The 72,089-nt window shown below is 44.7% G+C and overlaps 1 protein-coding gene across 1 annotated transcript; it reads left to right on the plus strand.

Moving 5' to 3' along the window:
* The first annotated feature begins 3,724 nt into the window (after positions 1–3,724).
* Positions 3,725–41,243, plus strand: KLF15 (KLF transcription factor 15). The gene is made up of 3 exons (XM_078661721.1): positions 3,725–3,881; positions 18,014–19,121; positions 39,462–41,243. The coding sequence occupies exons 2-3, from the start codon at positions 18,085–18,087 to the stop codon at positions 39,628–39,630; spliced, it is 1,206 nt and encodes a 401-aa protein (XP_078517847.1). The 5' UTR covers positions 3,725–3,881; positions 18,014–18,084; the 3' UTR covers positions 39,631–41,243.
* Positions 41,244–72,089: the final 30,846 nt, after the last annotated feature.

Consider the following 72,089-nt stretch of genomic DNA (forward strand, 5'->3'; position numbering starts at 1 on the left):
CAGTTTCGGAGGATGCCCTTTGGCCTGGCATCAGCAGCGGCTGTATTCCAGAAGCTGATGCATCGGCTGTTCAAGGACATTTCGGGGGTACAGTACTTTCAGGATGACATCCTGGTGATGGGCTCTTCCAAAGGAGATCACGACAGCAAACTGCATAGAGTTTTGGGAGTACTGCAAAACAGGGGGCTAACAGCGGAATGGAGCAAATGCAAGATAGGGACCCACACGGTGACGTACTTGGGTCATGAGATTGGCACGCTTGGAATCTCACCCAAGGAACAAAATGTGAAGGCCATAAAGGACGCCAAGGCTCCCAGCACCAAGGAGGAAGTGCGGTCATTCCTTGGAATGGCCGAGTATTATAGCAAGTTTGTGAGGCACTTCGCCACCAGGACATACAGAATGAGGCAACTCATCAGAGACAAGACTAAGTTTGAGTGGGACTCAGAAGCGCAATTGGAATTCGACACGATAAAAGAATGCATCAGCCATGCTGTTCCACTGCAAGGGTACGTCCCCACGGGCAAGACTGTGGTGACTACAGATGCCAGTGATAAGGGTTTAGGGGCGGTTTTGGCACAAGTGAGGGATGATGGAGCTACTGAAACGATCAGCTTTGCTTCACGTGCGTTGTCCCCGACGGAGCAAAGGTACAGCGTCATTGAAAAAGAGATGCTGGCAGTCACCTGGGCCTTGGGCAAGTTCCGGCAGTTCGTTTGGGGCACGAGATTCAAGCTTCAAACCGATCATAAACCCTTGATCAAAGTCTTGACGTCCTCGGGTCACGAGACAGCGACCCCGAGAATAGCTAAAATGACTCGGAAGCTGCTCGATTACACCTATGATGTGGAGTACCTACCAGGAACGCAGAACAGGGTCGCGGATTATCTCAGCAGAGCTGCGGCGATGGAAATGGCGCCGGCGGATGCCCTGGATAAGGAAGAGATGGTGGCCAGCATGGAGGACCATGAAAAGTCCATAAGTATCCAAGAATGGGCGGAAGCCTATGATCAGGACGTGGAAAAGGTAGAGATTAAGAGACATCTAACATCGGGCTGGCCTGACAAACGGAGGCTCGCCGATGGAGTACGGAGGTTCTATGAAATGAGAGAGGAGCTGTCCCTGAGTGACTCGGGAGTGTTCATTTACAGAGGTGAGAGGGTCGTGCCACCAGATTCACTAATACCCCGATTATTAACTCTACTTCACGAGGGACACCTGGGTATTGTGAAGACCAAGGCACGTGTCAAGCAAATGTATTGGTGGCCAGGCATGGATGTCCACATAGAAAGGCAAGTAAGGGAGTGCGGCCAGTGCCAAGGAGCGGACAAAGTGCTGAGACCACTCCGACCAGCCTTAGGGAAGTTTGACACGCCACAAGGCCCCTGGGAGAACGTGGCCATCGACATACTAGGGCCTGTCCTGGACAGCAGAGGTGTGAACAAGTATTTATGTGTGGTAATAGACAAGTATTCCAAATGGCCTGAAGTGGACATTCAAGAATCCATGGATACGGACACGATTCTGAAATTCCTGACGGCGGTGTTCTTAAGAGAAGGTATTCCCAAAAATATCCTCAGTGACAATGGCCCGCAGTTTGTCTCGGTCAAATGGATTAGGTTTATGAGGAGGAATGGGATTGAGTCTAAACACACAGCAGTATATCATCCAGCATGCAATGGTCAAGTGGAGCGGTTCAACCGCGTGCTAATGGGCTCCATACAGGCGGCCATCACGCAGGGAAAGGACTGGGAGACCGAAGTGATGAGTATGCTGTGGGCCTACAGGATCACCCCCACGGCTGTGGGGTACAGTCCATTCCAAGTGCTGAGAGGACGGCATCCGTTCACCTGGGACAATGTAGTGTGGAGGGAGAAGACCATCACTAGCAAGTGGTCCCCCGCGGTGGTTCAGCACAACTTGGAAAAGGCCCAGAAGATATATGCCGCAAACTATGACAAACGTCGCAATGTGAAAGGGACAGAGCTGGAAGAAGGAGAGTGGGTCAGGGTCAAACTCCCTACCCTACAAAAGAAAGGTGAAAGCAAGTATAGCCAGCCTTTACAAGTCAAGGAGGTGCGAGGCAGGGCAGCCCTCCTCAGCGACGGCAGGGTGTGGTCCCAAGACCGCATGGCCAGAGTAAACAAGATAATTGTGTGGCCCAAGCTGGAGGAGATAGAGACACAAGTGGACTCCCGTGAAACCAGGCTTCGACCAGAGGAAAGCGATGAAGTCCGGCCCGGGGGAACAGGAGAGGACAGTGAGACGGAAAACCCCAGCACAGGGTTTGCAGCCAGAGATGGTGCACCGGCCGGTGTAACACAGAGTGGAGATCAGAGAGACGGAGCGAGATCAGGAGGAGAAAGAGAAGTGGAAGAGAACATGCCGGTAAGACACACCCGCAGTGGCAGGGCAGTCACTGTGCCCTCTCGATATAGAGACTTTGAAATGAGTGGACACTAGCCATGGGCATGCCAGGCATGAGCACCCTCCAGAGACTATTGGGGGCAATGGACTCACAGTGAGAGTTGGAAAAAGGTTATTTTGTTTATTGTTGAAAAGGGGAGATATGTAGTGTGCGCTCTAGTCTATGAGCGTGAACGCGATGACGCGTCACGCTATAGACGAGAGCGCGAGGCTTGCGCATGCGCAGGCGAGGAGTTGGTGGAAGGCGCGAAGAGCGAGAACGGCAGTTGGCGACCGGAGCGATTGTGTGCAGACGCTCGGCGCCCTAATGCTCAGATTTCTTGGTGACTGATGCAAATAAAGAAGTCACACATCTACAGAGTCTCAGTGCATGTTGTGGGGGCAAAGGAGCAACATTACAGTGCCTTTCCTGTGGGGCAGGAGGGGCGCCGTGGCACCGTCTGGGCCTGCCAGCAGCTTACTACAACCTCTGCTACTCCTCCGTCGAAGACACGCCCTGGATTATCTCACGCGAGACTGACTCCGTCCCAGCCCTGCCATACACTCACCACAGTTCCACTTTTTTCCAGTATAGCCTGTATATGATCGTGTGTATAGCCCTAAAGCCCCAGCTAGCCTGCAGTATGACTGATCATTCACAGTCTCTAACTAGTAGTAGCGTGCTACTAACCAAAAAGTGCTTCAGAGGCATTAAGTGATGTATGTATACATGCAATTGCCATGATCAGCTTTTTTGGGGTGTTTCTCGGTTTTCGTATGCCCCCACTAAAGGCAGTGAATAACCAGCATAGATATATATTCATCCATACGCCTAATGTGTGACTTACTCCGTCCCAGCTCTATCGGCCTTCCAAAAACATCAGCTTGTCAAACGCCCCCCTGTGCCCGTGCAAGGTAGTGCAGCCTGCACCCCATCCTGTTGTTTTAGGAATGCAAATTAATTAAAGTAACTCTCTCGGACCCATCCCTACCAGCCTTATCAAATCTCCGACCTGCTTGGATACCTCTAGTTTTCCCCGCATGCGCCACGAGGCCATAACAACAATGGCGGCCCGCGCTATACATCGCATATTGCATGCATGCCACGGAGCCAGGAATTCCTGCCGCTTGTTTTGCTCCCACATCAGGAGAAAGGAGGGGCCGGAGGAGGGAGGCCTGGCAGCTCCTTCCATTGACGACAAAGTAGCAAGCCAGGCCCCCCTTGAAGGCCTGTCCAATCAGGAGGCGCGGCTTGGTCGAGCCCTCCTCGAGCCCCCGCCTGCTTTTACTTTTATAACCCACGGGTGGGTCATGTGACGGGCACATAGTAGCAGTGGCAGCCGCAGGACGCGCAGCGCCGTCAAGTTCAAGGGCACCTGGTGCAGCGCAGACGCGCTGCGGGGACACCGCCAACTGGGATTGCTTTTTATTTTTTAAATAACATTTTTGGAATCTTTTTGTTGCTGAGAAATCAGGTAGGAAGTGAAACCGGACCTGCTTTTGATGTTTTCCTGCAAAAGGAAACATGTTTTGCAGGCGCAGCCTGTGGGCATATGGCAGCGTGCTGTTTACAAGATCCTGGTGGGCTGGCGGGGGGGTGCTTGAGGCGGGGGGAGGAGGTTGGTAAAATGGCAGCAGTGGGATTGGGCTGCTGGCCTCTCGTCGATTAATATACATAATTATTCTAATTGCATATTTTGTGTTTACTCGCCAGCATGTCATGTTGGGCAGAGCTCTGTCTATGAGTATGGGGCTCTTTTGCAATTACTGATGGAATTTTAAGATGCATTTCATGTATTTCTGGATGATTTCGCTGCCTGCCTGATGGTACTTCGGAAGTTTACGCTCCTTATTTTGCAGTGAGTGGAAGTTGTAGCCACGGTCCCCATGCATGCCAGCGTGGGGGTGATTACGCATGTTTACGAACGCAGGTGGCCATATGTTACAGAGCTGATCCATGGCGGGGCGGGTAAGGGGGGGGGGAGGTGTGGACGTTAGGCGCAGCTCGGAGCTGCGATGGAGCCTTTTAGAACATGTGCTGTCCGTCATGTACCTGGTGACATGTTTCTGTGCTGCTGCGCGGTGCGTGCGTTCTGCCCCCGGGGCGGTTTGATGCCCGCTGCCTTCGATGCATTGAAGCCACACCGCTGCTGGGACAGCAGGGAGGACCCCGGTCGGTGCGTGCCCAGCCTCCTGACAGTGCTCTGTCGGGTATTTTCTGGTGCAGGGGCTGTGTGCGCAGTGTGCGTGTTGTGGTCGTTCCAGGCCTGGCTGCCAGAGGCGCACGGCGGTGGCTGGGACGCAGTGTCCCCTCTCCCGGGCCACACAGACCTGAGCAGTCCCTGCTTCAGGGTGAATGAATGTGTGTCTTACTGTGATTGTGATTGGTCGCTTTACTTCGACAAGGCAAGAACTTTGTAGAGGATATATATGTATATATATATATATATATATATATATATATATATATATATATATATATATATATATATATATATATATATATATATATATATATATATATATATATACATATATATATAATATATATATATCACTGTAAAGCTGACCGCACCAAACCCATTTCAAAGTAAGGTATATATACATACCCACACACACACACATATATATGTACACATATGTATGTATGCATGTTACTCTGAAATGTGTGCGTATATACACATATATAGCTATACACACATATATATTATATTGTAAAGAGGGTGCTGGACTGAGGTCCCGCGGTGGGTGTGCTGGATACCCTGCCCCCCCCCCCCCACCCTGCCAGAAGGGCTACTTTCCTATCGTGAACCTTCTCCAGGGAGCCTGTGACGTCAGAAACTCCTTCTGGCATCCCTCACCTGTTCGCTGGCAGCTGTTGGACGCTATCATGACTGAAAGACAGATTTTACCTAAAACGGAAATACACGTTTTGCAACAAAAAAACGTTTGGGAATACGTACTTTTCCTACACATGTGGGGTTGGGTTGGAGCGTCTATTGCCGTTTGCTCACTTTACTTTCTCTCGCTCTCTTCTCTACACTCTTGTGGTTGTCTTCCCTCCCTTACCCCTCCTCTTTCATTCCTTCTCTTTCACCCTTATCTTCCTCTCACACCCTCTCTCTTCCCTTCTCCCACCTTTAAAATCCCCCCTCAGACTGTGGGGCTATGTGTCTTTTCGCTGGGGACTTCTCAGCGCTTTCTTTCTCCCTTTTCCACCCCCCTTTCCCTTTCAGCCTTTTCCAACCTCTCTCTTTTTATTTCCCTCTGGTGTTTCTTTCTCCCCTCTTCCTCTAACCCTCTCCTACCTCCTTCGAATTTCCTTCAGTCTAGTTTTTCTCCCGCTCTCTCTCTCTCAGATACCCCAACCTCTCCATTCATTTCTCCCTCGCTCTCTCTTTATTTACCTCTCACTCTCTCTTCCCCTCTCTCTCCTCCCTTTCTCTCCCACCCATCCGCTCTCCATAATCCCTCTCTGCTGTCACTCCCATGTATATCTCTGTATATGTTTCCCCTGATGCTCTAGCTCTCTCTGTTCACTTGCACCCCCTGTTCTCTCCGCTCGAGCCCTCTCTCGACTCCCCTTTTCCTCCCCCTTTCACTCTCCCGCTCTGTTATGATCACAACGCTGGGAGCTCTGCAGCCGGGGTTACTGTCGGCCATCCCGCCCATTCCGCCTCTGGGGCCGAGGAGAGGGAAGCTCCTGCACCGGAGCACTCAACAACATGCAGTACCCTCGGCCGGCCACTAGGGGCAGAGTCCCGCTTCTCCCTGCCTGCTGGCACTGACCTTCACCCCTGGATGGGCAGGCTGGGCTTTCAGGGGCAGTGAGAGGGCAGGAAGGTCCTGCTCTCGCTTCCTGCCCTGTCTTTCGACGAAGTGGAAACACGCACATGTGTCAGGTTCGGGAGAGAGAGGGACGGACAGTGCTCTCGTAGTTTAGTTATTGACGCTGAAGTCACGAGTTCTAATCTCCGCTTGATCAAATAGTGTGATCCTGGGCATATCACGCGCCACTGTTCTTTTAGTTACACAACAGCTTTCTCTTAAACTAACTGTTGACATGAAATCAGCTCGGGACATTTGACTCAACCAACAGAACAGGCTTGCAGTAGTCCTGACTTACACAGTAAAGTAGTTTGCTGCTATAAACAGCAATACAAAGCCGGTTACTTACTGCATAGACTGCAGCTATTACATGCATAAGGCAATGTGCCATTATTCAGAGTTCTTTGAAGATATAAAATAGTTCCCTTGCGATTGCATTGCAATAGCTCCACTGGACACGTAATGGTACCTAAACAAATACAATGAGATGGGAGAAAAATGCTCCACTGGTGCAGCTGTAGCTCACTCTATGGATATTTTAAGGAATTTATAAAAATAGGGAAAAACAGGAATGGATGTGTGCTTAATATCTGGCGCAGGACAATTTAACCCAGCACATTGCCTAAAGGCACTCTTGCTGTTTGGACTAGAAAGATATTGCATAATGTTTGCTTCTGTGTCTTTATTACAGCTATAATTAGAGGGAAGTAGCTGAGGAGAATTAGCACTATTAAAAAGAATACAAGCGTCTGCCCAAAGCCAGAATGAGCACGTCCTGCTGGCTTTTGATGTCTGTGATTCACTGCAGTGGCCAGAAACAAAAGAAAAATATACAAAGTACTATGATCATTTGATCTGGGAACAGGTTCAAATGGTTGTGTGTGAGTCCTGCAACATTGCGGTCTAAAGTGTGATTTGTTCCACATCCTGAACAGTAGTTTCCTCTTCTTGTCCTGAAGAAGACCCAATAGCAAATAATTTTATGGGTCGAAACATCAATGTACTACCCTGTTGGCTGGAAATTCTAGTTGTATTCAACCTGTAGTTAAAAATAATTGAGTCATTGGTTTTGAGTGTCATACTACTTGGGGGCATATGTAGGTAGGCGTTTGCGAATCGCAAACGGCCTTTTGGTATGTAGGTGCCACTTAGCAAAATAAGGAATTGCAAAAATTGATTCAGTTACTACAAAATAAAAGTGCACTGGCCGGTCCGTAGATAAACAGCCCATGACCTCAATGAAAACAAGGACCACAATGAAAACAAGGACCTCAATGAGAGCAAGGTATACTCATTCAGAACACCTACTTTTTCACAAAACAAAACACAAAGATCTTCTGAATCAAACACATTTTACTTTGCCATTAGCCAACATGACCTGATGGTAACTTAGACATTTAACAAATCTCTACTAACCAAAGACAACCAAATAACTGCAGAGCTATTTAATGTACACCACAGCCTCATATGAAAAAGGTGGCCAAACCAGGAAAGAATTACAGTGACATAACAAGCATTGGCAAAGCCAGTATGTCCCACCTGTGAGAGCAATTGGCTTTCCCAATGTTTTGTAGCCATGCTGTACAGCACAGATGCTTTGCACTGTGGCTAAAAACGAATTCAATAAAGCACTTTAAGGCAGCCAGGCCTAATGCACTTTTTAAGAAAAGTGCATTAGCACATTGGATACATCAAAGTCTTTTTTTAGATTTCTGTTTTTAGCAATGCTACACAGCAGACAGATTGTTTTATAGCATGGCTACACATCATTGCCAGCATCTGAAATGCCTATGATGTATTGAATGAAAAAAGTAAATGGCTGAGCCAATAGTCTCAAAGGCAAGATCTATCGATGTTGCCAGTGCTTGATAGGCCTCGGCAGAACACCACTGTGACTCTGAGAAAATCAAATAATCTCTGCATGTGTGAAAAAACAATATGACATTTAGCAAAGTTTTCTATCACACCAGGAAAGCAATTGTGCCCATGTTTCATTTGGAAGGAGATTACATCTGTTGTCACAATAAAAGCTGATAACATCTGTTGTCACAATAAACACCCATTTGAATGGAGAAAAGAGCTTCTTTGAAGTTTGCATGGCATAGAAAAACATAGCTCCAGCTGTCAAGAGGTCAATAAGACGACAGGGAGGAAGAACAAATAAAAGTAGTACCTCAAACACTGCACTATCTGTGGAAAGACAGTAATCAACCTGAAGCAATCAGGGCTTGGTCCATGCTCCAGCTTAAAGAAGAGGAAGTGAAGCAAACATGCACTGGCCAATTGGAGGGCAGCAAATAAGAGTGACAGTGGCGCTAACAAATGTAAACCAATGAGCGGGCTGCAAGCCCAAAGTATACACTATCTCCTGCAAGTTAGAGCGCATGTAGCACATGCGCGGTTGCAGACAACAACAGATGGCTATGTGCAAATGCTTTTCACTTGAGATGAGGTAAGATGACATTACAAAGTGTTCCCTAGGACTTCTAAAGCAAGGGCTTGATTGCAGCCATTTACAGAAGTTTTCCACAACACTGGGTAAAGTTAGTGCAGGGGCATCTGACTGTATTAAGTCTTCTGGAATGTACTGTCAGAGATACCAAGTTGCTCTTCCTCATGTTTAACACCCTCAGTCAGACTTGGCACTTTGTGTACCAGGAACTAAGAGAGAAAGTACAAGTGCCAACATGCAAAGTGCTGCAGGCTAAAACACCAGGACTGGCCGAAGATGTTTCAGATGATGAGGCAAAGTGCCCAGCTGTCAGCAGGCCCATCTCATGGAGGAGTCCATCAGCAAGAGATGCTTGTTTGATGTGGCTTGTGGGCTCATGCTTATAAGGAAGGAAGGAAACTCCAGGGTCCATGCTAAGTGCTGTAGGTGGAATCAACACAACTGGTTGGATGGCCAGTCCATAGCCATGGACTGGCCTGGACTTTATCATTGTGACCTGACGCATTGATTTCACAAAGTCAGCATCAGGCATCGACTGTGCAAAAACTTTGGCTAAATGTCAAAGACTCATCTGCACATCAGCACACACTTGGCTAACTCGTCCTGGCTTGTTTAACGGAGAGCTTAGGCACTGGGCAATCTCCAGAGAATCATTTATAGAACGTCCCACTCTATCAACCTGAGCCAAGTGGGTACACCCCTTGGCGCCCTGAAAAGCTTGCACAAGTGCAAGCAAGCTTTCTGGCTGGTGCTGGCAGATAGACGCTGGCGCACTGATGTACACCGTTAGTGTACATGGCAAAGGCATGCACATCAACCCAAGCATGTGCACACAGTTAACCAAGCTGCTGAGGTGTTTTTAGGTTTCACCTAGGCAGCGCTTGTGCTGTCTCTTCGAGACATGCTATATCTAGGATACGGGTTGAAAAAACACTCATCTTTTTCACTGGTTCCTGTTGCTGTCCTTTAGAAATGTTGGGTTTTCATTGGTGAATACAATTAGTTGTCCCTCCTTTTAGATTTTTTCATCCTCCCATGAGGACTGGCCCTATTACATGTGCTGTTACTCTTTCAGGTTATTTACCATACCTTGTTGCACTCTTTTTTTGGTTGCCTTATCCTTTTGGAGCTAACACATATGGCATTTGCATGTCTTTTGCTCATCAGACCGAAGGCACCTGCTCCGTGCACTCCCCCCCCCCTGCTCCGCGCACTTCCTCCTCCCACCTGCATTTTTTTTGTAGAGCCGGAATTCACCCACTCCTGTAACTATAATTATATTTGTCTTGTCCGCATGTATTTAATTTTTGCTCATCAGACGCCGATCCATTTCTTGTCTATTTATTGACTTTTGTGGCAATGGTGGCACGCCGCGTTTTAGCTTTAAACATCTAAAGCTAAAGCGGGGTGTTCTGCCACTGCTACAAAAGTCAATAAATAAAAAAACAAAGGCGGGCGGATGCCACATTTCTTTTCCATTTAGTCACTTTTATAGCAATCGTGGCACGCTGCACTATACTTTTCAACATATTAAGCTAAAGCACAGCGTCCTGCGATTGCTAGAATAGTAAATAAATAGAAAAAATACAGCGGCCGCACAATGTTTTTTTTCTATTTATCGACTTTTGTAGCAATGGTGGCACGCCGCGCTTTAGCTTTAAACATCTAAAGCTAAAGCGGGGTGTTCTGCCATTGCTACAAAAGTCAATAAATAAAAAAACAAAGGCGGGCGGATGCCACATTTCTTTTCCATTTAGTCACTTTTATAGCACTCGTGGCACGCTGCACTATACTTTTCAACATATTAAGCTAAAGCACAGCGTCCTGCGATTGCTAGAATAGTAAATAAATAGAAAAAATACAGCGGCTGCACAATGTTTTTTTCTATATATTGACTTTTGTATCAATGGTGGCACGCCACGCTTTACCTTTAAACGTCTAAAGTGGGGCGTGCCCCAGTTGCCACAAAAGACAATAAATAAAAAACAAAGGAGGTTGGACGCCACAGTTCTTTTCCATTTGCAAAGCCAATAGCTCAGCATTTAACTAATTCTAGACCTATTGAATTGCAAATGCTTGTTCTTTTTCTCGTGTGCTTTAAGGCAAAGGCAAGGCTGCAACTCAGAAAGACCTCACTCCTAAAATATTGCTACCAAATAGTAACGTGCCATGTGTGAGCAGCTTGACACTTTCAAACATTCCTGTTTTTTTCAACAATATTCTGTTCTGCTGTTTTGCATGCTTTTTTTCCCATACGAGTATGTAAAAGGGAAAAAAACTCCAAAATGCTGTTGGTCAAAAAAATGAAGACTGGCTGAATGAGTCACTTATGACATGGGGTTCACTTTGCAGCTCTGTGGGTGCAGCTGGCTGCAACTGGAATGGCATGTGCCTATTTTCAGCTGTTGTTGTAAAAAGGCTTCTTAGAGAGTTGCCCAAGCCCAACAGCTGGTCAGACAGCTCATACTGTCGACGCATCTGCAGAAGAGGTCTGGGCGCAACCTCTTGGTCACAAGTTCGAATCTGGGAGAGTTGCCTTGGCCTTTCATCCTCCTACAGTTGATAAAACGAGGATTGATGAGTAACTATAGCTTTTATCCAGCAGAAAGAGAGGATAGACCCATATTGCAGGTCAATATATTTGAGCATGATGAGTGCAGAAACTTTGGGTGATTGTGTCACCTGTCCTTATAAGGTTACCAGGTAACTCCATGTTAACGTGGACACCATTTTGTAGTCCTGGGTTTTCTGCTAACAACTAATGCCTTTTGGGTATTTTAATCTCTGTTCATTTCAACTGTGCCAAGTCGACTTACACACCTGAAAACAATGATTTTTCGAAAAAGTTAAGTCCTGTGCTATAGGATAGTGGCCCTGGTGTCATGGCGTTATCTGGTAACCCCAGCTGTTTACAGCGCCGAGATGTGCAAAAACGGTGTCTTTAAGCTGTTTAAAGAGAAGGTATTGTAATCAATTCCACATTGTTGGCCTCAGTGCCACGGGCAGTCAATGTAAGTGACCTACTCGTTTCAAGAGAAGATCAGGAGGCAGGGGCGGCCTTAGGCATGTGCAAGCTGTGCACCTGCACAGGGCCACCAAACCCCAGGGGCCACCACGCCAATATATATCCTTAATATAATAATCCTCTGAGGATGGATACATATTTGCGTGGCGGCCCCTGGCAGGGATTTGGCGGCCCCCGGCTCTGTTCCACTTCCAAATACCCTGACCCCCCCCCCTATTCATTGGCCTCCACGCTCCACCCCGCCCGGACCCCCTCTTCCGGGGACCCCTACGTACGCTCCCTGCCCAGGGCCGCCATGAGCCTTGAGCCGCCCCTGCAGGAGGAAATCAGATGGTCATCGACTATTACCAGATAACCCGCCACGAGAGTAGGAAGAGGGCGTCGCCAACCTCTAGCTGAACTTCCTGGTCAGAGCCGCGTGGCTCTCACAAGGAAGTGTATTGAGCAAACATGGTCCTTCTCCTAGGTTCCTCTTTCTTCAGAAAACCCAAACAAAGTGTGCATGGTGAGTCAGATTGTTTAAGCTTCACTGTCTCATCATCATAGGAACTGAGGATCACAGGACACAGGTGGGCGCGTTGGCTGAAGACTGAATGATGCATTGTGCCGCGTGATAAAACAAAAGCAACGCAGAAGTCAAGGTGAGCGGATGGCTGCCGGTCAACGAAGCGCCTAGTTCCCAACCCTGGCCATTCATTCAAGAGATTTTCTCAGCTGGCCACCACACCAAGCAACAATGGCTTGAAAAGGAGAGCCCAGGACTAGAAGCATGATGTCCCAGTGACAGGAAGCCATCTGGTCACTCTAGGTACAGATGTCAAATGTTGGTTCATGGGAGGACGGTCCAAGCTAGATGTTCAAGATATCGACAAGACAAATTTGCATACGACCAACGTAAATGAAAATCATTGCCATAGTCACTGGTTATTATGAAAGTGAGTGACAGATCACCTCAGGTGGGAAGATTACATCAGCCAAATCCTCAGATCCTGTGATAGTGATCACCCAGGCTGCAGTTCCAAAAAGTGAAATCACCACCTTTTTCTGTACAAATCTTGCTCCAATTGTCTCCATCAATTAGGATTCCAGAATGTCCCTATATGTGTTAATCTCTGATTGGGTCAAAGGGGCCATTTTGACCACAATGCATCAAAATCCAAGCAGACACCATCAAAGAAAGAAACATTCAGGAATGCTTGTTGTGGGTGGTTATTAGAGATGCAAGACTGGGCAAAGAGAAGTGATCTTTCTCTGTACTGTATGGCCGAAGTAAGACCAACTGCGGCTTCATTTGCTAGATAAGACAACGCGGCATCACTACAATGGGTAACAGTAAGGATCCTAGAATGACCATGTGTTTGGCTGTCTCTTTTTAGGCCTTATCATCACCGATTGTGACATTGTTCCTTGGAGGAGGACAGCAGTAGTACATGTGTGCTGTAGACTTAGAGGCCTTACATGAGCACCAGTTGCATTACACAAGCTCACATTCATTGTTTATAGGCATGGGGAGGTTACGTGATTTGCCCAGAATCACAGGATGTTGAGGGACGCCGAGATCGAACCTTGTTCCCCAACTCCAAAGTCTGCTGGTCTGGCCATAACTCCACATCCTGCATAGAGTTGTAGGGGGCAGTCAGAAGCTATATGAAAGCTCGGGTCGTTATGGGCTTTTTGGTTCCAACAGGACGTCCAGCTGAGACAGAGCCAAGCTTCAGGCTCGAGCTTTCAGTGGCTCGCCCGCCTCTAGGCCAGAGTACCGTAGTGGGGTTGAATGTCCAGTTTGTCTGTCTCACATGGTAAACATCATTACTGTTCAGCCAGCTGGGTCACAAGGAGATACAGTGAATTGCGCAAGATCACACACTTTAGAAGGTGGAGAAGATGGAATTATAACGCATGCCTCCTGATCACTGGATCTGGCTTCCTTCCAAAGCATGTTACCATTCTTCCCACAGCACGCGGGGGCACGAGGGAGGCGCGCGCCGGGCACAATGTTTCCTACGCTGCCAGTCACATGCCCTCTCTTGTTGCAGCTCACACAGATCGGGTGACTGAGAGCCTTGTCACAGGGCCGGCCTGCACCTCCCTGGAAAGTCCTTTCCACTGCGTCCTTTATCCGCACTCTCACCTTGGCCTGCAAAAGAACCTGAGCAGCACTGACTGTAAGGGAGTGACGTATCAGCGGGCATCTACGAAAGGCTAGAGGGGCTGGGGTGGAGTCAGTAACATGTCAAGGCGACATGCCTGTGGAGGTGAGTCAGGCGGAATGACATGCAAACGACTCTGACCCAGCCCCTCGGGCCTCTCAGGAGGCTGTCACCAAGGCCCCCATTTGCCCCCGGCATTTCCCATCAATGAAAATGGCAACGGAAGAGATGTGATCTAGTTGTAGAATCAGAACACCAGATTTCTAATCCACTCGATCAAATTGTGTGATCCTGGGCGAAGCATATTTTCTGCACGATCCTTTCTTACTTTATTGAATGTTACTTGTAAATTGCCATTCCACGAGCTTCAGGGCGACATGTTGCGATCAGACGTAAACATTAGGGGGCAGATTTGCAAGCACCCTTGCGCCACTTTTGCGTCACTTTTCCTATGTTATAAATGACGCAAAAGTGGCGCAAGGGGCTTTTAAATCTGCCCCAAGATTTATGTTTGAGCTAATATGGTTACTTAGGGATTTAGGGCCTGGTTGAGAGGTAATAATGTTCCGGAGGAAGTGCGAAATCCGAAGGAGAACTCACCATATAAACCCCCTTGGTGTTTTAGTAAAATACAGCTCTTTTACGTCACAATTGGAAGGCGTGCTTAGAAAAAGGCTCCCCGGGTTATTAAGCGCTATATGCACAAGAGAACTTTTAAACGGTGAAGTCTTGGCTTGTGAAGTGAAATCGAGACACGTGCTGGTCACCGGAGCTGGCTGCCGACCGAGCAGGTCACGTGTGGCAGAAAGATTCCATTGGTGGCAGCAGAATTCTCGCGGGTGGGCATTCCACAAGGTGGGCAGATGGAGGGGCGCCGCGTCACCAGCCAGTTGCCAGGCTCACCCCGGCTTTATGTACACAACAAACGCCAGGAGTGAGCCACTTAGCACAATCATCGCGCGAGGGCCTGCGGAGGAAGAGAGGGCCACACGTTCAAGCAGGGGCGCGCTGATAGAGCTGTCATATTTGGTATTTTGAAAGTGTACATTGTGCTGTGATTAGTGCAATCGCTGAACTCTTAATGTCATTATCTGTGTAGCGCTTCGATGCCCATTCGTAGCTTGATGACAGTTTTATATAATTAATAAATGCCTGAAAGCATGTTTTCAGGCAGGGCATTGCGTACGTTGGTTGACTCACAAAATAGCGAATCACAAACTAGCATTTGGGTTAAAGCTGACACAAAATATCGAATACCCAAAAGGGTACTTTGGCACAGCCAATAGAAAACAGCTAATCACAGTGGTCAGTTACAGGTCATGCATGATAGCAAATCACAGCATACCGAACCTTCTAAAACTGACACAAAATACCAATCACAAACTAGCTGCTGTGTGGCAGCTGACACAAAATATCTAGTCACAAAATACCATCTGAGCTACATTTGACACAACACAAAGTAGCTAATACCAAAATAGCTTTTTTATTACAGGTGACACACAAGCTGCGGTCTCCCACCCGTCATTTTAGAAGTTGCTTGTTTACGCTTGCTCCTTTAACTACCACCCAGCTAATCTGCGACATAGCAATAGCTGTATATATCTTTTACATGATGCCCTTATAACACAACCAGGCTCCACATGTCAAAAAATCAATGTCAGTGATCTAACTAAGGGGTGGGTGTAACTGGGGTAATTCATTGTAACGGACCGATTCACAGAACTAACTTAAGACAAAATCCTAAACTTACTACTTTTGGTATTCACAGAAGTTAAGTCTGATTTAAGACACATTTAAGACAAAATCCTAACTTCTGTGAATACCAAAAGTAGTAAGTTTAGGATTTTGTCTTGAGTTAGTTCTGTGAATCAGGCCCAACGTAATCATGCGCAATTACCCCAACATTCTGCAAGATTCCTGAGAATTGCATGAGAAGAGTAATTCTGCATTTAAAGCTATTTTCTTAGTGCAAAAATGCCCTCTCGCGTTTAAAATGGACACAGGGATGCATTTCACTCTAATAAATGAACCTAAGTGCAACAGAACTTTAATAGAAAACAAGCAGATTCTCTCTAAATGTGCCCTTGAGGTAAAATTTCTCCCAATGTACTCTTGGAATTTAGCGCAATTTTCTCAGTGCAAAATGCACCCTCGAGTCCAAAATAGGCTTGAGGAGGCATTTTGCACTAAGAAATTGTACCAAATTCAACAGAATGTGAATAGCGGGTGTGAGCAGCTGCTTGTGCTCATTAAATGTGCTCGTGCGGTAGGATACGTTCCCCCAAGTTACTCTTGATTACCGTAGGGGGCGTAATCGCTTATTATTGGTAATTCTGTATCAAAGAGTAACTTTGAATTACCGAAATTACTCCAATTACTCTGGCGTAATGGAAATTCCACCCAGGCCTGGGGCGTAGTGTGCGGAGTGGGGCTCCGCGGAGCTACGCGAAGTGGGCGCACAACTACGCCCACCCGCGCACTCCGCGTAGCCCCACTCCGCGCTGCCCGCCTCCCTCCCGCCCTCCCTAAATACATAAATAAAAGTATAAAAAGCTTTTAAAAACACTTACCTTGTCTGCCGCGTCCCCGGGGCTCCCTCTCGCCGTCCCGCGATTCGCGCCGCCACCGATTCGGATCCTAATGCGCATGCGCGGGCGGCCGCGCATGCGCCGTCCTCATGAGAAATGCGCATGCGCGGCCGCCCGTGCATGCGCATTAGGATCCGAAATGGCGGCGCGAATCGCGGGACGGCGAGAGGGAGCCCCGGGGACGCGGCAGACAAGGTAAGTGTTTTTAAAAGCTTTTTATACTTTTATTTATGTATTTAGGGAGGGCGGGAGGGAGGCGGGTGGCGGCCGGCTACGCACCGTCTGCGGAGCGCGCGTAGTGCCGCCTGGCTACGTCCGCTACGCAAAATGCGTAGGAGACGGCACTCCGTGCACGGAGCGTAGCTGGCCGCCCACCCTTAGCCTATATCTACCCAGTAGATTTGTGTTCTCTTCTCTTCACAATTTTGAATCCCGGCAGTCATAGCACCTACACCACCTACAAAAACCCAATATTTATTTTGTGCGCCTGTCAGAAGCATAAGGCAAAATGATGGCCCCCACTACAGATTGTGAAGAGGGACCCCTAAGACTCCTCCACCTAACAGAAATTCATAGACCTTGGGCTAAATGGTGGTCCCAGAAGAGTTGGAAATCCGTTGCGTTGCAGGGGCTTGTGTTACATCCCTGGCACTGTTCCCATTGGGTGCAGGGTCAAGACTGATTTGCATATGGCTGGGTCCAAACTGGAATGGCATGGTGAGCAAAAAACACAATGGATTTAGGCCCAGATCTCTGCACTGGGGTGAAATTATGACATTGTTCTGCATTCTGTCCATCAACTGTTGTTTTTATCCCTGGCACCAGACCTGAACCTCTTCAGAGTTGTAGAGTGATTGTGGAAACTCCTAGCCCTGCAGAGGCAGAGCTAGGCTTATGTTGGGCGTCTATAGAGGCGATTGTGGACACCACCAGCCATGCAGAGTTAGGTTTATGTTGAGCATCTATAGATGTGAATATGGACAGCCCTGCAGAGGTAGGTTTTTGTTGAGTGTCTGTAGAGGTGATTATGGTCATGCTCGCAGAGGTAGGTTTATATGTGGGCGTTTGTATAGGCGATGTGGACACCCCCAGCCTTGCAGAGGCAGGTTTATGTTGGGTGTCTGTAGAGGTGATTGTTCCCCCTTGGAGGTCGGTATATATTTGGCCTCTGTAGACATGATTGTGGACCCCCCTCCGCCCCACCAAGGTAGTTGATGTTGGGTGACCCACCCCACCCAGTCTTACTACCTCCCTCTGTAACACTTTCACTCTATCCCCGGATGGGCATGACTATGCCAGCCGAACAAGGTCATTGTTGTGAAATGCTCTTGGCAAGAAGGATGTTGTAAACTTGTTGTAATGCTTTGAAAGCGGAGGCCGTCGTAAATCGTGCCGGTTACGCAATGGTTACGCTATGTAATGAGTAGATTCTGTGTCAGAGGCTCCATTCAAAACTGATAGTGTCTCCAGAGCATGACTGCATGGGGAGCTGGATACTATGTGTCAGATCATTGGATGTGGCTAGACGTCAAACTAACTTTCACTTTCTGTTTCTTCTCTTTAGGACTTCCTTCACCGGGGCCGGTGGTCTTGTTGGTCTATGGTGGAGGAACCGCCATAGGACCTTCTCTAGGGATGGTAGACCACTTACTTCAATTTGATGAGTCCTTTTCATCCTCAGCGTCCCCCGTTGGTTACTTTGGGGACGGGCTGACCGGTGGGCGGACCTACCAGATGCTGCCCTCGCCCATGTCGGAGGACGACAGCGACTCCTCGAGCTTCTACTCGTGCTCCAGCCCTGACTCGCAGGCGCTCAGCTCGAGCTATGGGAGCACGTCCAGCACAGAGAGTCAGGACAACATCCTGGACTACTTGCTGTCTCAGGCCTCGCTGGGGAATACGTCTGAGACTTGGTGGGACGCGCGGAGGCTGAGCCCCGCAGTCAAAGAGGAGAACTTTAATATCCCAGAGTTTGCTGTGGATATGGAGGACGTCAGGGTATTTCAACCAACCCTTGAAGAAATTGAGGAATTTTTGGAGGAGAACATGGAGATGGATCTTAAAAGGGAAAGTAAACACGAGGCCAAGGAATTGAGAACTTTCACCAATGTGTCCGTGGCGGGACCTAAAGACAGTTCTGAACCAGACCTTTCTTTAAAGGAATGCAAACGAGAGGAATCAGGTTCCGCAACTGAAGATGGTAGTTCCTCAGGAGACGCCTCTCCTGGGGAGGGCGGTATACCAGTTATTCTTCAGATTCAACCTGTACAGATCAAACAAGAGCCCAGCATGAGCCCTGCCTCACAAGCGTCGGCTGCGGACAACATAAAAATTGCACAACTTCTTGTCAACATTCAAGGGCAAACCTTCGCCCTGGTGCCTCAGGTAGTCCAGTCTTCCAACTCGAACTTCTCACCCAAGTTTGTGCGCATTGCGCCCGTTCCCATCGCTGCCAAGCCAGTGGGGCCGGGAGGTGGGCTCCAGGGCCAAGCTGGAATCCTTGTGGGTCAAAAATTTCAGCGGAACGCCGCGGCAGAGCTTATCAAAATGCACAAATGTACTTTCCCCGGATGTACCAAGATGTACACCAAGAGCAGCCACCTCAAAGCCCACCTGAGGAGACACACGGGGGAGAAGCCCTTCGCATGCACGTGGCCTGGCTGCGGCTGGAGGTTGGTATTTGAAATGTGTTTGTTGATGTATCTAAAATGTCTACAGTGCATACATTTTGACGCTGAGTTGTATCAGTGGTTGTATGACGGAACAACGCAGGGCAATAATTTGAATGCCTTTACCACACATTTTATGCCCCGCATATTTTGGAATGCATATGCTTTTTCAACATATGCCTTTACCACGCATTGTTTATATATATATATGCTTATATATATATATATATATATATATATATATATATATATATATATATATATATATATATATATATATATATATATATATATAAATAATGTATTCGTAGGGGGAGACCCCCCACACCTCTGAACTTACCTTAAATGCGGGGTAAAGGCATACGTTGTAAAAGCATATGCGTTCTAAAAACATGCATGGTAAAAAATGTGTGGTAAAGGCACAACATGATAAAAACTTTGTTGTAAAGGCTGTTTCCCGTATCGTAGCCGTAGGTGATGTATTGCCCTTAGAGAAATTCTCATTAGAAAAGCAAGAGATCAAATGTGGTAGAAACAAGAGAGAGTAAATAGAGTATCACGCTGTATGGACTAAAAGTAGATGCTAGAAAAAGATGCAAGACGGGGGTTAGGAGAGAGGGTGCAATTTATCCATATGACATGAAGTTCACCTACCTTTTCAACCCCAATAAGCCACACTATGCCTTATTGGTTGCCAAAGTACAGACAGGGAGTGCATGCCAATGCACATTCTATCCAGTAGAGGTCCTCACAGTTTCCAGGCCATCACGAAATAAAGACTTCATTTAGAGTTTGAATGGAACTGAAAATCCTTCAATTTCTGGATGCAAGTCAAAAACCCTGGACGCATTTCCTCGACATTAATACCCCTGTGACTTGCAGCTCGTGCATTGTGCTCTGTATTTTTTGTTTACTCTAGAAATTGGAGGATTTTCAGTTCTCACCATACTGTAACTGGTCACCACCCTGTTTGTTTTGTTCTACTCGGCTTCTCTTCTTCTGACATGCTCAGGCACACTTTGTATTCTCCTTGATGTCTCTGGTGGTGTCCAATGATGAAATACATATTTTCTTTTGTAATCCTACTCACAAATACTTCGGGCCCGATTCACAAAAGTAATCTGAGACAAAATCCTAACTTTAGGACTTTCGGTATTCACAGAAGGCATTTAGGAGTACTAAAGTTAGGATTTCGTCTCAGTTAATCTTAAATTTGTATTAAATTGAGACAAATGTAAGATTAACTGAGACAAAATCCTAACTTTAGTACTCCTAAATGCCTTCTGTGAATACCGAAAGTCCTAAAGTTAGGAATTTATCTCAGATTACTTTTGTGAATCAAGCCCTTCATATTCTTTTCAGAATGTGCAGAATTATGTGTCAGGGTAAGGGTCTCTCTGTCTTGGACAAATGGGCCGCAACCCCCCTCACAGGCTTCGGAGACAGGTGCGGGCCGGTATGGACTCGATAGTGGCGGCCCAACAGTGGCCGCAGGTTTCGATTTTTGTGGGTAGGTTTCCCGCGGGTGGCAATGATTGGTTGCCTGGGGGTGGGCAGCGGGGCTGCCTGGGCGGCAGGGCAATTTAAAAGGCTGGAGATCAGCCTGATGAGCACCTTGCTTCCTGCGTGCCCCTGAGGATTCCCGGTGCACGTTGGCCCGACTGCGAGGGACACTCCGTTTACTCACCCTCCCATCCTTTTAGCTTCTACGTCTAGTTGGGGAGGTGTTTGAGGAGTCATGTTTTGACCACAAAATGGGTTGCCAATGTGGGGCATCACAGATCTAAGGGCAGGCGGATTCATGATGTTGTTGGCTTTGAATAACCCGGGGCATGGGTGACACGGCCATTGGTGAAGAGCTGAGGGCATAAGCTACCCCAATTGTCCCTGGCCCTAGGGGGGTACCCCGTGATTCGCCCCATGGGAGTGGGGGAGGGGGGGTGGTGGCTGTGCCAGGGGACCATGGTATGGACCGATTGCCTAGGCTCATCCCCCCGATTGGGTGTCAGGGGGTGTCCCTTTACTGGGTTGCTCTGGTTTGATCCTTTTTGGGGGGCAGCGCCCTTGCTGGCCCTAGGTCCCTCTATCTTGAGGGAGTGGAGAGTTCGCCTTGTAAACGATGCCATTAGGACCCGAGAGGTGGTCAATCATGACTCCTAATGGAGTGTGAGAATATGTGAGCTGGAGATCAGTGTATTAGTAAAAAGTTTGCTGTATTAAACTGTATGAATTTTGTAAAGATATGGAAATGTTATGCAATATGAAGAAAACTTTTGAATTGTAATGTCGTGTTTATGGAGTGTAATAAATACAGCTAGAGAATGGGTCTGTCCTCTCTCTCTGAGCAGGGCAGTGTAAGAGAACATGTCTCTGTCTCTCTCTTCCCAGAACCCGCTGTCTTTAGTCTGTCCTCCCTCTGCAATAGGGCAGTGTAAGAGGACAGGCCTTTGCCTCTCTCTTCCTAGGAAACCCTGTCTTCTGTCTGTCCTCTCTCTGTAACAGCCTCAGGGCAGTGTAAGAGGACATGTCTCTCTGTCTCCTCTCAGGACACGCTGTCTTCAGTCTGTCCTCTCTCTGTAACAGGGCAGTCTGACAGAACATGTCTCTGCCTCTCTCTTCCTAGGACACGCTGTCTTCAGTCTGTCCTCTGTCTCTGAGGGAGAGGTGTGGCACAGCGGCCAGGGCGGCTGACTCCCAGGGCCGGACTGGCCGTTGCGGGCACCGGGCAATCCCCCGGTGCGCAGAAAGGGTGGGGGCCGGTTTTGGGCACCTTGGGGCCGTTTTTGTTACAGGGCCGTTTATGCAGCATAGCTGCAAAATCGGCCCTGCAACAAAATCGGCCGGAAACTGGCCTTGCAAAGAGCTCAGACCTCCCCCTGGGGGGCCGGCCGCGCACTTTGCCGGGGCCGGTTTTGGTTCCCAGTCCGGCCCTGCTAACTCCCGAACACGGGGGAGTTCGATTCCCGGTGCTGGCGGCAGCTCAGCCCAGCACCATGTGACTCTGGGCAATAGCTCGTTTAATCTTCTCGACGGCCCCCAGCGCCTTGAGCCCCTTAGGGGTGATTAGTTCGCACTTTATAAATACCGGGTTAGTTATTATTTTATTCCTCTTTCTGTAGCAGGGCAGTGTAAGACGACATGTCTCTCTGCCACCTCCAAGGACCCGCTGTTGGCAGATTCGATCGTCTCTGTTTCTGCTCAGTGCGTCACTGGTGACCTTTTAACCATGTAAAATGATTAGCTCTGCCGGACAGTTCAAAGGTGAGCACATTCGGGTTCGACATTCTGAATGTGTAATAGGGCCAGCAGGCAGCGCCTTGCCATCAACAGAATCTTGCCCACTCTGGGAGCTGTCCCCTCTGCAGAAAACACCCAGTAGCCCTCCATGGCAAGAAGATGGTAGGGAGTCAACTACAGTGAGGCTGACCTGTGAGTGACCCTAAGCGTCAGAAGGACTCTGCTAATTCTAAGAGGGTTGGTGGGCAACGAAGAAATCACTTTTTGTGCATTCAACTACATTGCTTCTGTAAATCACACCTTATACAGTGAGTGAATTGCTCGCAGAGGCGCAACTAGAGTCAAATTTCGGAGGGGGGGCTAAGATAATATTTCGGGGGTGGGGGCTGATTCTTCAAGCACAATGCAGAGTGGAGCTGCAGGGGCTCTTAGAAGGGGTGAAACAGCAGCAAGGCCTGTTTAACAAGCAAAAGGTCTTTAACCCCTTCCGTGCAGGGCTGTTTCCCCCGCTGTGCTGGGGGGCGGGGGGCACGTACAGCGCCCCCATGCTCATGACGAGGTCAGCTCGTCATCAGCTACGGCGCTCCGGTGCTCATGACGAGCTCCACACCTGTTCCAATGGAACGCTCAGCACTGCAGGGGAATCAGCCCAGCATGCGAGGGTTCCACGGAACGGGCGCGGTCATGACGAGCTCAGCTCAGCACCGGAGCGCCGTTGCTCATGACGAGCTGACCTCGTCATGAGCATGCAAGGGGTTAAAAGACCTGTGAAGTACTCGGGTGCGGTTGTGTGTGCTCCCGGGAAGCTGTCTCATCCCAGGCTGCCACACACGACGGGGGGGGGGGGGGGGGGGGGCTGAAGCCCCTTGAGTTCAATGGGCGTTGCGCGCCTGATTGCTCGTATATATTGCAAAACAATGTGCCCTGTTGCCAACTTAGGGTACATTTTACATGGAAAACACTGATGTGCACTGAAAGTTTGTGGCTGGTGGCAGTGCTCAGTGATACCACCCTCTCTGGCAGGCAGTAACTCTCCCCGGAGGGAAACGATCACATTCAGATCACTAACGTCAGACCTAGAACTCTCCCATGATGTTTGGGAGACACTCAGTGCCACCTGAGACAGTCACCTTTGCAATGTGGGCATGATCAGAAAGGGTGCAGTCCTGATGGGTCTAGCACCCTTTAATCCCTAGAGCACCCTCCCATGCCCTTTACTGGAGCCCTGGGCACCCAGCTCATGAATATTCATAGCTCTGGCCCTGTGAGTATGAATCCAGCATGGAGTGAACTGTAATAATACAGGGAATTATCGTGGGCTTATTGCACGCCTCCCAAGTTACACATCACAACCCAAAGGCACACAAAGAGAGAGTTGGGCAGCTACCTCATGATAAGAAATTATGATAAGGGCATTAATTGCTCACCTGGAACATTATTTGCCAGAAAACTCTGCTGTTGCTCAATGTTGTTTTTAGATAATCCCTTTGGTGAGTGATGCTAGAATCGGTTGCAAAACCCAAGGAGACATCATCAAGTAAAGGAACATTCTGGAATGAATAATGATGCTGGATATTACCTGACACAAGTCAGAGCTAAGAAAGGCAGGCATTTGCTGCTAGTTAAATTAACAGGTGTATTTGTAAAGCACACAATTACCCGTAGGTGTTTTGGCGGTGAATAACAGATGTTTACTGTTACCCAACGGTACTCATTTTATCTACCTCTGATGGATGAAAGGCTGAGTGGACCCGCCGGGATTTGAACCTGTGACCATGAGATTGAACACAGGCCCCTGCAGTGGCTGCTTTAGTCCACTGAGCCACCAGACCCAGACCTCTGGCACAGCCTCAACATTCTGCTTCTATTCAATTCAGGACATTTGGAAAGCACACAGCTACCCCCGTAGAGGTGTCTCGGCGCTAGCGACTGGTCCGAAGAGAGGAAGAGAAAAAATCAATTTTATTGATGTGGGTCCCTTGCTCACTTTGCCACTGGATTCAAGCTAGCCTGGCTGATGATGGCTGAATAGCCAGAAACCGGTCCCAGGATGCTTGTTTCCGGTCCAAGGAAGACATGGCTTGGCAGTTCGGTCTGGACTGTTCACATGGTAGTGGAGGTGTTTTTTAGGCTCCTTTTACTTTGTGTTCTTGCCATGACCTTCATGGCCCCTGAGAACTGGGCTAGCAAGGTCAGCGTCATGGATATTAAAGGGCAAGTCAGATGTAGCAGCTGCTACTTTCTACCCCTAATTGAGGTCCATGGCAATAGACAGCTCTTCCGTTTCACCAAAATTCTAAGAAAGTGCCAAAAATTTACTAAAAGTAAAAATACTAAAAGAAGACAACCACTTTAGGTGTTTTGATTTTTGAATAGTGCGTTTTAGGGGACTCTAATTAAAGATGTCAACAGCATGGCCAGTTTCTGATTTATAAAGTAATTACATCTGGAAGTTAGCCTGCTTGAAAACACCTCCCATTCTGGCAATAGAACTGGAGGAGAGACTATGGGCAAGTTGAAAACATTGAAATCGAGAGAATTATGGATTTCGGCATCTGTCTTGACTCACAAAATCCAAAAACTTGCACAAGAGGAAACTACATCTTCTGTCTATATGGGGCGAAAAATCCACAGACTTTGTCCTAGCAGAATAGTGAATTTGCACAGTGCAGCCCTTTTTCACTTGTAGAAATCCGTTTACCACAACCCTTGCACATATAGGAGTATGTGGAGTACTCCCTGATCTTCATATATGACGGAACCACGCAAGCAATTACCACGCATGGCTTTACAACGAGGTCATTACAATGACAGCAAAACTACCACTCAAGTTTTTACCACGCATAGGCCTTTACCACGCATGCCTTTACAATGAAATTTGCGTATTTAAAGCATGTGTGTAAAAATTTACCAGGTAAGTATGACCTATATATATATATATATATATATATATATATATATATATATATATATATATATATATATATATATATATATAGATATAGATATATAGATAGATAGATAGATAGATAGATAGATAGATATAGATATATACGGATATATTTATTTATCAATATATTAAACAAATGCATATATATATACACACACACGCTAACCCCCTTACCACCCAAAAACCCATGCACACCGTAAACGCTAAATCAAAAAAATCCTGTGCCACCCAAAACCCCAAACCCACCCTAAACCCTAAAAAACCCTTACCATCCAAAAACCCATACTCACCCCAAACCCTAAAAAGAACTTTACCACCCAAATACCCACACCTACCCTAAACTCGAAAAATACCCTTTCACAGTCGTAGCCGTCACCCAGTGTTATTTTGTTAGGATCACATCATTGTGGTCACGAGGCAAAACCAGTATCCAGAGCACACAAGAATTGCATGGGTTATGTCAGTGGTATCCCAGCCCTGGACCCAGAGATGTCATTTACGATGCAACCCCTGTGGACTGCTTTGCAACCTTGGTGCTTTTACCATTCTGTCTGCAGGTCCTTTAAAACGGAATATGCCTTTAGCTTCTATGACTTTTAGTAGCTGGTTGTTTCTGGCTTATTTTTGGGAGCTGGGACTTTCCTTTTATCAGACTTTCACCCACAGCAAGAGAAAGAAAAACAGATAAGGAAGAAAGAAGGAGGAAGAGAAGTGTAGGAAAACAGCCACAAAAGGAAAAAATTGGGATGAAAAAGATATTGAAGTAGTGAGATAAAAAGACAGGGGGCCCGATTCACAGAATGAACTTAAGACTCAATCCTAAACTTACTACTATTTGGTATTCACAGAATGCACTTACTACTTTTGGCATTCACAGAATGAACTTACTACTTTTGGTATTCACAGAAGTTAGGATTTTGTCTTAAGTTTGTCTTAAGACAAATTTAAGACAGACTTAAGACAGACTTAAGACAAAATCCTAATTTAAGGCTGTCTTAAGTCTGTCTTAAGTTTGTCTTAAGTCTGTTTTAAGACACATTTAAGACAAAATCCTAACTTCTTTGAATACCAAAAGTAGTAAGTGCATTCTGTGAATACCAAAATAGTAGTAAGTTTAGGATTGAGTCTTAAGTTCATTCTGTGAATCGGGCCCAGGAAGTGGAAGGTGTTGGAAGAAAGAGTTGTCCGGAAAGTCCACCATAAAGGACCAGCAGGCTTCTAAGGGAAATCTTTCTTATGCCACTGTGCATGTTTATAACAAATTAAGCAGTGCCAAGTTTCTTTGTTCCCAAAAGTTCAGCTTAGTGTTGTGTTAGGGACGTGGGGGCTCAGAAGAAAAGGAGCGCTGAGTCCACAGAACTGGTGATGATGGAAATGCATCACATGAGGTGTTTGTTAGCTGAGCTGTCTGAGCTAATATGTTAAAAATATTCCTCTCCCTCCCTTCGCCCAGGACCTTCCGATACACACGTGTTACATACTGTACATATTTGAGGGTCGGCGAGGGCTCACCGAAATAACCCCTGTGTTTATGTGTTGATAGAAACCCATGTCAGGGCGCGAGGAGTGCAAACCTGGGTGGAAAAATCTGTAAAATAACTGATTGAAGACATTCCAACTTCTCAAAAATATTTACAAAGTGGGGAAGGGGGCGGGACATTGAAGTGGGCGGGGCGTTGGGCGGAGCATATCTATGAAGTACTGGGACCCTCCACCTCAACCCCTTCTCCTAAAAGAAAGGCAGACAAATCAAATGCAATAGCTTCTGGGGCCGATGCTAACAGTTCCAGATTACCAAAAAGGCAAAGTAGGCACCGGCCAATGGGCCCCACTCTTTTTAGGGGCCCCGCGACAATGGATAAAAATAGTATTGATTTGATTTTGAAAGATAATTACAATCAAGTTTCCTTAAATATTGTTTCCAAAAGATAGAAAAAAATGAATCAACTCAAAGAAACGAAAACTTTACATTAAAGACTCTATCGAGAAAATACGGTATTAATGTAATGTGCCCATTAACGACTTAAAGTACATTAACCAGAGACATCAGATTCACATAACAGTTAGTGTATTAAAAGCTCATCTTCTGGCAGCTGTCAGTTTGCAAAGAAAATCTGGTGCATTGGGTATTAGGAGATAATTTGCAAGGGGGGTGAAATTTCGACTGCCTAGGGGCCTCCTCAGGGTGGTGCTGATGTCCCGAGGAGGTGTAAACACCAATAATGGACATTGGCTATGCAAAGCCTCCAAAGACGAGCTGGAAACTCTTGGAAACCAACTCTGTGCAGGGGTTCCAAATTCATCAGGTGCTCTCCCTATGATATTGGCTCTTTATTGGGTGACCTTGTGAAGGAAGTCAATATCATGTGACAAACAGTAGCAGCATGAGAGTTGGCAGGTCTGTGATTGCGTTACACACATTATTAATCTGCAGAACACAACACATCCACTGAAAAGCCTTTATGTTGCAAAACAATAAGGCTGCCTCTAGAGGGCACTGCATTTGGAAAAAGGTCTCAGGAGGTCTCCTTCTACAAAAGGAGACGGAGAGGCTTTACCAACCTATATTAACACCTTTGGTGCTCATGACGAGCTCGTCATGAGCCACGGCGCTCCGGTGTTCATGACGAGCTCAGCTCGTCAAGGCCCATGGAACTCTCAGGTGCGGGGAGAATTCCCCTGCTGTGCTGAGCGTTCCACGGGAGCCAATGCACCTGTGACGAGCTCAGCTCGTCATGAGCACCGGAGCGCCGTAGCTCATGACGAGCTGAGCTCTGCGCGCCCACCTCCCCCCAGCACAGCGGGGGAATAACCCCCGCAGCGAAGGGGTTAATAAGTGTTTCAATGAAATGGTCGTAATTTAATTTCTAATTTAAAATACTTCTAGAGCGCAGCGTACACCTTGCGGTTTCTTGGCGCTGGGGGGATCGGCAGCTGAGGGGGAAAGACCAGGGAGAGGTGAAGGGAATTTTGAGGAAGATTAAGTGAGGAAAGCCTGGCTGAAGAGGAACGTTTTCAGATCTCTGCGAAAGGGGAGATACTGAGTGGCAGAGCGGAGGTGGTCAGGGAGTGAGTTCCAAAAGGTTGGAGCCAGGGTAGAGAAATTGGCCCCGCCCCACTTTTTGCGAGTGAAGCGAGGGATATGGAGGAGGGACTTGGAGGAAGACCGGAGTTCTCTTACGGGTACATAAGACTTGATTAGTGAGGAGATGAAGGCGGGGGCAGTGCCCTGGCGGGCCTGGAAGACCATACAACCGATCTTAAATAGGGCCCGTTCCTTTATAGGGAGCCAGTGAAGCTCCCTAAGAAGAGGGGTGGAGTGGTGATACCGAGGAAGACCGTACACCAGCCGGGCTGCTTGGTTCTGAACGGTCTGGAGTCTACGCAGACTGTATGCGGGGATACCGTGGTAGAGAGCGTTTGCGTAGTCCAGTTTCGATATCACAAGGGATATTTGAATATTAGGGATATTAGGAATTCTGAGCAGACAAGAAAGAGGTGTGGTCTAATGACTACCTTACTGAGCCCTAGTCTAAGCTTTGGCACTTTACCAACCCTTGTGCAAATAACAGTCTCCCTGTGCCTCAAGAGGTTTAATGAAAATATATAAATCCTCATTTGATGTACACAAGCTTCAAATGTCTCTCAACCCCTAAATGATGCATGGTTCCCTGTTTTTTCTCAGCTAGGCTTGCACTCTAGAAATATTGCATAGGAGGCACACAGCAGTATAGAGGGTATGCGTCTACCGCCCTAGGCTGGAAGCAGAAAGATAGACACACTGACCAAAGGAATTATGGGAACAGTTATGTTAATTCACGTATCCTCTTTACAGATGTCATCAACAATGTCTATGGCTAGGAATTTCATAATCAAAAATCACTCATTAGGAGGAGAGAAGGAAAATCAAACAACCAGAGCACACCTTCCTATACAACACACCTGGAACCCACAGTACTCTAGCAGACATTCACAGGAACCCTATAAGTGTGATGCTTAGAGTCACAATTTCCTGCTGTAATTTTTTCAAAGCAAGCTAATGGAGGTCTCCTATTGGTTGTCCTATTTAAATGAACCCGCCTCCTCGCCCATCCAAGGGTGACTGACCCAGGGCAGCTGAATCTGATTTCAGATGAGGCTGATGCACTATAGTCACACAGGCCGCAATGTCGAACCATCATTAGTCCCCAAGATGGTGGAGCGTCTACAACAAAGACTCACCATCCTTCCCAATGTCATATATCCAAGTCACCCCGCCATTTTAGCGTTCAAGCTGGTTTTGTACCAGCCCAAACAGATCAATGCGCTCCTCCAAGCAGTTCCTTTGAGATGTTCCTAGAGATGGGGCTGTAACTTCTGGAGATGATGTATTCTTCATCATAGCAGCCAACCTCTGAAATTGCCTTCTAGTGGCTCTTGCTGGAGAAGTCCGCTTAGACGTATCCACAAAATCGCCTAAAACCAGGCTTTTTTAAAATTAAATCTCCTTCCTTCTGTTTTTATCTTACTTTCTAAATCCTTTGCTCATTATGTTGCCTCTCAGTGCCATGAAGCTCTATTTTGGTGCGCTTTACAAATAAAAATTGCTGCAACAACATAGCATAACTAAACATAATCTTCAAACGACTGAAAAAGCACCAGCATGATGCAGTTATCTTGACAAAACTATTTCAGTAGCAGGAGTGCGAACAGATAAGAAACTAATGACTCGTTTCACCGATGCTGCCAACAAATACCAGCATGTGTTAAAAAAAAACCCACAGAGATACACTTCCTTTCAAGTGAAAGCAGTGCTATTCAAAGCACAGTGTGGAATTCCAAGAACATAGCAGGAAGTAGATGCAAGGTAGGCAGTGTGAGGATTTTAGATGCCTTAATGAGAGTGACATCTTTCGACACCTCCACTCGTTAGTCAATCACCCAGTTATAGCTGGTCAACCGAAGATCTGCATGGCCAATACTTGAGGTTCTACAAGGAGGTCTGCCACTCCAAATCTGGTGAGCTTCTAGGAATCTGTATATACTGGTGTAGAACTCATCCAGAACTCCAAACATAATCCTGTTCATTTCCCAATGTGACTGCTCGAAGAGTGGCCCAGGGTACAATGACCTGTTGAGCCATGTGCGTATGTGTGAAGGTTGTAGAGTTGTGCGTCACCATCGCATGCAGAGAACAACAACAACCTAAGTCCTGGGAAGGTGCAAACATGTTGACATGCTCAACCCTGCAGGCTGACGGGAACATTGAGTGTTGTTATAGCAGGATCAATGCGCACGTGGTTGCATGCCGCAGCACGCCGAGGCGGCCATTGTGCAATGGAATGCCAGCGTAGTGCTCGACGCCCGCGGCAAACTGCAACACGTGCACACACCCAATGCAAACAGCACATTCTGTGGAAGTGAACGAGCAAGGTTCATGGTTCTTTCAACATGATAAGACATTGTTACAAATACTGCCCTGCTCACGAGCCTTTAGGTCTGGCTGGTGCTTCGCTGAGCCCGGCAGCACAACAAGCATTGATGTTAAGCTAACTATGGCCAAGCACGCTGAAACCATGTCTCAAACAGATCTGTTGTCCTATCACCCAGTCCACTGCTGTTCCTTCCCACAACTGGTTGTATGATTGCTAGTGCTTTAACCTATTTGGCTTCTAAATTGTGGAACGCTCTGCCTCGCAGTCTCCGCTGCATCCCCTCGGAATCAGCTTTTAGAAGCAATCTCAAAACTTTCTTGTAATTACTTTATAAAGCTGAAACTGGCCATACTGCTGACATCTTTAATTAGAGTCCCCTAAATCTGCACTATTCAAAAATCAAAACTCCTAAAGTGGTTGTCTTATTTTAGTACTTTTACTTTTAGTACATTTTTGGCACTTTCTTAGAATTTTGGTGAAACGGAAGAGCTGTCTATTGCCATGGACCTCAATTGGGGGTAGAAAGTAGCAGCTGCTACATCTGACTTGCCCTTTAATTTCCATGACGCTGACCTTGCTAGCCCAGTTCTCAGGGGCCATGACGGTCGTGCAAAAACAGAGAGTAAAAGGGGCCTAAAAACCACCTCCTCTGCCTCTTGGTTCCATTCCATGTCGCTCTGTTCTTCTCAGACCTAAGCCTCAAACAGAAGGGTCGCAGAAACGTCATCCATGTGATATCATGGGGGTCAGAGGGTGCATGATCTCACTTCCGCAACGCATGGAATGTTGGGGAATCGACCTCTACGTCCTCCCTGTCTCCTGAGGGGGAGGAGCTTGCTTTCTTTTTGTGAATTTCAAAACCCTAGCATGGTTGTCTTCTCACAGCAGGGCACTTCTGCTGAGCTGCTTTTCTGCTGCAGAAAGAGAACGCACCAAGTGCTGGAACTATTTCTGGATCAAGAAGTCGGTGTCTTCGGATCCCCTGGGGCTCGTTCTAGAAAGATGTATCTGCCTCCTGCAGCTGCCACGTGTTTAGGCTGAAAAGGGAAACCATAAGCACAGACACAAAAGAGGTGCACGTTTTGTAATTTTATGGTTTTGGAAATAAAGGGGGATATGTACAATGAAGTGGCGGAGCGTGTCTTTAGCTTCCTTGGCTTAACGCCTCTCTCCTCCACTTCTGAAACGCAAGGCTGCACCATATTTACAAGAATGTGGCGCAGCCTTGCGTATCCTCTGCAATGGTGCTAAGTTTAGCAACTTAGCGCCTACGCAGGCACCAGGGTGCAAGGGTGTCCTCTGTGCAGGGGAGGATTGTTTATGTACAGGAAGGTGTCCCTTTCTGCACATAAACAATCCTAGAAATGCCATTCTGTCACTTTCATATTTGCTGCTTCATGCAGCACACATGCAGCACACATGAAAGTGACAAAATGGCGGTTTTAGAAATGTTTGTTTACGTACAGGTAGGGACTCCTCTGTCTCTGACAGAGGCATCTTTTCTTAACTTTACTTAGCTAAAGAAAAAAACAGACCTGAAAACAAGTGAGGCCACTTCTGCTCAGGCCCCCTGCCCTGCTCAAAATACATACATTAATTGGCCGGCCCAGCGAGAGAAAGGGAGTGACACCTCTGCCTGTTGATGAAAGGGAGGTAATGGATTCCCATCTGCCTCTACAAAGGCCACTCAGGCCCCCCCTGGGCCGCTTGCGGCATCTGCACACACCAGACACAGCCCAAATCGGCCCCCCAGGCTTCCCAAAAAAACAGCCCACAGCTGGAACTCGGATACCGCCCCCTCGGCCATTGCCTAAATGCCCACCTTACCAATCCGACCGTGGTACATAGTCCCTAACAGCACCCGGTGACAGCGTCCTGAGCGAACACCCCTTCTCAGGAAGGGTCTAGCACCTCTGCTGCGGCATGTAGGCTACACCAGCTGCCTAGTGTTGTGGGCGGCCCTATTGCCTGACCTGTGCTGCAAGTGCCTTGTCCGCCTTCTGCTGACCCATAGCCTGCTCCCCGTGGCCCTGCTGTGAGGCATCCCAAGAGCATGCTCTTGAGCGGCTCCACCTTTGGCTATTGCGCTCCTTCAGCTGTCCCATTGTGCTGTCCCCACCTTGCCTGAGCCCATCCGTTATCCTTGGCTGCGACACCCGCTTTACAGGTGTGGGTGGGTGGGCCAATGACAAAGACACATGTACTCTCAGGGCCCCCCACACACTTATATGCTTGTGGCACACCCGGGGGGCTCACGCCAATTGGTCACTTCAAACCAAGCTGACCCATATGCGCTGGTCGTTTTCCCGGGCTCAGCTGCTGCCCGCCCTCGGTTCTGGCCCCCGGTAGGGTTTGTCGCAGACCCCTCAGCGGTCCGGCTGCACCTCCCCAGCCCGTGTGCTTATTGACCTTTGTTAGAAATTATTGCATTTAAGTATTTTTGCATGTCTATTACAACACATTAAAGAGCTGAGGAGGAGGAGAGGGCAGGCGAGTGGACGGAACATGTGATGGAAGGAAAAATAATGGGGGAGGAAGGGCGCAGGAAAGAAGAAAGGGGGATCTTGGTATTGTGTCATGGTGGATTGACTGACCGTAGCATGCCTCAAAGCTCTGAGTAGCAGGAAAAGAGGGAAGGGTGGCGAGGGACAAGATAGGGGAGGAGGAAATGAAAACAAAGAACGTGGGATCAGGGACGAGAGATGTAGAAAACATGATGTTGTGTCATGCTTGTGTAACGCCTTTGGTTGCCTCAAAGCGCTTTTATCTCATGAGGGGTGTCTAGTTCGTGACCAAGATGGGGTCCTTCATTCTATCCCATGAGGTAATGGGGTTGGATCGTCCCTTTGGGGGATCTTGGCTCCACACCTACACACAGTCGAGGTCCACTTAGAGCAGGGTTTGCATGGTAGGAGCAGATGTGATTACTGCCTTGTTTTATATGCCTGCATATATGCACTGTCAGCACCATGTTAGAACTATATCTACTATTTACGCTTTTGGTGCTTGTAATCACTTTTATCTGCTTTTGTCTATTGATCATTCTTGGTTGGTAGGTTGCTTTAAAAATGCCATCATTTTAAAGTCAATGCCGTATCAAATTCTAAGGTCATTGTAGGGTTTTCAATGCTGCATTAAGTCAACAATGACTTCTTTTTGCAGATAATCGAGTTTGTTGCAAGACATGCCCTTAAGAGGAGCCTAATGACAGCTCATTATCAAGAAAATAAATGCGACTCATGGAAAGTCAATCTTATAAGACTCATAATACCTTGTGATCCTTGCTCCCATGTTCTTTCGCAAACTGAAATAATCTTATATAATCCTTGTAACTTGATCTGTGCCAGTGTCCTGCAGTTTTGGGGGAATGCCAAGGTGAACACCTTATAAAACTTGGCACAGGTTTCTCCTCTCTGTGCATGCGATCTAAGCTCTGATTGGTCACTGCAGAACCTGACCTTCAGAAGAACTCTCTCTCCTCTGATGGGAAGCTTTGAAACTTTCAGTGTTTCTGACAGTTCTTGACTTGTTACTGGTTCTGTTTCCTGTTTTAATGATACAATACTGTTGAGTGGCTTATCAAGTCTCAGCTTTTTGTAAAGAGATTTCACATTGGCTAAGGCTCACGCTCATACTAGTTCCTGGCTTTACCAAGGTAATTGTAAATAATTTGTGATTGGCTCCCTCTAGTCAAGAGGCTTCTCGGTTCATGACTATTTGGAGAGGTGTGGTGCTGTGGCCAGGGCGACTGACTTCAGAATCAGGGGATCACGGTTCGATCCCCGGTGCCGGCGGCAGATTAGTCCAGCACCATGTGACTCTGGGCAATAGCTTGCTTAATCTTCCCAATGGCCCCCAGCGCCTAGAGACCCTTAAGTTGATTGTTCACGCTTTACAAATGTGGATTATTATTATTATTATTATTTGTAAAGCGCACGTTCACCCCTTGAGAGACCTTGGTGCTGAATAACAGGTGCTCATAATTACCAAATTATATGATACTCATTTTATCAACCTCAGAAGGATGATTAGATCAGTGGACCCACTGACCCTCGAACCTGTGGCCTTTAGGCCAAACAAAGGTTTCTGGAATGGATGTATTAGTTCACTGAGCCACCAAACCCGGTAAACTGATTCTTGTTGCACAGGGCATCATGTTTTCTAGGGGCATGTTTGATGTGGTGGTCCAGTCCATGTTTTGTTTCTTTGAATTCTGGGACTTGTAGTCCTATTTTATAGTGGAAAAAACAAGACTACAAGTCCCAGAATGCAAAGAAAAACATGGACTGGCGCAGCACATTGTGCATGGAGCTGGGAAACTTGACAGGGCTGAGTAAGTAAGAAGTGACTCATTCTAATAGATTAGAGGCTGTTCTGCAGAAGAATCTTTTTTTTTTTGCAGTAGTCTTTCTATCGCCGTAAGTGCTGTGAAATAACAGATGTTTACTATCATCCAGGGCTATGGTTATCAAAGGTACCGACCCTGGAAAGATGGAGGGTGAACATGCCTTACTGGTGTTTGAACTTGTGACTTTCAGATCACTGCAGAGCTTAAGAACACATTTGTGGTCACCTTCACCATAGCTACCACGGTTGATACAATTTTCGCCACTGTTTTATTATGTATAAATTGGTGTAAATTTGTTGAATATAAGTTATTTGAGTATGACTGTTGATTTTTTAGAATTAATTAGTGCATTTGATTTTGCACTGAGTCTTTTTTAATATGAATATGTACATTTAAAAATAAACTCAACCTTGTACTTTTTAATTAGTTGTTGTACTTTTTAATTATTGGTTGTGCTTTACATACTGTTTCTTTTCCCTAGTTGTAATATCAATTGTTTAATTTGTCACACATTTTATAGTGGAATAAACACGACTTCAGGTCCCAGAAGGTAAAAAAAAAATCTGGACTGCAACATCTAGTCATGCTCGGATATGGGAAACTTGGCAGGGCTGCACAGATAGCGCAAAGTATAATGGGTGAATGTTAAAGCTCAAGTGGGATAGTGCATCCAGTCTAATATTTTTCATTGCAATCAATTGTCCACTTAAAAGGCAAGACAGTTTTCAGGGTCTTCCTGAAATGCAAATGGTTAGGCTCTGCTTTCAAGCTTGGGTTCAATATATTCCACAGTCTAGAGACCTGAACTTCCAGGGTCCTATCTCCATGTTTGATCCAATTGGAGACATTTAGGGCCTGATGAGGTCTATCTCCAGGATATCCCTTAGGGAAAAAGTGTGCACTTTATAAATACTTTAAATTAGTTCATTCATAAGTGGAGAAGCGTGGCTCAGTGGTTAGAGGCGGCAGACCCGGAAACTGAGATCGACCGTGGACCAGGGTTCGATTCCCCGCCTCGGCAGGTCTCGGGCTCAAAAATTCCACGGACTCGACAATTCTCGCTCCGGTGCCTACTCGACTCATGGGGTCACATTCTGTGACTCTGGGCAATAGCTTGCTTAATCTCCACTACGGCCCCTCGTGGTGGGATGCCTGGCTTTCACCTTGTGGACACCCTGCTGGGGTTTCTCACAGGTGAATACCAGGACGGTTCCCTAAGCAAGCGCTTAGATACCGTGTCGGTGATTTGCGCTATATAAATACATGTACATTTACATCAATTTAGAGTTTGCCTGTCAGAGAACTCTGCTTCAAACTCGACAGTGTTCCCAAACTGATGGTCCATCTGCCCTATTTAGAGTCGTAGATAGTTGGTTCCTTCCACCATTCCTTCCTTCCTTTCATGCTTTGCTTTATTTAATTATTTTCTTCCTCTCTTTCTTCTTCCCATCCTTTTTTGCACCCTTTCACTTTTCCTTTCTTTCTTTCCTTCTTTCCTGTCTTCTTTACTTCCTTTCTCCTTAATCTTCTCTTTCCTTCCCTCCTGCATGCCTTCATTGCTTTCTCTATCCTGCTGCTTTCCTCTCTGAACTTCAACCCTCTTCTCTTCTTCGTCTGTCCTTCCTTTGTACTTTTCATTTTTCTTTTCTCCCTTCCCACCTTCCCACCTTCTCACCTCATTCCTTCTTTCCTTCCTTCTTCCCTCCATCCCTTTATACCTTGCTACCTTCCTTCATTCCTTGCTTCTTCCCTCCCCCTTCCTTCTCTTCTTTCTGCTTACATGTCCTTCCTTCTTTTGTTTCTTCTTTCCATTTCCCCTCCCTTCCTTCCTCCCTTTCTTCCATTCTTGCCACTCTCCCTATCAGTTTTCCTCTTCCCTTCCTTTCTTCCTCCCTCGCTTCCTTCCTTCATGCATACCTTTCATCCTTCTTGTTTCATTCTCTTCTTCAATCTTTCTTTCCCTCTATCCCTTCCTTACAGTCTTTATTCACCGCCTATTTTCTTCACCACTTAAATGGCTCTCATGTGCTGCATTAAAAAGATACTGAACTGTCCTCAGATTACTGTTATTGGTTGCCTGGCATTATAGCTGTTGCAGAAGGTTCACATGTACCTCAAACCCTATGCCTTCAGCTCTCTGCAGATTAAATCTGGTCACATTGAAACCTCTTTGCAACCTCCCTCTTTTCAAATGTTCTTGCGGCTTGTATTGACCCAACCAGTGCATCAGAGCACCCAGTTGCAGCCATTCATGTCCCCAGCACCAGAAAGCTTCGAAGGGCTCAAAGATGAGCCAGAGGGGTGCCAGCACCCCATGCCAGGCACGATGGATTGGTCTCCTTTGCCAAATGGTGGCAGCTCTCCATTCTAATTACTCCTCTGATTGCATGTCCTAGCTGTGGCTGGTGGCCATGAGCACCAGCCAAGTGGATTGTGGATTGGAGGAAAAGCGAGGTTTACTCTTCGAGCCAACAATAACAGCAGGACCGGATCAAAAGAGCGATGCAGTCATTGAATGAAGAACATTATTGGCACTATCTTTTATAACGATGGTCACCTGTCCTCATTGGGCCTGGATAATTCAAGACTTGGAGCTGCACACTTTTAGAGAAAACTGGATGTAGTGTTAAATCCTGGAAACTGCTCATGTATAAATATTCGATCCAAAGATAACTGACCCTTAAACCCAACATTACGGCTTCACGGTTCGATTGCAGGAACCAGTATTTCTAAGGTTCTGGAAGGAGGTGGATTAATAGAATCAGTTGATGGGACTTTGAGTCTGCAGCTATGAAGTAGAGGTTTGTTTCTATCTAATCAAGCCTTTTGGGTGTGGAATGAATCGGTATTTGTGTCGCCAATCAATGCGGTCCTATTCATCCTTCACTCCGTACCTGGCCTCTCTCCCTTCACTACTCACACATATACAAACAGCTGCACACGGTCCAAATGAAAGCATAGAATAGGAACTGACAGCATTAGCTTCTTGAGCTGTGAACTGGAGTAAGAGAGTTATGCTCTTAACTAGGGGTGGGCAGAATTTGCGTAATCGCGTTACGCAAATCTCCGCGAAACGGTAGAAAATCTCTGCAAACACGCAAAAATTCCACGAACACGCGGAATTGCTTGTTCGCGATGCTTTTTTACTGTTCGCAATCGCTGTTTGCGTGCTTGGGGGGGAAATATCTCTCGAACACGCATTTGAGAACACGAACAAGCAAAAAATTTCACAAATGCAGAATTTTGGGCACTTTCGCGTTCTCCGCGGAACACGAAATTACCCAAATTCCGCGAGCGGAACGGAATTTACTGCACAAGCCTACTCTTAACAGTTCATCATGGTTTCTATGACCAAAAAGCCGTACCTGGTGGCTGTGATGTTACAGCGGTTATCCATTCTTCAACTCCGCAGTGTCACAAACGTTATATACCACAACTGTAATTCGACGAAAGCTAAGACAGTGCGGATGATATAATGATGCCATGTGATGCCTCAAAAGCTATTCATTATTGTGTGTTTTGCCACAAAAGTGATGGTTGTGATATTGCAAAGATTTAGAAGTGGTCATCCAGCGATGAGGAAAATATTAGTGTTTCTAATTCAACATCATCAATATTCACCAATAATAAGGATACCAGAACATTCCATTGTTTGATGATGCTTGAGACCCATTATGATTTATCATCTGTAGATGCCCCCCATTTAACAGAAGCCATTCATGAAATTTGTGATGCCATAAAAGTATCCTTTGATGACTGTGGTATCATAAAGATTTATCATGATGATGGCACGGGCCAAGATTATGATGGTTGTGGGTTGATAAACATCAAGCAGCCCTTTTCTGGATGGTTTATCTGCTCCATATTCTGTTGGTGATCCTCTCACCCTCAATGGCATAGTCCTTGATGTGCATTCCTACTGTGTGCTCCTAGAATGTAGCCTTACCCACTGAACACAGCCATTTTGGGCTTGAGTTCTAGTATTCCAGGGCTCTGTCTGTCAGTGACATGTGAGACAGGTAACGTATAATTAGACAGTGATTTATTAGCATAAGAAATTCCATCTGCCATTTTTTTCCCCCAAAGTTTTTTTTAAACTTCTGCTAAGGCCCTCTGGCTTGAACACTTGTGTCTGAAATTCTGATTTGTTCACAAGATTCCCATTTCCACCCCATGCAGTCTGGGGCAAATCCATTTTCTGGCTGCACCCAAGTATTGTAGCTGCACACTTTGATTGATTATTAGATGTACTACATCTCTTTGCTTTTAACACTCATACGTTGCAGGATTATCCTTGTCCTGTTGAGAAGTAAGATGTCAATGCTGCATTCATCACCTTTGAATTGTCAACTGAGCATCTGTACTCATGGCTTCTTCTTATTTTTCTCGCACAGGTTTTCTAGATCGGACGAGCTTTCCAGACACCGACGTTCGCACTCTGGTGTAAAACCCTACCAGTGCCCCGTCTGCGAGAAAAAATTTGCCCGGAGCGACCACTTATCGAAACATATCAAGGTGCACCGGTTCCCCAGAAACAGCCGCTCCCCACGACTGCCGAACTGACCAACTCAGAGACCCCCTTTTCCAATGGAGAATAGCCAACAATAGCACTTTGTCTGACCATCTTCCTGATAATTTATTGCCTCATGAACCAACAATGATGTTACTTGATGCCACCACATATGAATGTTTTTTTATATATCTAAAAACCTGTCTGAGAAAGACTAGTACTTTTATATCCTATTGTGTTTTAGCTTTCTACCATTCTCTTCCTGGAAGAGACACTGATTTATATGTGGTCGATGTCTTCTGCACCTAGAAAATGTATGGGCTGTTTTGCTGCTAGTTCAGTCAAAGGACCATTGAGCCTGCTGGGCCCCTTGCACAAAGGGTACTTGATGTGGGTTATAGGGTTCTTCTCAAATGTGTCTTTCAGTCTATTCATCTTAAAATCATATCCAGCTGCTACTCCCAGGGATTTGTGAGGCAGTCACTTTATGCTCAAAGTCAGCTCTTGAATCGGACACACAACAGGATACCAAAAATAGGTCAACAGCACAGTTACTGCTTCCACAAGAACCTGACAGTATTTTTTGTTCCACTAAATGAAGCATGAGCCACATTGTACACACTTTGTGATTAGGGACACCTGGACTTAACCTGTTTGTTTAGCTGTACTGATGTGGACTTGGAGGGGTCAACGGTTGAGTCTCAGCTGCCCATCAGCAGTGTATGGTTGAGCGAGTGAACGCGGTATGCTCGTCCTGTGCCTCATTAGAACCAACACCGCTTGGATGGATTATCTCATTGGACACTGCCATTCCTAAGGTCTAAATGAAGAGCTTGAAGGACTGAAATGTCTTATGATGCAGTATAATGTATCATGCAGTCGTGTGCATATGCGGAGCCCATGTAGTTTCAGTGGAATGGTGCTACGTCACTATAATACCTCTACCTTAAAGTGTTCAGTTTGTTAACATGCCTGTCAGATGTCTATATAACAGTAGGACAGAGACCAATGAGCCAGATAAAATTCTGTTGACTTGTGTCCAGCAACTTACCAATACCTTGGGCCCAATAGGGGAAATGGTACAAAGAAACCAGTAATTTATCAAGTAATGTATCAAGAAGTGCTTTACTCTCATGTATATGTACAGTGCCTGCTTCCAGTCATCTTGCCATCTTCACAGAGAAGGAAAAGAGTAGTTATTGGAATATTGCTGGAAAGTTACTGGTATGCAGAATCACTGTAAACAAGATATAAACCAGTAGTGGGCAGGAACACCCAGTCTCTGGGTACCTTCAGTGATGCAGGATCTGCATTAAACACTGCATTTCTGGTGCAACGCAGGGGCATGCAGGAAACATGCTGTGTGCAGGAACTATCGAGATAGCGAAACCATCTTATTTAGTAATGCATTCCTCTAGTATATAGAAATTAATATACATGAATTTGCTCGTATTAACTGGTTTATCTCACATCCTATGAATGTATGTAAATAAACTGTACATAGATGCACCTTTATAAAATATCTTCTAATAAAGTATCAACAAATGTGTAAATTGGAGTCAAACTATATCTAGGAAGCAGCATTGTACACAGAGGACAATTCTGTATATTTTATTTTGCTGTTCATAAAATATATTTACTTTGACAATAAAACAACAAATGGAAATTTAGTTGTCTCTGATGTCTGATTTTGGGCTCATTTCATCCAGATAAAAAGGTGGAGCTAATGCTGTGTGAGGCGTTGGATAGTCCAGAAAAAGTGATGGAGTTGTAAGTTAAACCACATGCAAGTAACCGAATGGGATGCTAAAAATCATAGCTTAGTCTGACAATCATATCCCGTGAATTCAGCTGGACAACATTATATTTATCAATGGTCTTTAAACCAGGCACAATTATTTAGGATAAGGGACAGCTCAGCAGTATTCATAAGACTGAAAATCAGTCCCAGATATGGAATTAGAAGATTGTAAGATTCACAAATATGGAGTCTATACCCCAGAAATACAATTAGAAAAGTTAATATTCAGAAATATTTAAATCATACTTCGGGTATAAAATTAAAAGATAGTAATGTTCACAAATATGGAATCCATTCTTGAGATACAGAGGTAGAAAGGTTATAATGTTGACAGATTTAGAAACCATGTCTCAGGTATTCAGTGAGAAGGGAATATACATTGAGAAATCTACACTTACGTACACTTAGAAGACAATATAGTTCATAAGTCATCAACCCTCAGGCACAATACACAATTAGAAAATGTTCAGATATTTATTGGTAAACAAATTTCACATCTGACTATGTTCAAAAGAGTGTGCTATTTAGAAATGGAGAACCCATGCCCTACGTGCACAATAAGGCTACGTTTTAATGTTAGTAAATATAGCAACCATGCCTCGGGTAAAGAATTAAAATACATTCTAACATTTGTAAACCTAGAAACCAGTCCTGTGTATCCTATTAGATGACTATAATATACTGTAATCTGGAAGTCAACCCAAGATATACAATAAGAATACTGTAATATTTTAATATCTGGAAGCCACAGCACAGGTATAAAATTAGAAGACATTCTAGTGTTTAGAAACCAGTCCCATGAATTCTATCAATAGACTATAATATCCTGTAATCTGGAAACCACCCCAAGATATACAATAATAATACTGTAATATTTACATATCTAGAAGCCATACCATAGGTATACAATTAGAAGAAACCTAGAAACCAGCCTTGCAAATAGAAGACTATTTAATATTTTTATCTTATCTTTTTAAAATCCACTCAGAACAAACAAAGTAAAATGAATGACCAGGTTTGCAAAGTGCACAACTACTCAGGGAGTGTCCTGGCTTGCACAATCTAGAATTGACTTTTATCGTTCAGAATTACTCTCTTTTCTGCTTTTATCCCCTGAACTATGTTTTGCTTTGTGGTCTTTATTTGATATGTTTTTTCTTTTTGTTATGCCACGTGTTTACTATATGTGCTATCCAATATCTTGCTCACTATGTAAAGCGCTCTGATACCCTACCTTGGGTCTGGTTCGCGCTCTAGAAAATTCTAAAAAAAACAACAACAAAAAAAACTAGATGACCTGGTACATAGGCATTAAAGTGGGGTGACCAAAAAAAGATTCAAGAGATTTTGTGTTTGAGAGACTCGTTGGAGCCATATCAAATTAGAGAACTGAGATTTGTCAAAGACTCCAGAGCCTAGAATATCACTTTTTGGCAGACAAATCAATGACAAAATCTTTCGAAGCTTGTAGGCAGGGATTTCTTCATTATTTGAAAAAAATTATAAATGGTATCATTGAATAGCATGTAATTTGTATTCACGTTTTATTATTTTATGACTTTAAATTGAGGACTCTTTACTTTTTAAACTTATATAATTAATGGCTTATTTATAATTATTGGAAACGGTGTGAGAAAATGTTCATAAATGATTGACTGCAGCTCCCCACCATGTACTGAAGTGTTCTATATCATACTATTTTATGAGATGAGTAAATATCTTTTGGTAAATTGGAATCTTAAATCTGAGCTCTTAAGAGGAAATTTACAAGGAAGATGGTGAAGGGGATGGGCTCGAGAGCAATGTCATTATTTTCTTGATATAGTAGCGGGCAGAAGCGTTGATTGGTGGGTGCTCATGCTGTGGTTAGATCTAAGTTCTCGCATCCCGAGTGCATTTTAAGTTGTTTTATTGAGGAGCAAGCAGAGTCAGTAGAAACAAGGATGGTTTAAAATCTCTTATCTGTTTTTTTTTTACTGTTGGCTTGCAGTGTCTCAGATGTTGATCGTATAGAACCTTGACTTATGGATCAGTGATGTGCTTTCATTTGCATTTCACAATACGATTCTTTGATTTTAGTGTGGATAGTTCCTTGATATAGATTTTAATGTCTTGGCCATAGGAGCTTTGGTGTCCCAAAGGAACTAAGGGCACTTGACATCCAGTGGAAGAAGGTTGAAGCTGTGTACTGCTGAAAAGAATGATTGAGATGGTGGCACTGATAACTTCACGCGGTACTTCAAGCTGGCGTGAGGTACTTTGTTCCATGTTTAGGTATATGTATGAGGGAACACATTGGTTGGTGGAGTTTTTCAAGTGGCCATCCCAATTGGGAAAGGAACACTGTTGTTGTTCAGTCCAGAGGAATTGGCTGTGTTGGTTAGATTCAGTGGCGTGATGAAAAGAAAATATGGCATCCAAAATTTGGCTAGCTGAATTGGTAAGATCACAACATGTTGGGGAGTCCAAAAGCTTCCAGAGAGGTTCCCTTTACTATGCTGTGATCTCATAGGTAGAAAGAGATCCTGAGAATACTTAGAATGACCATAGGTGGGTGGTTGAAAGCCACCATATTCTCAAATAAACAAAGCAAGGTGCAAAAGTTCTCAGAAAAGCAGAGTTGAAGGACAGATTAGGAGGAAAGAGTGATATCATTTCAGGTTTTTTTTTTAAATGAAAAAGGAGTGAAAGACAAATTTTGCTCCGAGCTTACTTGAAGCCCAAAACATCTTTATTATGCAAAAATAAGAAAATAATAGCGATATTACAGAGAGACAGAGCATCAACTCACTAAGCAATTTATCTTCTAATGCTAGCTCCTCCCTAAATTTACCAAAGTTTTATACACGTTCTTTACATAGATTTTGAAGCACAATCCATATTGCAAACACTGAAGCTTTAGATAACGTTTCTAAAAGGTGCCTGGGTTAATGGTGCAAAAGGTGCCTGGATTTCTCACCTGAAGAATGTAAAAGGACATCGAAAAAATATGTAACAGTGAAGATCACAAAGGCTGAGCGAGCTTAATTGAGAATTCTTGCTTTACAGTGACAGGCATGAAAACAAAGGCTGGTTACATTAAAGGCTAGAAAGCTCCACACGCTAGTATTACATGGGCATGCATAATGACTGAGGGTTACTCGACAGGACACTCTTGAGTAGCAGTGGGCGGTATAAATCTCCTTATAACATAACATATAACATATTGTACGCCCACTTTGCATGTCATTAGCGATAAATATCGCTGACATACAAAGCGGGCCCCAAACCACTCGCTATCGCCTAAAAGCTGTCGCTAACATCAGAACATCAGAACGATAGAATTATCGCCGCTTAGCGGCCGAAAACGGCCGCTAAACCGGCGATAATTGCCTATCGCCACCCTTGGTAATATGCCCCTTTATTCCATATCTCTCGAAAACCTTTTTCAAGCAGGACCAAACTTTAGGTTCATCTACACTAAACCCATTGTGGACTTTATTTAGGTTACTAACACTATTGCTAATATGGTCACTCTGTGCATGAATATTAAGTGAGGTATTACCCTGGACCAGAAGAAACCTGCCAAGCATATCCGATGAAGATGCATTGCCACTGGGCCAAAGATTCAGATTGCTCCCACTTTTCAGCAGCGGCAAATCCAATTGAGCTGGACCTCGTGGAGAAGGTATCTCAGTTCCAAAAAAGTGACTAAGTCAGAAGGTACAAATCTTTACCTGGCAAAGGAGTAAAAAGTATTTGGTTAGTGAGTGTTTCGCTGGGTGTGAAATTCAAATTTCTCCAGCTGGGAGCTTTCCTGCCACAAGCCAATGGTTTACTGAGACCTCGTCCAGCCGCTATCCGATGTGGATTTTTGATTTCCGTTCCAACTTTTGGCTGGCTGGAATCTGTTTTTTGTACCCGACCTATACTCCACTGGGTTGGTTTTAACTTGCACCTAGTCACTGTTCAAGCACAACCAGAAGACTGAAATTGGCGTTGAACACATTTTTGTGCTCTTTTGAACCTCACAAGTTAAAAATTCATAACTCCAGTTTCCTTAATTGGATGTTTGTCGTTTTGGTGTCATTCCATTTATTAAAATGTACTCCCAACTTTCTGACTTTGTTTGGGATTTTTCTTATCTTGTGTTTTGACTTTACAACTGTTTTGGTACTGCAAAAATACTTAAAACGTTGTCTCTTAGTTAAGCCTGTCTGGCCTGTCTCATAACTACCAGAGGGTTGAGCTCAGGTGTATTTAGTGCCTTTAGTGGTTTACCCTGACAAGAGTTGAGGTTATTACTAGGCCTGGGTGAAATTTAAATTATGCTGGAGTAATTGGAGTAATTTTGCATAACTCTTGTGGCACAAAACTACCTGAAAACTTTGCAATTACGCCCAGTCGCATAGGTGTGGGTAATTTTGGGGCATAAATGCCTACTGCACTCCAACAGAGCATGAGGGGATGTTGGCTGCGGGAAACAACCGTTACAATGCATGCATTATACCGAATGCTTTTACCCCGCATGCCAGTACAACGAAAATGGCTTGCTGTAAGGGGTATAAGGTGTTAGATTTAAACTCCAACACCTTCCCTACTGTTGCGCAGACTGGGGTTGGAATAGTAAATTATACTATTTCAAACTTCAGCACAACCCCGACAGCAAGTCGCGGTAAAAAATTGCGTTCTAACGGCATGCGGGGTAAAAGCATGCGTATTAACGTCATACAACTGTTGGCTGCTGCTGCTCCTGTTCTATTCTGGTAGAGTGGCGGTCTTGCAAATGGGCAGTGGGCACAGTGAAGTTGCTTTGAACACATGTGCCATCCCTCACTTCCATGAGGTACCAGACAGAGATCCAAAGGAAGCATGTATGGAGCGCAGGTAACAGACCCCCAAAGGAACCAAATAAGGGGTGGCCAGCCGGTCACCAAGGACAAAGTTGATAAAGGTGAGAAGGAGAGGCTGCATGCTGTTGTGGTCGAGGCTGAGAAGGTGCAGACGATGTAGCCCAGTTCTGTGTCCTGATGCAATCCGGATCAGCGGAAAGGTCTGGCAGCTGGAGGCATTACAGGAGCCGAAAGTACAGAGAGAAACGGTGGTGCTTAAAAATTGGCTAGGCGAATGGAGTAGACCAGTGCTACGCTACTAGTGTGGCACAGCGGTGTGAGCAGTGTGGTGTACAGTGGTGTGGTGCTTCGAATTTGCTCTCTGATACAACTGGACTGCTAAGTAAGCAAAGGTGGAAGGAGGAACTTGGTGGCAATTGTGTGAATTAACTTGTAGAAGAAAGCAGTGGTGGCTGATGGTCACTCGTTTTTTCAAAGGAATTCATTATTGCTAATGTCAAATTCACTTCCAGGGATGCAGGTACAATTTTTTTTTATTACACATTTTATTGAGTTTAATGGTACATGTTGGGCGGAGCCCTGAAGCATACATTACGGATACAATTTAAATGGGATAGTAACAGTTATATTTAAACAAGTTAGCCTGCACAAATACAGGCCCAATAACTACATCTTGGCACAGGTTACATGATTCACTGAATGTGGTATGTCTAAGTGTATATGTTATGATGACTACAGCTCATCTAGGTAATATAAGGGTCAGTTAGATGTAATTGCCAAATTTATAGAGGGTCTGATGGTGGTAGGTAGGGTAAGTTTATGCCCCAATACGTAGCCCAGCGGGTCCATATTTTCCTATGTTTCTGTGGGCAGCCACGCACCTCATATACCTTGATTTCTGCCCCTATGCATCTGTCCATAGCCACCCTCCACCCACCCATTGTTGGCAGGGAAGTCCCCTTCCTCGATTGGGCAATCTCCCGTTTGGCAAGTGTGAGGCACAACAACAGATGCAGGTACAATTGTTTATTGTGTACATTATAGTTACCTGGGCTGGAGATTGTAAAATTGCAACAAGTCTGATATCACTTTACATCACATTACTGCCAGGCAGTTTTCCTGGACAACAGTAAGGCCATCATTCAGCAAATCTATAGCCTGGAAGATGTCTCAGCACCAAGTGTGTTTTTGGCATGTCCTGTGGAGCCACCGCTTGAGTGGGATGAATAGACAGAAGGTCTTGAGGCTCACATAGAAGCCAGTGGTGGAGATATCTTCAAAGAAAGAATAAAGCTAGCTACTTAATAGAGTATCTGTTCCTGAAACTTCCTACCTCCTGTGTCTTCCTACCAGCATGTGTCTTCAAAAGGCAACAGAATGAAAACTTAAGATGTTTGAAGGAGAATGAAGGGGAGATCACAGGAAACTGCAAAGCTGAAGAAGGAACTCCATCAGGGCCACAAAACGTGGCACCCCCAAATCAGAGCACAGCAGCTGTATGATAAGTGTGCATCAAGAGTGAGCACTGAGGAGAAGTGCTGATTAAGAGTGATGCTACAGAATTTTTCCTAGCAGCTGAGTGCTTCAGTAAGAGCTGATCATTCAATTTAAATGACACTGTTAGTGCAAGGGACAGAGAAGCCCAGTCAGTGCTGAGAAGTCCTGATTGAAGAGAGGTGATAAGGTGTTTCTTGCACCGGTTTTTAAAATGTTTCATTTGGAAGGACTGACTCACTACTGCACAGGATTAGACGGGGCATCAGCACAGTGTGGAGAGGGGGAGCCACACTGTGGTGCAGAGAGCTTATGCAGTATAGTTGTAATTGAAGAGCTCAACCTGATGAAAAGCGTGATGCTGCATAATCACAAAATGGCAGCTGAAAGAAAGCACACTGTAGAGGTAAAACAGATTGGGCCCGATTCACAGAACTAACTTAAGACAAAATCCTAAACTTACTACTTTTGGTATTCACAGAAGTTAGGATTTTGTCTTAAATTTGTCTTAAGACAGACTTAAGACGGACTTAAGACGGACTTAAGACAAAATCCTAACTTAAGTCTGTCTTAAATTTGTCTTAAGTCTGTCTTAAGACAAACTTAAGACAAAATCCTAACTTCTGTGATTACCAAAAGTAGTAAGTTTAGGATTTTGTCTTAAGTTAGATCTGTGAATCGGGCCCATTGTTCGCATGAGCTCTCTGAGGTATAGGAGTGTAGGCTTACAAGGTTTTGCTTTCACTTTGGGGTATATTCATAAGGGGATAGTGCCACCAGAATGTTACTTTTAGTGATGTTCTGATGGCGCTATGCCCCTCTTCATATTTACAAAGTGGGGCTAAGCTAATTTGAGTGGCTTAATGCTGCCTTGTAAATACGGCCCCTTTACACACATCACTTTGTGTGAAAGGGGCGTGCAATGAGTGTTGCTGTGGGCGCTCTACCACAACACCCATTGCATTTTGACGGTGCCCAAGATTTACAAGGATGTTTAAATCTGAGGCAGTGCCAAAAATGAATGCTATGCAATACCAGACATTGGAGAGGCGCAATGAGGAGAAATACTTTTATTTCTCCTCGTTTGTGCTCTTTCCATGTATGCTGCATTCTGCAGCACACATAGAAAGAGCAAAATGCCATTAATGATTGTTTAAGTGCCGGAAGGTGCCCCTTCCTGCACATAAACAATCATTAAATAATGACGATTTGCCATTTTTATGTGTGTTGCCGCACACCTAGAAGTTACAAATCACCATTATTGTTTATATGCAGGAAGGGACACCTTCCTGCAATAAACAATCATTCCCTGTAACGCACGCACCCTTGCACTACGGTTGCCTGATTTTGGCGCTAGCCAGCTAATTTTAGCTCCAGCACTAGGGAAAACACAGGAATGTGGGGTATTGTTGTAAATATGGTGCATTCCTGCATTTTGGAAATGTCGGAGCTCAGTGCTGCCAAGTTTGGCAGAGCTCTGCGCTCCAAAATGTCCTTGTAAATTTGTAACTATGCCCCCTTGTTTTTTGGTGGCCTGTCTAGTTATAAGTGGCCTACTGGAAACCCAAATGTTAGTGAGTACGTCATTACCGAATGAACAAAACTGTAACAGGTGTTGTTTCAACATCTCAGTGTGCCATTGTGATTGCTCACCTGGTCTCTCAGAACAGTTTGGTGTGCAGTTCTTTTTTCATGTGAGCATATGCCACTTTTAAGCAGTGCCAAGTACAAACATAAAACGATAATAACTTACAGTTATTATCACTTTATGCTCTGTGTCCCGCTGCTTTGCAGGTTGGCGGGCGGGTGGGCAAGGCTGCTCTGCTCTCGGAGCAGGGCAGGAATGGTTTGCCCAATCCTAAGCGCGCAATGACTGTTTGGTCGGCCCTCCCTGGCCGCTCAAACCAGTCATGTGCACATTCCCCATTGTCCATGCACGCTACATTACAGACTGCATGGAGAACATGCCCACCCCTCCAGTCCCTGGCTGAGCACCGTGTCACGATGCTCAGACCAATCACAAGGCTGATTTGCAGCATTGTGATTGGCTTAGGGGAGGGAGCCTGCTTTATGTTCCTGGATACAAAGACAAGACATAAGGAGCAGAGACGCGGGCCCAGCCTCCAGGTATGTTTTTTTAATTGCCCCCCCCCAACCCCCGCAACTGCCCCGCCACCCGTGAGCCATGCCAGCCGCCACTGGCCACTTGTATTGTCATCGTCCACACAATCTGGATTTGGAATTCATCAAAATGAAAGACACTGTCCAGAGTATCAAAACTGAAATAGGTCTGACCAGTGTCATCTTAAGGATTTTTGGAGCCCAGGGCAAGAATATTTTGGGGCTCTTGTTTGGAACAATTTTGAATTTCATTACCCATTTTGTGCTAAGTGAAGCATAATACCGAAAATATTAAGCTTTTATAAACTTTCTGTTCTGGAATGTTATTTGTCTTGTCAGAAACTGCCACCATTAGAGAGACTATGTCTGTTGCGCTGAGATTAATGACGCCTTTCACGTTATTTTCTCCCTTTATATACAATGCCTGCTAACATCAAAAAAATATGGTGAAGATTCATTGTCAGGCTAGGATTCCTGGAATCCTGGGTCCAGCTACAGCTGTTTTACTTTCAATCACATATATCTTATCTATTAAGTCAATGCTATGTGATTCACACCAGCTGTCAATTCTGGCTTATAAATTTATGAAGTGTTTATACCTTTTTGTTACTTATGCGTCAGGTAGTTTATAGGCATCATTTGGGAAGTATACCAATGTTTGTGCTCATTTATGGGTTTATAGTGCAAATGTGTGTTTCATTATGTGCGTAATGGCAAACGTGCCTCATCACCAATGCCATTGCCAATTTGATTTCTGAGTTGCTTGCAGTGGTCTACTGTGTGCATCATGAGTCCAAGAGAGGGGGGTTTGTGTAGTATTGAGTGTGCTGAAGTGATACTCAGCGCATGCTGAGTGGAACATAAGTACTTTATTGTACCAGCAACAGAGAGAGGGTAGTACAATGCATCCGGATCAGTTCCCTGTAGCCACCTGCCCACAGTGGCGTAGCAAGGTCAGGTGGTACCCAGTGTGGAACATTTCTTGTCACCCCCCCGCCCACATTGAAATTATTAAAATAAGAGAAAAAAAATAGTGACACATATTTTTGCCTTTTTGTCACCCCCCTCAGTGATGACACCCGAGGCGGCTTGCACCCACCGCAACCCCCTTCCTATGCCACTGCCTGCCCACAGAAGCGTGATGGGTTTCCACAGTACCTGATATTCCTCGTCGCCAAATTGAAATGATACTCAACGCATACTGAGTGGAACATAAGCACGTTATTGTACCAGGTACAGAGCGAGTGCAATACAATGCCTTAAATGGGTCTTGGATCGTCTGCTATAACGCATTGGACTTACACCCTAAGCCCTGCGCTGGGTTTATTCTTCTTTCCTAATCATTTGCTCCCCTCCCAGTTCGCTATGTACCAGTTATTATCCTATTCTTTGTTGTCCCCTTTCGATTGTAACCTTTTTGTTTTGTATGCCTATTTGATTTGTTTGGGTTGGTATTCCTTTTGATGCCTGTACTGCAACTGTTACCTTCCTTTCCCTCAAATTGTAAAGCTGTCTGATATCCTTCGAGATCATGTTCGCGCTATACAAAACTTTATAAATAAATAAATAAATGATGCATCCAGATCAGTTCCCTGTAGCCAACTGCCCGCAGCCTCCCCCATGAGCATTCTAAGAATACCGAACTCCACATAAATGTAAGCCTCACAGGTGCCCGAGCATGAGCCCTAATTATTTACATGCAAGCCCACCACATGTACTTTGTGCTGTGACAGTGTCCACATTTCATCCATTGGTGTACTTTTGGTTGTTGGATGCATGGTATGCTGTGTGGGTACCAGGGTATTCTGAGGCCCAAGTGCTGTTAATGTGGAGGGTGCGTATTCCACTTGGTTGAAGGCGTGTGCAACGTTTGCATGGAGGGTGCATACGCGACTGGGTTGAAGCCCTGTATGCTGTTTGTGTGGAGGATGCGTACTCCAGTGGTTTGAAGGTCATCTGCTGTTTGCAATCGGCTGTTTGTGTTGAGGGTGTATACATCACTGTGTTGAAGGCCCGTCTGTTGTTTGTGGGGAGGATGCACACTCAACTGGGTTAAATAACCATCTGCTGATTGTAGGTTTAATTTCAGTACTCCACTCGGTTGAAGGTCTGTGTGCTGTTTGCGTGGAGGATGGATACTCCACTGGTGGTAATAGCCTGGTCTGGTGGCTCAGTGGACTAATGCGTCCACTTCAGAGGCCTGTGTTTGACCTCATGGTCACAGGTTCAAATCCTGGCTTGTCCACCAAGCCTTTCATCCATCTGAGGTTGATAAAGTGAGTACCATTGAGATGGGTAACACTAAACATATTTTATTCAGCGCCAAGATACCTCCAGGTGAACGTATGCTTTACAAATTCACAATTTATGTTAATAACAGTGCACTGTTGTGTGCATATTACATATTTTATTACCATGTCCTGTTTGCATATCAGGTGCGTACCCCACTGGGTTGAAGGTCCATGTACTGTCTGCGTAAAGTGTGCATACTCCACTGAGATGTACACCTGTGTGCTGTTCGTATGGAGAGTAAATACTCCACTAAGTGTGATGCCCATGCAGATTACTGTTCTTGAGGTTATCTGTGCTTGTGTGTGACCTGCTTTGGTGTGAAGTTGAGTTCACTTTGTGGGATGGTCTGTGAGCTTGTGTTTGTTGCCATCTGCCATTTGTGAAGGTCTGTAGAGTGGTGTTTAGTTTTGAGCTTATTTCTTGTACGGCGTGTGCATGGTTCATAAGGTTATATATTAATTTCATTGTTTCAGCGTTCTTTGTGTATTAATAGTCAACTAAGTTGTGCTTGTTTAGTTTGGACACTGGGGGCCTCACTTGTAAGGTTTTGCCACAGGGCAGCGCCGCAGACCTTCCTGCTACGCTGCCCTACGGCAAAAGAAAAGGGCAGGAATGCACCATATCTATCAGGCATGGCGCATTCCTGTCCTTTTCCCCTGTGCCTTCGCACAATGGGCTGCCATGCTCCAACGCAGGCACATTTGCACCATGGTACAATGATGCCTGTGTTTTGGGGATGATTATTTGTGCAGTAAGGAAACAATCACAAGAGTCTTTTTAGGTCTCGCCTGTCAATGCACTTGCGCAGTGAGCTTGCGAGAATATAGGGGCTTAACCAGAGCTTAACCATTGGGGCGATTTGATGCTGTGCCCGTGAAAAAAACGCGTGCACAATGCACATCAAAGCCACCAGCCTCTCTCCCACAAGCTTCCCCCAGCGTGCACTCTGCCTCAGGCATTTCTCCTCCCCTAATTATTCACGGCTGGCCGGCCGTACTTTCACTTTCACGGCCGCCAGGCCGTGTCTCACGTTTCTCCTCCCCCCTATTTAAGATCGCACATATAATCCTTTATTGTTAAGTTACAATAAGATTTTTGCCACATAGATAGACATTCATTTTATTGTTGCATCTACTTCCTGCCCGTTATATCTCAATGTTTTCTCTTAACACACCCCCATCACGTGACACACACAGCCGCCTCACTACCATCATGTGTTGAGGGCTGTGTCAGTATCACATGATCGCGACGTCACACGCAGCCCCTTTAACGAGGGACCATTTTGTATTTAAACCCCGTTGTCAACATCCCTTGTTTCACCGCATCCAGGAAAACTACATTTACAGAGAATAAGAAGGAGATATCACCGCCAGCCTAAGACACACAGTAGGTACGTTCCACCATATGGCATGCGCTTAGATGTTTGATCGCTCTGCACGCTCTGCGAGTAGCCACCCGTACCATTTCACACAGTGCAGCATATCGAGCACGCTATTTTCCGTATAGCATACCTTAGATCTTTGTAATTAACATAAAAATTCCCCAACAGAGCATTGCTTGCATACGGAGCATACGGAACCATTCTGAGAATGCTTTATTATTAAACGTTTATCACGCATATTATGTGATATTTCCCTACACATAACCATGGCTCCACAAACGACACGTTTGTCCTGCTGACCATGTCTTATGAGTCCACCCTATGCGTGATATCTATCACTAGTTTATTTTATCGGAGCATCGCGGTATACCTTTTAAACTGATCCATACCTCCTCCTCCCCGTCTGCATACGAGACTCATCTGCTTTGGTCCCTAAAACAAAGTAAACCCTTCCACTCCCCCGCCCACCCCCACCACGTCGCATTAGTAGGCAGCCCACCCCCTCCCTCTCCATATGGTCGCTCGAGTTGCAGGCAGCCCACCCCCTCCCTCTCCAGTGCCTGCCTCCTCTCTGCCCACGCATTTCGCGGCCGCTATTGCAGCCGCTAATGCTTGTTAGTATTACTTCCCTCTGTCCGGGGTACACCAACCCACCAGAAGTGTGCCAGTACCCTGCTCTGCCTCTCATGCCCCCTTCGTCGAAAGCCTAATGGCTCTCTTCAGTTCTGTCTGAAAGCCAGCATCTGCATCTACCATCTCTTCCTGCAGCCAGCTCTGAATTACTGACCTCATGTCTTCTAGCTTATCAGACAATGGCTAATAAATGATTTTAAGGTGAAGGGCTTTCATCTCGTTTTCTCTAGTTTTTTTAAATGTAAACAACTTTTATTTTGCTTCACAATTACTGGATTCATGTGAATATTGCACACTCTCAGGTGTATCGTTAGGGTACCTCTTATGAGGTGGGAAGGTACACAAAATGGGATACTTACATGGACGAACTAGATTCTTCATCTGACGACTGCCCCCTTGAAGTAAGATGCACGTTTTCTGTGTTATTATTATTTTTTTTTTAACAAATAGTTAAACACGTTTAGTTCTTTCTGATGAGCAAATGGCAGTGATGCTGTGATGCTGTAATCTCAGCATGCGTCCATTATGTTAAGTTTTGGTGCCACTGCGAGATTAGGGAGGCTTTCGTGCCAGGGGTAGGCGGTGTTTCACCAACACCATGTCAAAGGCCGCTAAGAGTGTGCCATGCTTTGTTTTTTTTCGAATAAGAGCGGATCTCCAATAGCAATGGCGTAGGTCATACAATAGCAGTCCACCTGTAATCTCAGAGATGCAATGCAGCACTTCTTTCCAAAACGCAGCAATTGTTACGCACTGCCAAACCATATGATAGAAATCTGCTATTGGTTTAGTATATCTGGGGTGTTTACTATAAGCTGCCGGGTACATCCAGGCGCTAGGCCTCGGGGTCAGGTTTGTGTGATGAATGTTGTTAAACCGCATGTAACTTAGACCTGCATTTTTAGAAATGCTTTTCGCCGATCCAACAATGTTTTTCCATGATGAAGTTGACATTTCCTGCCCTAGTTTGGCCTTCCATGATTCTTTGGGTGGAGCCAGTTTTATATCCCTACACTGTAATAATGTATGACATAGGACTGTTCCCGCCTTTTTATTTTGCTTGTTTGTTAACATTAACGTGCTAAAAGATCTCCCGACGTGCCCCACGTTTCGTGTGTTTAGTAAGAATTATGTGGTCCCCAAGCCACATGTTATCAAGTTGATAAAGGACCGCAGATGGCCATCATCTACTAGGTCCACCCACACCTCCAGTCCCTCATCCTCCCAGATGGCTGTACAGCTCAAGGATCGTAAAGCTCTGTGTGCAATATTTGCTAAGGTCTCAAGGATCTGTTTTATCTTTCACTTCCATGAATGTTCTTTTGGCTGCAGTGTGTGTACGAAATCGGGATTATACTCTATTTAAGATACCGTGATATAGGGATATATGTAAACAAGGTCATCCAACTTAGATCACTGCCTTCTACTTTGAATCTTAATGTTGTTTTTGCCCTCCTTTTTGTGTACAGTGTATCTGAAGTATACTTCTAACCTCAGATTCCTCACCTTTAAAATATTCCCCTGGCTTCAGAATGGATCAAGAAGTTTTCAGAGCAGTTCTCCTTTGAGCCACTGAGTGGCTGCAGCTTGACCTCAATATGCCCAGAAAGTGACAGAGGATCTGCATATAAGCTCCAAACCTCTGTGACGACGTCTGTTTCTTTCTTTCTGTACCTTTGAATGCTGTTCCAGAGCACTGCTCCCTTCTTCGTTGGTTCACGATTTTATCTAAACAAAATTTTAGATCTGCTCATTGTGGAAACGTGCTTATTTTAGAGCGCTACCCCAGCATCACTCAGCACCACCACATTATCACTCAGTGCCACCACAGCACAACTCAACGCCACCACAGCATCACTCAGCACCACCACAGCACCACCCAGCACCACCACAGCACCACCCAGCACCACCACAGCACCACTCAGCATAACCACAGCATCACTCAGCGCAACCACAGCATCACTCAGCGCAACCACAGCATCACTCAGCACAACCACAGCATCACTCAGCACCACCACCGCATCACTTGTTCAAATACGTTCTCTCAATGTTTCAAGCTTCATTACAAATGTCACAAAAAAATGTTAATATTTCACTTCTGTTCTTGGATTTTCGTCACAATAAAATACACTGAACATAATCTTCACAAAAGTTACTTACAAAAGTTTAAGCTATTGCCATTATAAATTACAATCACTTTTATTTAAGTATAAATTATTTCAAAAAAATTAAAAGCCATTGTTATTTGTAATATCAATACATCTAAGTCACGTAAATACAAAACATGTTGCATTACAAATGCTATAGGTGTCACATTTGCAAAAGTTATAACTATTGGCATTGTAAATGACAAAGCTATTAATTTACCTATTTTCAAAAACAACACCTAAATAAAAAAATTGTCATTTACAAGACAAATAGCTCAAACTTTCCTAATGCGAGACCTATTGCATTTCCAATGCTTGTTCCTCTTTCTATGTGTGTAGCAGAATGCAGCACGCATAAAAAGAGGAATAACAAGGAGAAATATAGATATTTCTCCTCGTTGTGCCCCGGCGTACGTTTTGGCGTTGCCTCAGATTCATGATTTCTGGTAAATCTGGGGCAGTGTCAAGAAGCCCTGGATGTTGAGGGGACGCCCCCCAGCAACACCCATTGCACCCCCCTTTAACGCAGAAAACAGCGTTAAAGGGACCAATATTTACGAGGCAGCATTAAGCCAAAACAAAGTGGCTTAGTGCTGCCTTGTAAATATGGAGCAGGCTCCTGCGGCACAGAACGTCACAAAAAGGGACATTCTGGAGGAGCGGGGCCTCATAAATGAGGCCCTGGGTGTTCTGTTTTCTTATTATCTTTTAAGTTCTTGTACATTGCAGCATTGCTGTTCTTTTTGAGGCGGAAGATTTGTTGTATCCTGTTTCTGTTCTAGCATGATGTATCTTCTATTTTATGAGTCATGAGGAGTGTGTGATGTCATTAGAGTGAGTGCACTATAACTGTTGTTTGGAATTTCTACCTACATTTGGGGGCTGAGTTGGTTACATTTTAGTTCCTATTGGGGTCCCCTTACTTTTAACATGTTCCTTAATAAAGTACCTGTTCCTGAACCTACCTGACTCCTGGGTCTCCCTATCAGAGTGCATCTTTGAAATGTACCAAAGCCTTAACCTGTCTATGTCCTATACATCACTTCAGAACATATATGTGGGATGGGCCTTTCAATGTATGAACAGGTCACAGACCACTCGTGGATCTTTTTATGAAGAAAAGGTATGCAAAAACAACAACAAGCACTGCTAAGTGGCAGTATCAGCTTCTTAAATATATTTTTTAAACGATGGAGTATGTACCAGACCTCAGCAATGTTTCAGCAGATAGGCTTCTCAGAATGCTGATGCAGGAGGGTAGAAAAGAGAGAATAGCTGAGATAGAGGAAAGTGAAATTATAGGCCCTGTGCCCTGTTTCATCAGCTAACAGTGCCTCAGCTGGCAGTGTTTCTAAGCAGGCATGGCATGCTGCTGTTTTAGAGGAGGAAGTGCTGTGTCAGTTGGATCATAATTAGGGCTCACTGTTTTCCGTTTTTACTGATTTTTACAGATAAATACAGACAGAAAACTATTTTGCAGCTTCATTTATATAGAAAACACAAAATAAAAATTGAGAAATACAGAAAAATTAGCAAAAAAGAAATATGGATAAATACAGACGGAAATGCAGAAAAAATAAATACCATAAAATCGGGAGCCCTAATGATAATATGAGAAATGTCTGGCCGCATAAGCCTACTTCATTTCTCATCTTGGAAGTAGCAACAATGAAAGACAATCAATTGGCTCCACCAGGGCCGGACTGGCCATTTATTGTACCAGGTATTTTCCAGGTGGGCCGGACAACCACGGCCTGTGCAGGTAAGAGCGCTGGGGTGTTGGGGCCAGTTGAGGGTGGATTTCGACGGACGATGTCGAGGGAAAATGAAATACATTATTAATTTTCCATCGTCATTTTACGGCGAAATTTCCACCACCCAGCCCCACCGCTCTTACCTGCACGGCCGCGGCTGCAACTATCTCCTCCACCAGATCCTGGAGGGTAACTGCAAACGGTGGTGGGGGTGGAAAGGGGAAGGGGTCAAAGCGAGAGAAGAGGGGGTGGTAGAGAGGGAAGAGAGAAGGGGTAGAGGGACAGCGACCGGAAATGGAAGAGAGAGGGGGAGAGAGATGGATGGATGGAAACAGAGATAAGGTGGAAGGAGAGAGAGAGGAAGAGAGGGTGGAAGAGGGGAGGAAAAGGGAGAGAGATGATGGAAAGAGAAGGGGAAGGGATGGGAGGGGAGGTAGAAAGAGAGAAATCAGGGAGGGAGGAGAGAAAGGGAGAGTGAGTGATGGCTGGAAAAAGAGAAAGAGGGAGGAGGGGAGGTAGAGATAAAGCAATCAGAGGGAGAAGAGAAGGGAAGAGACGGATGGTGGAAAGAGAGATAGAGAGAGAAAGGAGAGGTGGAGAGAAAACAATCAGAAGGAGGAGAGAAGGGAAGAGAGGGATGGACGATGGAAAGAGACAAAGAGAGAGTAGGGGGTAGAAAGAAAGCAACCAGAGAGAGAGGCAAGAAGGGGAAGAGAGAGACGGATGGATGGAAGAGAGAGATCGCAGAAGGAGGTGTAGGGAACGGCGCTGTTTTAAACATTTCTGCCAGGGCTGCTTTTGGTTCCCATCCAGCCTTGGGCTCCACCTATGCCTCGTGCAACCCAAATTAGCCTATGTTTGGGTCAAAGTATGTTTGCTCATGTCCTTATGCACATGAAGCATACGGACACGAGCAATTGATTTGTTTCGTGTTTGCAGAAGCACAAACAAGCATTTGGCCCATGGTTGGTTTCATTTGCCGCAACAGGAGGATCGGTGGGTAATGTTGAGGTTTTCATTCTTGATATTCTGACTGAATGGTGAACCCTGGTACTTTCAGAAGAGTTGAATCCACAGTTTGCTGTTGGGAACCCCAACTGCTCATTTGCACCTCAATTCCTCACTGAGGTGCATGGGTGATCCCATTTCAAAGGAGAAGACCCCATCCAGCGATGGGCACCTCTTCCATGTTGCTGTGCTGCTCCTGACCAGGTCTTCCTGCTGACGTAGCACTTCACTAGAACTTTCTCAAACCTGAAGTGTGCCAAAGTCAGACAGAGACACGTCCGCCCCTCCCCCAGCCCTCCATTCCTGGACCTCTTCCTCATGCTTGTGTGTGGGTCGGTCAAGCGAGCAGGTGACTTCAGTACACATTAAACCGGTGGCACGCCAAGGTTAATGATTGCAGAGACCTTTACCTGTTTTTGTATCTCTTACATTCAGTAGAACACTTTGAAAAGAACAGTATTTCCTTGACTTTCTCTCTCCCTTTTCCCCACCTCTCTTGATCTTCCCCTCTTTCCACTTATCCCATCACCTCAGTTTTCCCTCATTTCTGCCCTCTTTTTCCCTTTCTCTTTTATTCACCCTCTCTCTTTTCCCTTCTCCCTATCTCTGTCCTAATCAGCTCACACCTACATTATCCAGGATTAGCACCTAATGAGAAGAAAAAAAACAATGGCGACCCAAATCTCTTTACTAGGGTGAAAGTATGACATTGTTCAACATTCTGTCCATCAATTGTTCTTTTTGCATAATAAGAACAATCATATCATTCAAATGTTTGTTAAAGTTATAGTTCCATGCAAGTTGTGTATTGTATCAACAGGTCTATCATAATTAGGTGTTCCTATCTGGTGACAGTTATTCTTTTGACATCACCAAAAAGGTTTACTATCTGTCATTGCAGATACGCTGCTTACCTAGATGTTTATGCTTTCTTTAATGATGTTGCTTTCATGTATATTGTAAAGTATGTAAGCATAATAAGGATAAAAACATTTTGATTAAGGGTGGACGAGGAGGTGCAGTGCCTCTACGCGGAGTTCCATGGAGTTGGAATAAAACTCAGTGGAACTTCGCTCCTTCCCCCCACCCGCAAGACATACAACATACGGGTTATAAAAGAAGAAGGACGGCAAGGACGAGGAAAGAGAGTGGCCATGGCGACAAGGAGGCAGCCATGGCAGGTAAGTGCCTTTTTTTTTTTAAACATTATAATTACTTTGGGAGGGTGGAGGGGCCGGCTAACTCCATTCTGCCACGGAATCGTAGTTCTGCCTAAACTCTGTGTTCGCAACGGAACGTGGGGTAGGCAAAACTCCGTAAACTCCGCCCGGGGTTAAGTTTGACAATAATCTATGTTGCCAGGGTCTTCTTTTTCTGCAGTACAACAATGCTTCCATTACAATGTAAACAAACACTATAAGAACAATAAAGATTCAATCCCAAAGGGTGTCCTTTGCACCACTGAGGAGTCTACCTCTTCTTTGATTTCCATTGATTTATCCAACTAGAGCCTTGTTTTTGTTGTTGTCTTCTAACTGAACCAGGAAGGCCAGCTCTCAAATCTCCACTGTGAAAAGAACCTCAAATGTGTTAATGTAGCATTGCTGAAAAAGGAATCTGTCTTCAATCACATCTGTGTATTCCAAAACCCGTAGACATATACAGCTAAAGCACACACTGAAAATGTATAATAAATAAATCTACGCAGATACAAACTAATTTACATAATGGGTTCCATATATTTAGAGTTAATCCATCATTTCAATTCCCATGAAATACACAATCACATCTTCATTACAAAGTGCAACAAATTAGGGGCCAGATTTAGAAAGAATCGATTCAGTAGAAGTGGCCGCAAATTGTGCACCAACATATTCCAAAATTAATCTCATTTTGAAACTTGGCCTTTGTATTAATAGGTCATTTAACAAAATTACCATTCATAGTCAGTTGCAATGTGACTTACTTCATCTGTATGTGAGGCAGATTGCAAATCGCAACACACTATGATTCGTTGCTATCACAGGGAGGGTGGCCTGCTGGCTTAAGCAGACCACCATGTCTGGGATTGCTTTTAAATAAAACAATCATTTATTTAAAAAAATGCAGCTAGGAAATGGGATGTCTTAAAAAAACATTAATATTTTCACAAACTTTTTATAGAAGTCATGTTTTTTCAACATTCTCAAAGGGGACTGGGTCTTTTCACCACCACTTCCCATATGCGAATAGTTTACTACCTCCTTTGAGTTGTTGGTAAAATATTAATGCTGTGTGACCAGATTTTTTATCACAAAATCTGATTACACACCATAAGCAATTGAAATTTGGAAGCGACGCTATAAACACGCACCTTCCAAATACTGATTTGTTATGGTTCTTAAATCCATTTAACGATTCGGAAAAGCTTTGCCGAATCGTTAAATGAGCTTAGTGCATTTGAAAAAGGTTTTTAGCATTCGTAAACCCTCTGATTTAGCAGATCAAAGTGTTTGCAAATGCTAAAACCCTTTGTACATTTCACTCATATGTCCCTAAAAAGTGCATGATGTCAATGAGACAAACTGAGGTAAGTATTGACTTACAAGTAAGCACCAAATTCTAGGGAGACATGATGTAGCAAGCCCCACTAACACAAGTATACCCTTGCCTACCTCAGACAACAAGAGGTGGATGTTAACTATTTGAATGAGCCACACATCTATATATTAGGGAACATCTTGTTATGCATTTTCCTAGCACTACAATTGTAGCATTGTAGAATTACATTGCTTCTGTTTAGTGATTTTCCAGAGCTTCTTTGCTTTATCTAAAATTGTAAATAAGAGTTTCGGTCAACATTGTCTCTTTTTAAAATAAAATAGACAAAGTCATACATTTTTTTATTGGTTTTCCACTTGCCCAGTTGAACATTCACAGAGAACATAATGACCTATGGACCACTTGAAGGTGAAAGCTCGTAAGAGCAAAATTCCTAACCTGAATTTCATGTACAATGAACGCTCACGAGCCGACACCATCCTGTCCACATAGGGCTGGCTGTCTGACGATTCATATATCATGAACCTTGTCCAAAGGGAATGCTTCTACATTTCGTTACTAGACTCACACTCTATTAAATGCCATTCCTGAGCACTTCAGGCACGATTCACTAAGGGCCTCCGCACTCGTGGTGGCTGCCCTGTCGATGTGGCAGAGGGCTTGCACTCGTCGCGGTGGGCCTCGCTGTCAGGGGGGGAGGCTGCACTTGTGGCAAGACCTCCGCAATGAGAAAGTGCAGTGACGATGCAATGTTTGAATTAATTTCAGTCACTGGTAATTACTCAGCACACAATTTCACCTCTTGTTAGTCCCAGCCAAATGCAAATCAGTCTTGACCCTACTCTAGTGGGAACAGTCCAGCCCAAACTGCCAGGCCAGGTTCTCCCTAAACTGGAACCCAAGCAATGTAGAACCAGTTTTGCTCTATTTAGGGCTCATAAGCCAGGCGTGGCTTGGTTGCAGTCACACACTGTGCACTGGACCCATGTCTGGGCATACCCGTCTCACTTAGGGTGACACAAAAGTGTACAAAAAGTGATGGATGGACTGCTTGAAATAATCTCAGCCACTGATAATTTCTTGGGCCACATCCCAGTCATCGTTCTTTTTCACACCATGCCACCTTGGACCCAGCCGTATGCAGGTCAGTCTTGGCCCAGCTCCACTAGAGCCAAGCTATTCCTGGCTGGTGAGCCCTAAATAGGGCAAAACCAGTCTTGGCTTGCTTGTGTTCTGTTTTAAGGGTGACCTAGCCTGACAGTTTGGGCTGAACTGCTCCAATTGGAGAAAGGTCAAGGTTGATTAACAGAAAGGTTAACCCCTCAAAGAATCCCAAAATGTGGGAGTTCATGTGGGAGAGCACCAGGTCATGTAGGCTGTGCGCAAAAGGCAGAGTGGATAGCTTCTTGAGAGTGCACACAGTCACCTGAGGAGAATCAAATGGCAGAGATAGTGGTCTTTATGGTATCATGCTTGACAAGCCATGCAAGGAGCCTTCTGCATTTGTCACCTACAAAGTGTGTTTTGGTGATGTGGGTTATATAATCTATGCAGCACAATGTTTCAATCAGTTGAGCGTCGCATTCTCTAGCAGGTAGAAAAGGCACTCTGGTGGAAGTCTCAACAAGTGTTGTCCCCTGAAAGTGACTTAGTAAATATTCAACATCTGGCAAGTCTAGCTCGATCACTCTTCGAGCACCAACCACAGTCCTTATGCATTGCCATCTTATCACTGTTTTAAATGCATCCCACTCTACTTATCAAGATGAGGCTGTGCCTATGTTGTCAGAGAAATAGTGGATTACAGACGCTCAAATGTGTTCGCGAAAAGCCAAATAGTCCAGTGTGTAGGGTTGTAGACTCCAGATCCAGACCAGAGGATTGCAAGCTCTCCAGTTGAGTTGCAAAAGTAAAGGATTGGGGTCTGAGTTTGCCTTACCAATATATTCAACATTATAGATTAATAGCTTTACAGCAATCTTATATATATATATGTAAAATCGAAAGTATGTCCGTTTGTCCTTTATGCATTACCACACCATTCATCTTATCGGCATGAAACTTTGGGAAGTTGTTGAGTACACTCCCGAGAAGGTTTCTGGCAAAAAATAAATAAATAAATCAATAAATAAAATAAAAAATTGTTAAAAGTTGTTGAGTAACCTCCCGCCAAGGTTCCTGGAAAAAATACATTTGTTAAATATCGGCCCCCCGGGTCCCTCATAATCTATCCAATACTGAACGTTTACAGTTTCCGGTGCGAATCGCTTTTGCAATGACCATCAACAAGCACAAGGACAGTCGCTGCAAGTGTGTAGACTAGATTTGGAGAATCCATGCTTCTCACATGGACAACTGTACGTTGTCGTGTATTTCTATAGGTTCTGAATCGATCCCCCTATTCCTGACCCTATTCTGGTTAAACTACCTAGCTAGTTAACTAACAGTCAGCCCATGAGGCAAGAAATCCCCCATGATGCAGATACCGTTATCTGACGCAGTCACACTACGGCACAGGAACGTGTTATCTGATTAGGTCATAACGCTTAAGATCTAATTAGACAAGCGACATTCCTCCAGCCCCTGATAAGGCATACGACGTTCTCATAACAAATCAAACCTATGACAACCTGGAAAATCCGTGCGGCCATTGTTTTGATTTCACAGAGAACTTTAGTAAAGAATGTGCTAACGAGCAAGTCGTATGACATCTTTATTGACGTATCTATGTCCATCCTTACGTCAATCTCGGCACCTTTAAGGTATAAATATTGCCGACCTTGCCCTATGCAAACACACGCGTGGTGACAAGACGGAGCAGCCATACTTGCCGAAGCCGAGAGCAGAAGCAGACCCCGCAGGCAGCAGCCCCGCCTTCCTGACGCGCTGAGAGACGCGCTGCTATCTCAAGCCGAGAGACCCAGCACCGGCGCTTCTGGGCAGCCCTCGCAGGCAGCCTGGAATATCGAGAGCAGAGAAAGAGATACCATTCCTCATTCATCCTAAATTCCAGGTACAGAACTGAATAACCCCTCCTAGAGAATTCTTTAGTTATTCACTTGGCAAAAACAAACTTAACTTAAACTGTAACTTTCTATTCCCGCCCACGCATTAGACTTAGGTCAGGTACACGGGGTAGGCGTATTTAGAAACACCAGTTGAGTACGTTTAGTCAAATGTATATGTGTATGTAAATATATTTTAATCATTTTAAACATCATATGGCTCAGAAACCATATCAATGTTTTTACAGTATTATTTTATACTATTGCTTCTAATGTATGCACTTTACTTAACTATAAGCATTGCAATAATATCGATCCATTTCTCTTGTACGAGAAAAGAGACTGATCAATAAATAACATCTTTTATTGAACACGCCCGTCTCTTCCTTTTCTCTACATTCTGATGAGACTAAGAATGCACGTACTGACTGAGTAAAATAATTGCCTTGTGCTCACACGACTCTTGAGATTGACTCTTGATTAGGGGAGAGCAAAGTTGTCATGTTCTATGGTTGTCAGAAACTAAATCCCTTCTTGTCTAATCAGGGAAGTTAATCCTTCCTTGAACATTCGAGAAAGTTTCTAGCGAACTCTGAGCTTAGCTGGCAAACCCAAAAATTAAGTCTAGTTTCGACAGTAGTAGACCTAGTTAACGTCTGGCCTAGGCCTTTACTGCTGTAGGTACTATTCCAATGCGCAGAGCCTATTGGGAAAATAGGAGCTACACTACATGGCGCCCAACGCGTTTGGAAAGGGCGATAAAACTAACGTAAGACATTTAGAGTAACTCAGTCGTGCTTTCTCACTCAGACCCCTTTTCCCAAATACTCCAAAGACGTCTGGAGTGGGTGAAAGGTTATTATATCCTCCAAAACCTCGCAGGAGGGAACTCCTATGTATGGTTCTTGGTCTAGTCAACGTTGAAGGATAAAACAGTTCCAGAATATTGTGCATCTAATCTTTGTTCCATAAAGAAACCTGATCTGCAAACAAACATAATACCATCCTGTCTGTAAAATGGCAGAGAGTGATGATGAAAGAGAGGCAATTAGATTAGCTACTGAAATAGCAGATGCTGATGCTACCATGCAAACAGCAGACCCGGATATAATACTCATCCAGGTCGCCAAAAGGAGATCTATAACCTTAAAACTTATAGAAAATGGACTGACACCTAGAGGTGGCACAGTCATATTCGTAATTGAGGCACACGAATATCGGCAGACAGAGGTATACTATACATGGATACATTTTCCAGCAGCAAATGCTGTAACAAAGTACTTCCACTATTACAAAGTAGAGGAACCTCCTGAAACGTACACTCCTTTCGAGGAGGTGGAAGTACCACTCAAATTCCAAGAGCATTTGCTCTTATTTGATGGCGCCCTAAAACATAACAATCACATTACAAGGCTCGGTCCTTTAGGAAGACCAGGAGCAACGTGGCCGGTCCTAGCCGGATACACACCACATCCAGACATCGAAAGAATGCCTGCAGCAGAGCTGTTAATACAGCTAAAACAACTACTAAAAATTCACAGACAATTAGTTCAGTATGTAATGCGGACTTCAACAATTCAGCCAGCGATTAAACTACCACAGCTGACCCCTCACCAGGGGAACACAAATAAAATTACACCACAGAACATCCAATCCTGCCTAGGTAAAGTTCCAGCTAAACGGGAACAAATACCATTCTGGTTGGCACAGAAAATTACCCAAATAGAGGCGGTGTTTCCTGACACCACCCCATTAGAAAAACACAGGATTCTGACTATATGTCTCCCAATGGGAATCGCACCACACATTGAGGACTGTGACACTTGGGGTACAGTCTTTGCTTCCATCTATACAAAAACGCACGGTGTTCCATCCATTTCGGTGATACCAGATGTGCTAAAACAAATTCAAGATGAATACGGTCCAGAACCTGCTTTAACTCTTGGTATGAAATTACTGAAAGACTTCAAGCAGGTCTCGGCTATATTATTAGCCAACATAAAAGGTGAAGCAGCAAACGTGGCGATCCGCCAGAGGTTAAAAGAGACAGATATAGCAGACCAACCAGCTGAAATTGCCAGAATCATAGAAAAATCCTATGAAGAACTAGGCAGAGATAGTCTAGGTGGAATACCAGTAAAACCGCAACTGACTACAAGTCCAGAAAAAATGTTTTTTAATAATAATAATAATTCACCAAAAAAGAACTGGGATGGGAACAAACAATCCAATCCTAAAGAAAAGAAATTCCAGTCCAGAGGAAGGTCTCCTAGGCGAAGAGAGAAATCTCCAAACCCGAGACAAAGGTCACCCCAGAGTGACCCCTCTGGGAATAGATATAACCTTAGAAATAGGGATAACATTAAAAAACCTGATAGATATCAAGACATTGATACACGTCCCTCTCAATCTTTTCAGAATTCCTCGCAGAAATCGGAAAGAAGAGGACGATCAGAAGAGCACGCCAAGTCCAAAGATAAGGAACCTGCTCAACTGAAAAAGAAATTACAATTTCCAAAAAAGAAGGTAGCCAGTATCAAGGTAGTTAACAATGCCGAGAATACTGAGGACACAACTGAAAAACGGAGAGTGGGCTCAGACAATGCTAGACAGCGCAGCAGAGGTGAGCATAGCTCGCAAAGTCCTTATGAATCATCTGGAGACAGTGGACACGAATGAATACCTTCAAGTGGAAACTGCAGATACCAGAGTTAGCAAGCCCCACAAAATATACGAGATAACATTACGTATAGAGGGAGATAAGACTAGGAAAATAAGGGGACTATTTTGGGATAACCTCTCCAAGGGTTATGACATCCTTCTAGCTGAAAAAGACTGGCCACCAGAGTTTGTCAGGGAGTGCCCTCATGGCGAAGAAGTAATTATGCCTGCCTTCTCGAATCAAATCCCGATTCATAAAAAATACACACTTGCTAGAAAGTGGGCAGTGGCCTTAGCACCTGCTTTATATAAAAATCATGTAGGATGGGATGAGGATTCTCCTCCTCACAAAATCCAGTTAAAATCACAACCAACTGCACAAAGGCAGTACCCAATTAAGCAAGAAGCTAAAAAACAAGTAAACGAAATACTAGATCAGCTAGAATACCAGGGGGTGATTGAAACTTGCACCTCACAAATGAACAATCCTTTGTTTCCGGTCTCCAAACCAGACAATTCATATCGCCTAGTTTTGGATTACCGACACCTTAACACATGTTGCAAAACTTTTGCAGTGCAAAACTCACACAGTGCTGCACTAATGAATAACATAGTGCGCAAAAAATACAAAACAACCTTGGACATCTCCAACGGATTCTTTTGTCAAAACATAGCACCAGAGAGCAGATATTTAACAGCTTTCTCAGTAAATGGCACTCAAAAACAATTCTGTCGGTTAGCCCAGGGGTACAAGAACAGCCCGGGGGTATTCTCAGCGAGAGTAACAGAATTACTACAACTATATGATGATGAAGCATTATCTTATGTCGATGACATTTACTTAACAGATGATGACTTGGAGACTCACTTGAAAAGAGTGAACACCATAATACTTGGTTTCGCTGCAGAGGGTTACAAATTCAACTTCAAAAAGTCCAGAATTGCCCATCTGACAGTCCTATTCTTAGGATATGAGCTATCAAGTGAAGGTAAAAGCCTGGCAGACAATTTCCTAGAGAAATGTGCCGTTATCCAAGCTCCTAAAACACTAAAAAACCTACAGTCAATTTTAGGCTTCCTAAATTTCGGAAGAACATACATTGCAAATTACGCAGAAAGGGTGAAACCCCTTTACGATCTAATTAAACCAGACTTTAAAAGATCCAGTTGGACTCAAACACACACAGAAATTTTGAGATCCTTACAAACAGACATGCTAATTAAGACAAAATTAGAAACCCGTGATAATACACGCAACCTTGTGATCCGAGTCATCCCAGGGAGATGCGGATTCACATACCTGACCTCTAATGAGGGAGAAAAGGTACCAATTGCATTCAAATCACACTTGTACACAAAAGCTGAACAGAGATTCAGCAACAAAGGAGAAATTGTTCAAGCAGTTCAAACCGCAATAGCTAGAGAAAAAGACATAGCTGACGGTAGACATATCACAGTCAGAACAGCTGAATCAGCCTTTGAGGCATTAACAACACCGTGTAATTTACCATCAACAACATTGGATCCAGAATGGATACAATGGGTGAATTCAATCACAACGGACAAAGTATACTATTACTTTGATCCAGAACTAGAAGAATTAAAAAATCTAAAATATGAAAAGACGTATCCTCTGCCAATCGACATTCTGCCTCTACGACATTACGCCTGTGTAATCTATACAGACGGACATGCCCAACCCTCCGTTTGGGGAGAACATGCATACAATCCCACATGTGAGATTACAAAAGAAGTGTGGCGCGGAGGTAAACTAAGACCTCTATTAACAAAATCACACTCAGTAGAAACTAATTCAGAACTACAAACTGAAATAATAGCTTTGAAAATGGCGCTAGATAATGCGGATCGCGAATTCCCGACACTTATAGTGTCAGATTCATATTTCTGCGTCAAAGCATATAACAAGGATTTGCAGACATGGATTCAGAACGGTTACAAAGATGACACAGATGCACCAATAAAGCAGAGACTGCTCTGGGAACAAGTAGCTCTTTTGAAAAAAGAACTACCAAAGACTCACGTGACACACTCACTGAGTCACCAGCGTGATGGCGTTCACGTTGTAGGGAATTCATTGGCTGAAACAGCCGCAGCGGCAGCCAGTAAACCGGCTCCCGTAGATCGAAAAAAGCGTACATTAAAATACATTGACGGCGAAACATTGCTGGCGGTGAAAACGTCATCAAAAGGCGACTGCTCAGCGTTACCGATCAATTATCTACTCAATTATACATACATAATCGATGCAAACTCCGTCCCTTTTGCTCGAATCCCTGGAGTGGGGGATAGAGTGATTCCAAACATGGACAGGAGAAACTTGTTAATCGCAGACGCACACATGGGCGAGGGTCTCAGACACCTTAAATTAAAAGATTCTCTGGAAGAATTACAATCACGGTACTGGTGGCCAGGCATGAGCCTGCACTACACCATGTTTGTAAAAAACTGCCCAAACTGCAACAGAGATCGCAGTGGGGAGAGAAGCAGTTTAATACCTCGTCGTTTCAAGGCAGATAATATTACCAACAAAAAGAATGGCTTGCGATTAACATACACAGGCTAGTTCCACTTATAATGTAGATCCACAGCACTCGGCTGACGTCCGGACTGTTATACAAGATTTGCGAGTCTAAATGGCATATACGCTAAGAGCATGCTACGTTCGACCATTTTTTTTTCACTCAGGCAATCCAGCCTGGGGGGGGAAAGAATGGCCAAATGAGCACAGCCCAGCGGGAATCTTCTCACTTCCTTCCTGAGGGTATGGGATGGTGTAAAGAAAAAACCAAGGCAGAAAGCAATCTATAATGGAAAGGATATTAGGTTCGGGAGCTGGGTGGGTCAAACATCTAATAAGTGTCCAACGTAGTCTAAATAACTTGCCAAGAAATTCTCTGAAGGGATTCAGTCCGTACGAATTATTATTCGGAACTAGGATATTGATCTCTGACCTTGATAGTCAGACTTCAGTGGTAATAGAAAAAACCTTTGATGTCAAAGACCGTTTGGCTATTTTGCAGGACTTAAACAAAACAAGAAAAGACCTGAGCAACATACAGTTGAAACAACAGCCAACAACCACTGAAGAATCACCACCTGTCCCAGCAAGACCTGTCTGGATTCCAAAAGTCGGGGATCTAGTCAGGGAGAAGATCGCGGTAAAGAAGGAATTTGGGCCTTCTTACAGAAAAGCAGTTCCTGTCTTGTCTGTCAACGGGACAAGATCAGTTGCACTACCGCCACTTGCTGGAAAAAAGGAGAACCGAGTTGTATCCATCGACCTGGTAAAACCACAACATGTGGCCGATAACAAACGGTAGGCCAAGTGGACTCCCAATAAGTAGCAGAACACCAAGGTTTGCTACCAGTACAGAGGTCCTAACAAAGAGGCTCATCACATTCGAAACGCCTAAAGAAGAACAACAAGGACTATGCAACAATGCAATAGAACTCAGACCTCTGAAAACCCAAATAAAGACATTTAGCAGAGACACACCAATCTATAATGAAGTTCCAAGTGAAAATGCAAGAAACAAAAATCCTGAACCAATTGGAACAATTGACAGAACTGCATCTGGTTACTTCATCAACTTCGATGATTCCTCTGAAGGTTTCAGCGAACAAAAGACACAGCCATCATCAAAATCCTTTAAAGACAAAGCTAAGGAACTTTTGAAACAACTGAAAGAAACATATCTGGTTTCTCCATGGATTCAATTTTGGGTGGGTTTTGGCGCATTTATCCTCATACTTTGGCTCATCATGGTATTTACCTTGGGACGCTTCATTGAGGGAAAATATGCTAAAATGGACACAGCAAGTCAGAACATCAACTTGGTCCTCAAACCACACACATCTTCACACGTCGAGAAACGAGAACTTTCTTCAGAACTTTCTTCAGCCAACTTCACAGCAATTCCAATACCTGGTGGGGTAGCCTGGGACAACACTGACTATGAAATTTATGGTCCGGTCGAGATCCTGAAATATCCACACCAAATCAAGATCTCCTTGAGTGACTTTGCAAAACCAAACTCATTTGCTGATGATTGGGACTTTGAAAGTATAAACAATATGATGTCTGACTTAGTAATGTCTGCTAAATTTACAAAACATGATTATTTGCAAGGTTCTACAAATTATGATAGTATGTATTGCTATAACCATTATGGTAACCATTTCTTGCATAAATCTGCACAACCTAGAAATGTTTTAAATTATAATCAATGGGAACATTGTGCTACACCTCCAAAAGGGAGCTCTAGAACCGTTTATGACAAATATTCATATTTTTCAGGGTTTAACATAACTAATGCTGAAACATTTTATTACAAATTGTCAAACAAGACAGGGATGAAAACCATGATAACCAACACAAAATTGATATATTCAGATTCATTCTTTGAAAAAATGAATACTTTTGGATTTGATTATTGGGACAAAAATGTTGATTTGAAAAGTGTTTGGGGTACAAAAGAATGGCAAGTACAGGGTATAGAAGCTTTGTTTAGAGCCTGCATGATCCCAGAACAAATTATATTTTTAAATGACACTGTTCAACAAACCACCTGTCTTGGCTTAGCCAAAATCAAAGATTTAAATAACCTGTCTATTCCAAAGCCAACAATGTTTAGCAATAACTCTGATACAGATGAAGAAATAGACATAAGCCATATACTTAACCAAAACAGAACACATCCTGATTGGAAACAATGGTTGATCTGGCCCACAGATACAAATAACTGTCAAGATAGATTCCTGAATAAAACACAGGGTTTCAAAATGACCAGGCCAGACCCTAGATATCCCCAAAGACATCAC

The sequence above is a fragment of the Lissotriton helveticus genome, chromosome 9 (genome assembly GCF_964261635.1).
Source record: "Lissotriton helveticus chromosome 9, aLisHel1.1, whole genome shotgun sequence".
Taxonomy (NCBI): domain Eukaryota; kingdom Metazoa; phylum Chordata; class Amphibia; order Caudata; family Salamandridae; genus Lissotriton; species Lissotriton helveticus.

Bases quoted from the DNA above. Each gene is read 5' to 3' on its own strand.
- KLF15 (XM_078661721.1), top strand. From the start codon at position 18,085: ATGGTAGACCACTTACTTCAATTTGATGAGTCCTTTTCATCCTCAGCG. The intron at 19,122-39,461 runs GTTGGTATTTGA...TTTCTCGCACAG, and splicing joins TGGCCTGGCTGCGGCTGGAG to GTTTTCTAGATCGGACGAGC.